The sequence below is a fragment of the Rhipicephalus microplus genome, chromosome 3, assembly GCF_043290135.1.
Source record: "Rhipicephalus microplus isolate Deutch F79 chromosome 3, USDA_Rmic, whole genome shotgun sequence".
In the NCBI taxonomy this organism is placed as follows: domain Eukaryota; kingdom Metazoa; phylum Arthropoda; class Arachnida; order Ixodida; family Ixodidae; genus Rhipicephalus; species Rhipicephalus microplus.
Window position 1 is genome coordinate 51,205,790 of NC_134702.1, and position 61,605 is coordinate 51,267,394.

A 61,605-nucleotide genomic window follows, 5' to 3' on the forward strand; every position below is an offset into this window, starting at 1 on the left:
CCAGCGGGTCAGCAGCCAAGTGCATTAGCCACTAGACCACCGTGGCGAGTGAGACTACGTTAAATTACGAAGCAGAGGAATAAATTATAAGTCAACAATCCTTTGTTTGCTGAGAATCACAAGTATTCCCTAATAATCACACATGCCTCATGTGTCAAATTTCCATGTCCCTTTTTTTTGGGGGGCTGCAGTTCTCAGATGGTTCATGCTAAGTTGTATCAACGGATTCAAAAACAGGCCGTTTTTCCACTTGGGGATATGCTTTCGGCATTTAATAATGCTATTCTGCTAAAGTATTCACAACCGGGACAAACAAGAAGGGCAGCAATCTGGCATAACAGAGGCTCTAAAGCTTAGAGCCTGCCCATAGCATAACCACATGGCACAAACAATATGACACTGAACAAAGGAATGATTACATGAAAAGCAAATCACTTTACACAAGAACAAATTAAGCGTCAAAATGTGCTGAAAACCAGTAAACAAGCATTCTGATATACTTTGTACTTCGATTTCATGTATGTCAACTGTAAAAATAACCTGCCCATTAACTAGCTTTTCGAGCAATGTGTGATGAAGTCCCGCGACACTACAAATAAAAAAAATTATTTTCATTGCTACTGCTGCGACGCCTTTCCTTACTAGGAAGAAATCCTACAGTACAAAACATTTTCTTATATTTTTTAGGCTAGATTTGATGATGTTACAGTAGAAGTAGTCGTTTGTGTATCACCTATAGACTGCATAGTAAGAGATTGGTTCGAAATAGTGTTCACCATCAAAATGCAGATGCTATGGCCAAGATGACCCTCACAATCTTGAACTCCGCTACATAGCCCCATAACACGCTGGGCTGCTGTCCTAGGTTGAGAAAGTTCAGAATGCACTGTAGCTTATGCAATGCTGGATTGCCGCATGTCACTACGTAAATGTTTGGCATGCTCTTGTCAAAGGTCTCCAAGAACGAAAAGATATTTACCCGCTTTGAATAAGAAACTAAACATTGAAAAATTCAATTGGCTATATGAATATACAAGAGTGAAGTTTCAACTGGAGGAGGCAACCAGTAGTCTACAAAGAGCATGTTCCAATGACTGACACTACCAAAAAACCGGGAAGCTTGGTGTGTTGTAGACCAAGAGGAAACACGTGTATAAGAATACCAACTTCTAGTACTATTAAATTCAAGCAGCCTTAAGTTGCTGAAGCACTCTACTGTGGCTTAAGTCAGTGAAAGAGTGTGGGTGTATTAAGTCATGAAATCATGACTCCAGCAGACAATCCCTGATAGCAGCACAATGTTTTATTGCATAGTGACAACAGACAGTAAGTTAAACACACCTGCTACTTGTACACTGGGGCTATTAATAACGGCAGCAAGTTAACAAGCACTAGGAGCGATACTGAGCTGCTCTTTATTTCACTCTTCTGGCATCGAGGGCTGTTGAAGGCTGGATAAACGCATGCAAACCAGAGCAATGATGTATTCAATGTCACCCCGACAATGCAACGAAATCTAGAAAGCTCTTATCTGCACACAACAGATGCGCTGCATCTGTCACTTGTCTGAAGAGGCCTACTTATCTGCAGACAGGCGTGGAGGTAAGATAACAAACAAGCAGAGAATATTTTTTCAGTCCCTTGACACAAAAACATCCCCCAGGTGTTTTTACAAGGACAAAACGTAAGAGCCGCATGTTTTAGTTTTTTTTGTGTCTACTTTGTTCTGGTTCTTCCTGGGTGCTATTTTATATAAAAGAGCAGACCGAACAGCACGACTGCTGCTGGTGCATCCATGTGGTCTTGTGAAAACTAGCTTTGCCTGGCCTACTAGCTGCACAGTGCACTCACTACAGACGCAAGCTCCCGTTTCATAATACATTCACAGGCCAACAACCTATATACGAGAACTATTGTACAACGTTTAAAGATTATTATTACAACCTGAAGTTGTCTGTCATAGTTACATTAATTGTACGCCAGCTTCCTCGGGAGGCAAAGAAAACTTTTTCTTGTCAAGATGGGAGCCTGGGTCAGATAAGCTTGCTAGGCGAGTTTTGCGAGCTCTTATTTCTTGTCGGGCAATGATTTACATTTCAAAATTACGTGTAATGAAAACCGTTCACTAACTGGCTCACATACTGCAATTTCAGTCGACCTCCGAGTTTTCCTGCAGCAGTGTACATGAGAGTTTATTATGATTTGTTCCTTTACCCCATTTACCCAGCCACACACAAAATTCAGTCATCAGGACCGGCAATCCAAGGTGTGGGACAAGCTTTCAACAGCACTCCCTTGCTGTACGCCCATGCATAGCTGAATCGCGCTTGAGCAGCCAACCGCACCTCTAGAGGAAATCTCCAGTCCTTACATTCGAACCGGGTCTATAAAAAAAAAAAAAAAAGCTGAGAAGCCCTTTTCTTTCCATGGCGTAGGCCCGAACTTTCTGGTTCCCCTTCGGGGAATAGGCGCCGGAAACTCGGCCGGAATACACGACACTAATGACACTGCTTTTCCTTCGTAGTTTTTCATTTTGTTACCGACGGCGGATTCTCTCCATCGAACGTTCCCGCCAGTTTTTTTCCTGTTCGAAAAACGTACACGTTGAACTGCGATGGCCACGCTGGAAGCACTGAATCAGCAGCTTACCTACGGGGAAAGGGGGATAGGGGAGCACGTGGGAAAGAAACGTGCACGCGCGGGGTAAGTGTAGACGGCGACTGCGTGCTTTTATTAGGCTTTTTTTTTTATATAATGCCAGTTGATCGCCAAAAGGGCCAGGAAAACACGCACAGAATTGGCTGACGCGGCGATCGACCTTGGGGGTGAATCGACGGCGCATCGGCCGAGACGGCCAACTCGCCGGAACAACTAATAACGGTGTGCTTTGCTTCACACGCAGGGATTAAGAGGACGTGAAAGAAACAAAACACGGCGAGGCTGAGGAAAGAGGGAGCAGGCAAGGTTTGTTTGTAGCCAACGTTCGCAATTGGTGTTACGGTCAAGCATGCAAGCGAGCGACGCTTCATCATCTTTTTTTCAAACGTATATTCACTATCAAGACTGCGTTCTCAAAATTTCGCACGTGATTTTTTTTTTTTTACAAGGACATGAAGATACAACGCAAAAATGCGGCCTTACGCTACACTTACGCCCTGAGACAACGAACTTAGCGGCGACTCACCGAGTGAAAGCCTAGGGACGTTGGATTAACGACCGACGACAAAGTTTGATCTCGTCGACCACGATGGAATGACACACATCGAAACGCTAGCATAACCAGCGCATGGGGGCCCAGCATGACATTATGACAAAGGACACGCTTGTCAAAAACAAAATCAATGTCTAGGAGGTCGTGCTTGGGCCGTGCTTGGGCCATAAAATCGCAGACGGCAACAAGCAGCTCTCACCAAGCGGTCCGCTAGCGCAAACGACGTAACAAGCGACGTAACTAATCGACGTAACAAGCGGAGAACCACGTGCGAAGAACTCACCTCTAAGTCGCAGTATTCCTTCTCGAGCTGATCCCATTCTTCAATGCAGGCGGTCAACGGCAGCGAATCGCTCATCTCAGCGGATGCGTGGAATGAGCGACGAATGCGAGCAGTGTAGCCAGCGCTCGCCGAAGCTCACAACACGTCGGCGAAGGATGAATCGGCACGACCAAGACGCCGCAGAAAGGCCGCACGGAGGACAACGTCACGATAACCACTCCAACCGACGATACTTCGGTCGCTTCGGCTTCTCTTTTCGATCACACCCTCTCACAACACAGACTGCGTTCGCTTCCACTCGCCTCGTCGCTGGCCTTGCGTCGCCTGTAGAAGCGGGTAGCAGGCTTGCGATTTCGTTGCACTCTCAAGTTGGCTCTTGACACTTGGATTGGATTGCGTACGTTCTCCGACTGTAACGTCATTCGTGACGTTCTGTAGAGCGGGAAATTCAAGGCGGCTGCTTCGCGCGTTGCTTAGGTTTTCCCGTGACGCACGGCGTCGTGATTAATCGTATGTCTCTGGACAACGAAATATATGTGGGGCTTAATTTTTTTTTTCACGTGCCCTTTCACTTGCACAGAACGTTGGTTTGGTGGGAACAATAACTATGCAAGAGCAACGAGGATCGTTTGAACTTCATTCGTTCGATAATGCGCGTATTTCTTCTTTTTTCTGTCGCAGAACGACTTTGTGTAACACATGAGCACATTTAGTTTTCCACATGACGTAATGAACGCAGCTTCTAACGGTTCAAGTGACAAAATGTGGGGACCTAAATGACGTCAATACATAGGTTTTCATTATATTTAATTGTGGCCGTACCGTAGTTTTCACCCACCTACCATTATTACCGATTTTCCGCTCAGCTTCACTAATGAAGACGAAGAAGTGTGTTTTCAATAGGAGCTACTTTTGCTAAGTTCAGGCATAATTCTGCCTTGAACGTTGCTGGCCCTTTTTCGAGTTCCTGTTTAGCTGTCTTCGGCGTCTAGGTGCACCCTTCCGGGGTGTGTGGCCATTGCGGGCGGTGCTGACTTGAGCTCAGCTGACTGATGTCTGTCGCGTCTCCCGGCCAGGCAAACTCTGCCTGGTCGGCATCCCACACTAATGATAATTTACCCATTGATCTTTTCTTGCGCAGCGTTCGCAGCAGCATTCCGGTGGCTCTGGTCCCAACAAATGGGGCTTCAATTCATATGAAAAACCTCAAAAACATCCAGGAACAGCTACGGAAGGTGACCGAACACTTCCAACTCATCACCGAGGTGCGACAGTTTGGTCGTTGAGGCATTCTGTGCTGTTCCCCTGATCAGGCCTGCGTATCAGATCTGCTAAAATGCACATCGTTTGCCTCTCTCCCGGTGAGCCCTTTTGTTCCTCCTCACTTGACCTGTGTGAAAGGTTTTGTTCGTGGGGTAGACTTGAGCCTGTCTCCATTCGAAATTCTAGAGATGTTTTCTGCTGCAGGCGCGGTGGCAGTTTTTCGCTGTTCACGTAGCGCTGACAAAAATAAGATCCCGACAGAGTCGGTGATAGTTACCTTTGCTGGAACACCAACAGAGATCAAAGCGTGGCCACTGATATATCGGGTCGAAATGCTAACTCCGCGTCCACTGCAGTGCCATAGATGCTGGCGTTTTGGGCATAGCATAAAGGGTTGCCGATCAAGAGCGGTGTCAAATGTGTGCAGGACAACACAACTCTAAAGAATGCACAACTCGGGAAAGGTGTTGCTGTCTCTGTGGTGGCCCTCACCCATATGATGATGGCACATGCCCTGCGAGAGCTCAGGAGATCCAAATTATGGAAATAATTGAGCAAAAACTCTGCGAAGCTCGAATCGCCATCGCAGAGTGCTCTCGTGGGTACGCAGTAGCTGCGATCCGTTATAACCATGTCATGGACTCGTCACTCTCAGACGTGATAGCCTCGATCGTTGAGAAAACAATGACGAAGCTATTGGAGAACCTTTTTGTGATTCTGACGGAGTCATTTGCTCAAATAGTAAATGCACAAATCGCTCAAGTCCTCATGAATGTTAATCATCCACATGCAGCCTCTACGCTTTCTTCAGCTAAAGAGGTGAATGCAGGATCTGTAGAAACAGGGCCTTCTAAACCAACCGATAACAACACCTGTTGAAGAGTTATATTCATCAAGAGCTGGTCCATCGAACTGCGGCCGTAAAACAATTCCCATTGAACATCTGGATTGGAGCTCTGATTCAGGTTCGCAGGACTCACAAATGGAATTCGACACAAAGAAAATGAAACAGAGGGCGTCGCCACGAAAAAATGGATCTCCAGTGAGTCCTAAAGAGAAAAGTAAAAAAAAAATATCAGAAAGAAATAGCATCAAAAGAGAATTTTTTGAAAGATAACTTATAGCAGAAGGCAGTGAATGCTGCCGGCATATCTTCAAAATAGGTGGATTAAGAATCTTGCAGAGGAATTGCCGGTCAATTTTTTCCGCAACTACTGATTTATTTTGCCTTTGTAATCAGCATTCCCCAGATGTTATAGTGTTGCAAGAAACTTGGCTTTCTAAAGAAAAAAACCTTTCATCTTAAAAACAAACAAACATTTCGCTCAGACCGCCCCTCTCGAGGAGGTGGTTTAGCAGTGTTTATCTCTTCAAAAATTGCACATCGGGCAAAAGTTACAGGTGAAATAATGAATTTAGAAAGTTAAATTTTAACAATAGATATCGCTCTTCCAGGACACATTCCCTTTTCGTTAGTAATCGCTTATTTTCCGTCAGGTGTTCAAAATTCTAGTGTTTTAGATACCGTAATCTCATCTTGCAGAAAAGACATATTAATGGTATAGGAGACTTCAAATCTCATCACACTTCGTGGGGATTCAGAACAGATGACAGTGGAAAGCGCTTGTGGGATATTGTTGCTAAACATAATTTAACATGCATTAACCAGCGAGCCCCCACGTTTGTACGCAATCAGTCTCATTCTGCGATTGGTCTGACTTTCTGTAGTCCTAGCCTCTGTATTTCTACTTGGTCTACTTTAAAATCGGGTACAAATAGCGATAATTTTCCTATATTGTTTGTACTTGTATGTCCCGTGACTTCAATCATCAGGCAGCCCACTTCTCACACCAATTTTAAAACATTTGAACAGACACTACGTGTGGCTTTGTCAAAACGAACCAAGGTAAATAAAGAGCGAAATGTTATCAACTTTAAGGATGTTATAAAACAATCTTTAAATAAAGCTAAATTCACAGTTCAGGTCTCCAAACAACGTCCTTGAATCATTGGTGGAACTCTGATTGTTCACGACGTGTCATTACAGGCTATGCAAAGCAGCGTGGCGAAAACTGCTCTATAATCAGTGCCCTAGAAACTGGAGCGATTACAAATACGCGGCTGCAATTTTTAAGCGAAAAGTTGCCGCTGCGAAGGATAACTATGATAGCCAACGTTATGAGTTCCTTTCAAAGCCTGGCCACAGGAAATCACTTTTCAGCTTCCTTAAAGCTAAAAAAAGTAATCCCACCATCAACAAAACTCGAATCGATAGTTTCCACGCCACGTGAGTTGCCTACTTTTCTGGAAAATATTGCTCAAGGGCTGGAAAGCCGCTTCACGGCTGCTAACTTTTACCATTCGCCGTGCTCTGTTAACAGCGATGACTTTGAAGAAGTTACAGCATCGGAAATAGCACAAGTAGTGAAAATATTACCCAATTCTGCTCCAGGTCCCGATGGAATAACTGCATCGGTAATAAAAATAATCCATAAAGTATCACCTCAAGATTTACTTGCAATAGTTAACCACTCCATTAGACATTCGTGGATTCCGTCTGAGTGGAGAATCGCGAAAATAATTTCTTTAATAAAGAAACATGGAGCTGGGTTTACTTTGGATAACATTGGGCCTATTTCACTCACATCTAATCTGGTAAAATTAATTGAAAGACTTCTACACAATAGAATAGACAACTGGTTGGACGAAAATGCAATTTTAAGCACATGCCAAATTGGATTCAGGCGTGGCTGCTCCATTTGGTGTGCCCATGTTGATCTGGAAAGCAGGATACAACTAGCAGGTTCTAAGAAACAGGTTTCCACCTTAGTAACTTTAGATATTGCAAAGGCTTATGACAGTGTGGTACACATTAAACTAATAAATTCGCTAACGCACATCGGGTTACCTAATTACTTCGTGGCATGGGTTTACTCCTTTCTAAAAGATAGAGAATTCTATTGCTCTCAATCTGGCATGTCGTCTTCAAATTATAAACAAACTAGAGGTCTCCCCCAAGGATCGGTTCTTTCACCATTATTATTTAATATGTTATTGCGCACAATTGCAGTACAACAGGATATACAGGTGTATGTATACGCTGACGACATAGCATTTTTTGCCTCAGCTACAGATATACATACATTATATCAGATGCTACAGTTTTATATGAACGCTCTGGACACATGGTTAGACGACATTAATCTATCATTAAACATCAGAAAAAGTGCAGTCGTAGTTTGTCCTATAAGTGTTCCAGTGCAGATTTCCGTACTTTACAGACAGGACTTTATTCCGCAGGTGACATCGATTAAATACTTAGGAGTGACTTAAACTGAAAACCTAAATTGGAGTCCACACATAGAAAATATGGCAGCTAAAGGAGCACAGGCGCTTGGAATGCTTCGTAGACTCAGCAATAAACGTTGTGGTTTACGTCGTGATGTGCTAGTAATGATACATTGTATGTATATTCGCCCAATATTGGAGTTTGGCTGTGTCTTTTTTTCTGAAACACCCGCCTACAAAATTAAACCACTGGTACTATAGAACGCGAAGCGCTATGGTTATGTCTTGGGCTCCCAAAATTTGTCGCAATTAATATTTTATATAAAGAAGCGCACCTGCCTTCTCTTCGTGCTAGGTTCCAAATACTAGCAGTCCGTACCTTCCTAAAAATATACGCATCCCCACATAGGAGGTCACAATATATTTTCATTAATGAGCCGACGTCCTTTTTTAACCATCAGTGGTCTAGATTATAATGTCCACAAGTCATCGTCGAACAGAAGCTCTTGGAAACATTACAAGTTAACCTTCGTGAGGTACGGGTACTAAAAACACCTATTCAAACAATGAAAATAGAATTTGACAATATTTTCCCTAATAATTACAAAACTATTCCCAGTAGATATCTAGATGCCATTTTGAAAGACCACCTGGCAAGATTAGACATAAAAATTGTAATAGCAACGGATGCTTCAGTTCGCGAAGAGAAGGCAGGAGTCGGAATTGCATCTTCAGTGTTGGATTGGTCTTTTTCGATTCTTTTACCCGAGTTTACACCTATTTATCAAGCGGAATTACTGGCAATTCTCTTAGCGTTACGAAAATTACCTCAAGCAATAACAGATGCTATTATTCTTTCAGACTGCTTGTCTGTGTGTAGTTCATTAGCTGCGCCTAATATGTCCGATGCTTTAAAAGTATTTTACGACCTTGCCCCAAGACATTTACGACTCATTCGCTTAGTGTAGATACCAGGGCATAAAAATTTAACCCTCAATGAATATGCAGATGCACTCGCAGTGGCCTCACATAATTATCCTATAATTTCTGTATTACCGACGCTAGCATTTATCGCCGTGGCACGCTTTGAAACATTTGTCATGTCAGATCACTTTGAAAATTCTTGATTGACAACATCGGATTTTTCCCATCTTAAGTACCCTTGGAAATATCGATGGTGCTCCTCTAGAACGACGGAGATATCAATCACGAGACTAAGATAACGAGTCCCCCCCCCCCCCCCCCCCCGAACTTTTATCTACACAGGTCTGGTCTGGCACAGTCTCCCCTATGCCTGCACTGCAACGAGAGTGAATTCCTTCATCATTTCCTCTTAACATGCATGTTATACCCAAACCAACGGAGGAGACTATTAGAAGAACCTCTCCGTAGGTTGGCTCTAAATTTATCCCTTCCGGTGGTCCTCTCCTTTGGAGCAACTGAAAAGGGATTTAGCCACAGGAATGTTTGTGAGGCCGTATGCGACTTTCTAAAGGCAACAAAACGATTATAATGTTAAGCTGAGGCATAAAGTTCACTTTATTTCAAATTATCTTAGCCTGTTCGTTCTTTTTATTACCTCTATTTTATTGCTAATATATTGTTTACCAATTGGTTCTTTGTTTAAACATCGTTATCTAAATAATCAGGGTAGTAAAACAACTCCACCTCACAAATGAGGCACCGTTCGTTTCATGGCCGATCCCCCGTGGTGGGTTGCGCCAGGACTCTGAGGAACAACAACAACAAGAACTCCGGCGTATTTCAGTGGTAATTTAAGTCTGTTGATCGGTTTTCGCTGCTCCCTTGGAGGGGATGGATGTAGACCACCCTGGGCGCCTGCCGGCACCAGCGGCGTCAGTGGCGGCCGCCTCCAGGAAGCGGATGGGACAAGCGAGTGACAGCGACAGTGAAGATACTCATGGTTACTATCTCAGCAGTGAGGACTTTTCAGATGACGGTTTCCAACCTGTGCTGAGCCGCAAAGCGAAGAGGAGGAACATGAGGACATCCTCATCCTCAACTATTCAAACTGTAAGTGAAGTGCCAAAATCGAACACTTATACCATCCTGTTTCTGCCTGCACTTCCTACCGTCAGCATGAAACGCCTTTACAGACAGTCTTTGTTGAGGTCTCTGGAAACTCTCGCGCCAAATGAGATCACGGACATAAGAGTGAACGCCAGAAAGAATATACTGGCTGTTGACGTTTTGCACGCAAGTGCGTTGGGCGTTCTGCGCAGTGTAACTGACTTGGACGGCAACCAGGTGCGCTCTCACGTTCCCTTGGGATGTGTTGTAGTAACCGGCGTGATCTATGACATGGATGTGGCTATTTCCAATAATGACTTACAATTTCTTGTCAAGTCATCAACTGATAGTCCAATTGTTGATGTCACCCGGCTAGGCAAGTCTCGCTGTGTGAAGATTGCGTTTAAGAACACATCACTCCCGTCTCATGTGAAGCTGGGGTACTTCAGACATGCTGTGCGGCCTTTCATTCCGAAGCCTCTCCAGTGCCGTAAATGCATGAAACTTGGACATGTGAGGAGCGTCTGCGAGAATTCGGTGGTATGCCACCGCTGCGCCGAGCCCCATGCAGCGAATAAATGCGTCGCTACTGTCAAGAAAGGCTCTAATTGCAATGAATCCCATGAAGCCACATCGAAGGACTGCCCGCGGATTTAGAAGGAAATTGCCATCTTGAAGGAGATGGTGCGCGATCACTCATCTCATCGAGAAGCTGCAGCTAAAGTCAGAAGGCGTCGTTCACGTCGACGTCAGTCTTCAAGGACGCCCGCTACCTCCTCGACGCGTTTGCCAGATCCCTCATCAGTACCACCTCCTTTACCTCCCAGACCACATGCTGTGAGAAAGGCTGTAAAGGACAAAGCCAGTACGCATACCCTAACTGCGACAGAGTGGCCTGCACTTCAAAGGGAAGCAGCATCAAGCGAACCGACGGAGTTTCATGATGGCCAGCCTGCGATCCCGGTTCGAGATCTTTCCAAGCAAGACAGGCAACTGACTGCAATCGTGCAATCATTAATTGTCACGATTCGCACGCTACTGAGCAGCATACAATCTCCGTCTGCTAAGAGTGCACTGCAAATACTGGATGCACTGAATCCAGTTCTTGCTAACGTCGTATAAGCACAATGGCTCAACAAAATCTCATCTTCCGCACTGAAGCTAAAAGTGCGTCGATTTTTCAGTGGAATGCCAGAGGCATGCAGTCCCGTATCTCGGACTTTCGTCATTTGTTCGGGCCAATCAATTTCCTATACTTGTCATATGTGAACCAAACGTATCAACGCCTTATAGATTGTCCGGTTATGAAGCTTTTTGATCAGCCGCTTGCGATGAAAGAAGCAAAGTAATTGTCTACATTCGCACAGACTTGACTTATCTTTCGCACCCAATAAGTTCAAATGACGACAATCAGTACGTGTGTCTTCGTGTAAAGAAGAATGCAGTTTCGTTCACGTTTATTGGTGGATATATATCTCCGTCATCGCGATTTGACTGGGACAGATTAAAAGACATCCTAATGAAGACCGATGGGCCTTGGATCATCACCGGTGACTTCAACGCCCATCACATGCTTTGGGGGAGCACTAGGATGAATGCCAGGGGCCGGAACATTGTTACATTCGCTTCCGACTACGACCTTTCCATCATGAACGATGGTACCCCAACATATCTGTGTGGTCTCACGTATGGCAATTGCCTTGACCTGACATTGGTGTCACGGTGCTTCTCTCACAAAATTAAATGGTTTTGTGATATTGAGACTCACGGGAGTGATCACATACCCACCTACGTGAAGATCGATGGTATCATAAAAAATTTCTCTTAAGGTGTTGTAATTGGCACTGACTGGTCGATGTTTACATCGCGTGTTGAGGACGCTTGCCAAGAAGGCCTTGTCTGCAGCCTGGAAAATATCACAGTGGAAGCTATGCAAGCGTCCAAATGTAAATTACCATTTTCGTCTAAAATAACACAGTTCGACATCGAACTGGAAAGATTACGAGCTATACGAAGGCGTGCTGAACGACGATACAGACGCACAAGATCAATTTACGATCTGAGGGAAGCAAGACGGCTCCAGAAAAAGATTCAACGACGCATTTACAAGCTGGAAAGCGAACGCTGGAAAGCATTCTGCGAATCTCTATACCCTCATAAACCGCTGTCATATATCTGGAGAAAAACAGAACTCGAGGTGGCTGAAGAATTTTGCACGAGAGTTGCCGGGAATATTATGAACGAGAGCATCGACGCCGTGATCGTTCCTGAGACGCGATTACTAGAAATGGACATTCCATTCACCATGGAAGAACTGGAAGAGCGTTAGTCGCTTCTAAGCGCATGTCATCGCCAGGTCCTGATGGTATTACTTATAGTGCGTTGGGACACCTTCGACAAAAAGCCAGAAAATAACTTTTAACATGCTTCAACAACTCCTGGCTCAGCGGCAGTGTTCCCCGAGAATGGAAAATAAGTCGATTAATACCACTTCTGAAATCGGGAAAATCACCATTGGACTTGACAGCGTATCGCCCTATTGCCCTCGCAAGCTGCCTCGGAAAAGTGATGGAAAGATGGTTCTATTTCGTCTCGAGTGGTACTTGGAACGATACACCAAATACCCTTCTTGCATGGCAGGCTTTCGTCGGGGCCGCTCCTCCATCGACTGTGTCCTTGACTTATCGACATTTGTTCAGCAAGAAAAAAGTCGCAAGCGCATATCAGTGGCACTCTTTCTTGACGTGAAGGGTGCATATGATAATGTAGCTCACGATGCCATCCTCACTTCTTTCGCAGCAATGGGCATTGGTGGACGAATGTTTCAACGGATAAAATATTATATAACTGGCAGGGGTTTCTTTGTGCAAACAGATGAGGGTACAACTGCTGAACATTACACCTACTGTGGAGTACCTCAGGGAGGTGTTTTAAGCCACACATTGTTCAATGTTGCCCTCATTGGTCTGGTGAAGGCTCTGCCAAAGTCGGTGTGCCTATCCATATACGCCGATGATATTTGCCTCTGGAGTGCTGCAGTTACTCGCCCTCAGGTGCGTGCACGAATACAGCGGGCAGCAAACCTCACAACAGCCTACCTTCAGAAACAAGGCCTAACTATATCAACAGTGAAGTGCGCGTTGATTGCGTTTACACGCAAACCAATGACTCCATACCCTGTTTACATCAATGGGCAGAGTGTCAAATATGCACGGACGCATCGTTTCCTGGGCATAATAATCGACAGAAGTCTTTCGTAGAGCCCGCATTGTGCGTACTTGAAGAAGAGACTGCTATCTATTGTGCATATAATGAAATTCATGGGCGGGAAAGCATGGGGAACTTCTGTGGCCTCCATGCTACAGCTGTACAGGGCCCTATTTCTGGGTCTATTGCGCTACAGTTTGCCGGTACTAACACTTGCAAATTCAATACTCATTCATTGGAGAGTTTGCAGGGTCAGGCACTGCGTATCTGCCTAGGACTGCCCCTATGCGCTTCTACTTATGCCACAATCATGCTTGCCAAAGATCACAAGCAACGACATGACAAGATTCAACGACCATCTCCCGCTTGATTGCTAACCTGGAGGTCGAGGGATCAAATATCGGCTGTGGTGGCTGCATTATCAATGGACGCGAAAATGATCAACGCCTTTGTGCTTAGATTTGGCTGCGCACGTTAAAGGATCCCAGGTGGTCAAAATTTTCGGAGCCCTCCACTACGGCGTCTCATAATCATATCGCTGTTTTGAAATGTTAAAACCCAGATATAATTACTGTTATTATCAATTATCAATGGCCATATTCAAGCGGCTGTACACACTGTGAACATGGTTGTACCCAGCTACATGAACTTGCCCGTACAGGATCATCCACCGCCAGCCACCGCAACAAAATGCCACATTCGGTTTGGAAACCTTGGACACGCCCCTCAAAGCTGGGCGTCCTGTTACACGCCAGACACTTTGTCGAGATACCCGAACGGAGACGCAGGATGATTGCAAATGTTCAACAGGTGCAAAAACGGCACTGCTAGGCGACGGGATGCAGCTGCAGCGAGGTGCATCATCGTTGTCGAACAAACTGCGTCCAAAGTGCGAAGGCCCTTACACGTTATTTCCGGGCACCCGGGCGAGAACGCTCGTGCGGTCCATGCCTTTTGATGCCCGCACAGGGAAGAAAGAAAAAAAAATAACTCTGCTCTGCATAGGTGGCAAATTAGAACAGCGTCCATCGCCAAACGCGACGTTGGCTCTTGCAGGTGTAGACTGAGTTGCAACGTGTCCGAGGGTATACTGAAGGAATTTTTTTTTGGGTGATTTGATTTGGTGTACGTTCGTAATTGGGCGTGATAATACTACAGGAGGGGACATGGGACACGTACTGAACAGTAGCGCATATATATATATATATATATATATATATATATATATATATATATATATATATGAACAGAGCCGTTTGAGGTCAGTATATATTTGGGTGAATGTTAAACAACCCCAGGTGGTCAAAGTTTCTGAATCGCCACACTAAGGCGTCCCTTGTGGTGACATCATGGTCTTGGGACGTTACATCTCTAGAGTTGTCATTACCATTAACATTAAAACAGTGCCACCACGTTTAATCTGGAGCCGCGATCTACGGCTTCGTCTTTTCCCGTATACCGCGAGCGTATTCGGTCACATTTATCAAGATTACGAAGCTAACGATCGGTAATTCAGTGGTAGCAATGGGATTCCTCAATGGGTTCCGCGCTGTGGTTATGTCGTTGTGGAATGGCGTTGTCGCGATCAAATTCGAATGTGCGTACGACGTTAAAGCTGTCGCCGTGACCTTGCATCGAACAGCCCATCCTTCTTAGATGCCTCGAAATATGCGCAATCTGTTTTATAGAGCAATTAGTAATCTTGACAGACCCTACGGGACGAAGTCGACTAATGGTATACGTTCTACGTCACCCGACACACCGCAGCGCATTCCTTGCGCAACGGAACCAATGGCAGATCGCGAAGAGATCATGAAACATGCAAGGTGATTGTGAGCAGGGAAGCTGATTAGGCTATCCGAATCGGCCCATCATAAACCATCATGCGGCCCATCAGAAAACCATCATAATAATAAATGGCTATGTGCCACAGGAATTGGGTATGTCCGAGTACTGACCATTGTTGCCAATAAGAAGAAAGAAGACAAGAGTTGAACGACGGCGGCGATCCGAAGTCCCCGAGTACGTACAACGAGAGAAGGAACGGGAAAGGCAGCTATGTGGACGCCGAAGCGATGGAGGGTCGGCGCCAGGAGTGTCGAACACAGGGCACGCATGCCGCCCACCGGACCCGAGCTTGCAGCCCGTGGCCTGCACATCACTGTTTGATATGATATGTGGGGTTTAACGTCCCAAAACCACCATATGATTATGAGAGACGCCATAGTGGAGGGCTCCGGAAATTTCGACCACCTGGGGTTCTTTAACGTGCGCCCAAATCTGAGCACACGGGCCTACAACATTTCCGCCTCCATCAGAAATGCAGCCGCCGCAGCCGGGATTCGATCCCGCGACTTGCGGGTCAGCAGCCGAGTACCTTAGCCATTAGACCACCGTGGCGGGGCTGCACATAACTGTCTTCGCCCCACATTTTTTATATTATATCTTCCTATCAGTTATTTTCGTGAGCTGTGACGTATCCCATGTACACGTCTTGAAACGTGAGCGTGAAACAAAAGTTACATTTGGCGATGGGCGTGTAGATTTGAGTCATATTAGAGATCGGTATCGACGTGTATAAATGCCGGCGCCAAGTATCTTTTAGAAATGACCTGTGTGTGAGATATATATGGGAACGTTTCCATTGAAATGACTGCCGTTTGCTAGCAAATTGATTGTACACAACTCACACTCCTCCATCCTACCTCTTTCACTGTCTCGCCGGCTGTGTACCTCTGAATCAACGTAGGAACAACCTATCATCACATATGTATCTGGAGCCTAGCAAGGACCCAGTGTCACTATATAGCTAAGACCTGAAAACAACCTAAATGCAACATTAGTTACAATAGTCAAATTTCGCTGTTTAAAGCCTTGCGAGGCTTAGTGCAAGCATTGCCATTTCTTGTTGTTTTGTTTTTGTGCCATATAACAAAAATTTTTCAAGTGCTTGGTACGAAATTTCGCCGTGCAAGTGATAAGCTGCTCCCAGAGTGCCACGTTTTGTGCACAGTTTAGATTATGTGAGGTGCGCAATTATCACCACCATGAACACACACACGAACATTAATATGCAAGCGATTTTCCTTAGTCGCCACTGATGAATCATCGTATAAAATTCTGAAAGCAAGAAGCACAGACCCTGAAAGAACAGAAAAAAGTCTTTTGTCTTGAATTTTCAGCATTACGCGTTTTCACCTCTCTTCTGCGATAAATAACTATATGCCGAATGACTCAACTTACCCACGTTCAACATTAGCAAGAAGAAAAAAAATATAAAAAGAAAATGTTTTGTTTTTCGGTGAGTCCCGGGTACCGCGGATCTGGGTTGGCACATAAAAGACACGCGCACAGGCCTTTTGGGTCCAACGGCCCTCGTACGAGAATATAATTATCTCTAAAGGCGACACACGTGATAGCCATATGCGTGTAAGTCAGAAAAGGTGTCAAACAGCTTTATTTTTTGTTCTTAGTGTCGGCAAAGTTTAAGGTTTTATTCCAGACATTACTTCTCTTTCTCCTATGCACGGACAAAAGAAAAAAAAAGACTTCAAACGAGTGAGTTTTCTGAAACAGACGTTATCACGTCTGGCGCGTACCAATTAAAATAGCTGGTATAGAAGAAGTTATTCAGATCACATCTCCGATGTCTTTCAGTGTATAAGCGAATCCACCAAAAGAGAGAGAGAGGGAGAGAGAATAAGGAGAAGGGCGGGAAGGTCAAGCAGGGCTGAGCCCCGGTAGGCCACCCTGAATCCACCTTTGTTTTTGAGAACGGTGCATTAGGAATTAGGACACGGAGATATGTACAACCCCCGCTTTTCTTCATTTACGTTATCTATACCGATTACGAAGTGTCTCTTCCTACAGGTCGTTTTTTTCTTGCACAAAACTGTCGGCATCTGCCGATGAGACGCCATTCGCAAATAGAGAGGCTCTCCTTCGCTTGTGTACCTCTCAGTACATCACTTGCATCCTTATGGTTGATTACTAGCTGGAAACATTTGAAAAACGCCGCTGACAGCTCTTGCTGGTGCTTTAGGACATATAATTCGGGGCGCTCGAATATCGGTGATTTTTCAAGATTTAGTGATTTCAATAAAACTTTCAACATATGTTATCGTCGGTGCCTTGATGTGTGTGTGTGTGTGTGTGTGGTTAAGACACGGTTAGATCGTACAAATAAATCAGCTATAAATGCAATGTTTGCTAATACAACACAGAACCTAATTATACAAAGTTAGCTATAACAAAAATATCTTATTGCACAATATTAGCTAATGCATCACGGAACAAGTTGTTTTCACATATAGCAACAATTCCACCAGGAAGTATGTTCGAGTACTTTGATGTACAAGGCAAAAATGGATTAAAGAAACTTTTGAAATGAATTGAATAGAAGAAATTGAAGAAACTATCAAACTGTGCAACCGTAAGTCATTTGGGTTTTCAGAAAACAAATTTTAAACTTTGGTAGCTAATCCCAGGATCACGCCTGTAAACGCGGGCTATACCCTGTGTATGTGACGTAGCGTGCGTAGTCTTTTCAAACCCAGCTTCTTCCAGCAGATGTATACAGCGCACGCTTTCTTCTACGTGGCGGTGACAACGCGAGCACAACTGATTGGTTTTGTTCGCCGTTTGCATTGGGTGTTACAGAAAGAACACACAATGTTGAGCAACGAGGAGGTTGATATGCGGTGCACGTCAGCTACATCCATGCGCAGGCCCATCGAAATCAAAAGGCGATGCTCCCGAGCTCAGATAGCAGCCGCAACCAAGGCTGAACTTGAGACCGGCTGGCACAGCTTGATTACGCGTCGGAAGACATCGCCAGTTTGCTTTCTGTGCTAAAAGAAGCCCGTGCGCTATGTTTACACCCGAGCAGGGGGTGGCGTTACGTCATCAGCTCATCACGTACCCAGCACAGAGTATCGGTGGCGCGTTTGGCTTGTCTTTTATTGCTTGCAAGTGAACAATTGGGTAATTGCTTAATTGCAATGGAGTAATTATAGGTAAGTTAGTTATTGACGAGGCTCATCAAAATAAACCACACTATAGCTTTTACGGGACTGTTAACACTACTTGGAAAGGACATTATCTCAATATCTTCGAAAATGCACGTTTTTTTTTAAAATAAAATCAGTGTCTTCATCATAAACACCACCATCGTCGTTATAATAATAATAATAATAATAATAATAATAATAATAATAATAATAATAATAATAATAATAATAATAATAATAATAATAATAATAATAATAATAATAATAATAATAATAATAATAAAGACAACCGGTACAGTTAACCGATGGTCACATATCTTCACTTGACGGCAATTCAGCTGTGAAACTCATTGGTCTGTGCCTTCCGGACTTCATTGCATGCGCCCACATCGGAATGGTTTGTTCTTGTCGTTCTTCGGGAATAAATTCTGGAAGATAAAAAAAAAAACCAGAGCAGGCGTATGTCCGTGTCGCTGGAGGAGTTCCTTCTCCGGAACAGCAGATAAGCACTTTATCTTAGTTAACATAACTACAGGCTCTTTCGCCCCAAAGTGGGAGTGTCGATTGCAAGCGTCGCCTTGTATGCCATGCAGTCGTGTTATCGTAGTGTGCCAGTTTTTTTGCTTTGACCCACGGGTAGGAAACGTACGGCAGCGGGTGGTACTTTTCCTCGGGTCAGAAGTCAAGCACACATGGGCAAGCCCACTCGTGCACGTGTGGATGTCGGGAGATATATGTGCGCGCATTGGAATGTCCGTGGAGCCTTTTTTCATCGTGCTAACAGCCATTGCACCGCACAAAGCAGCCTTTAAATGTTTGTAAGTGTCAGTAATATTGAATGAAAAGAAGAGAAAAGTCTCTCAGGGGGAGGACAACTCAACAACAGCTCGCGAGGGCTGGGGGTAAAGGAGGGATTAAACGGATAGGAAGAGAAGGTAAAGAGATAGAGAGAAAGGAGAGAGCGAGGCGCAGGGACGGCAAACGACAGAAAACGATGGAAGTAAAGAGATGGGAAAGATGGACACGGTTGCAGGAGTCCGGGGACGGAACACCACTCGGCGAGAGCTCTTGTTGGTGTCGAGAGATGGCGTAGGGCGAGCCTTAATTGTTTTTGCTATTATCAACGTATAGCCGAGCTAAAGATTACGAGAACTAAGAATCTAACCAATAAAAGTATATAGGATGTTGTTCGTATTAACTACAGCATAAACTCGAAGAATAATAACTGTCAAGTTTTTACGCCCTAAAACTGTGATATTATTTGAGAGACGCCGTAGTATGGGGCTCTGGAAATTTCGACCACCTGAGGCTTTCTTAACGTGCATCTATATCCAAGCACACGTTTGTCCCCCGAAATTTTTATCGCCATCTCATTGAGTGCGAGAAATGACTACTTCAAGGGGGTGCCCCTCCCAAAATCAAAAAGGTGACCCTTCCCCCCGCCACCCCCCCCCCCCAAAAATTCTAGCTACTATGCGCCTGACGCACATCTTAAAGCTGTTTTCAAAAAAAAAGGAAAAAAAACTACAGGAATGTTATGAAGTGCGAGTAGTAGACTCCTTACCAGAACGTAGAGCCGCATCGGGTGTCAAAACATGGGAACTGGAGAATGATTGATTGATTGATATGTGGGGTTTAACGTCCCAAAACCACTATATGATTATGAGAGATGCCGTAGTGGAGGGCTCCGGAAATTTAGACCACCTGGAACTGAAGAATGAATAGGTCATTTAAATCTGCCTACCCATTACATAGCGCCCAGGAATAATTAATCATCCACAGCAACGACATCAACTATAAGTGTGCAGCATCACAGGTGACAGGTACCGCACCAACTTGAAATAATTACGGAGTGTTGGGAAATTCGCACCTGTATTTACAGTGGACACTCTAGGATAGTTTTGAAACGACCAGTGTTACGCGCACAGACGTTCTTTTTTACGCTGTTCGGTTGCAGTGTTCACCGAAAAGCGAATCCAGCCTAGCAGCTAAAGTCGAGAACGTGATGTGCACGGGGTCCGGTTACACTATCCCGTTTTATTCTTTAACGTGTAGAACAAGCGTACTGAAAGGTTTTTTATACTCTTAAAAAAAAAGCTACTTTGATCTTTCGTGTCTCTATAAACGGTTGACTGCATGACAGAAACTGAACTTGTCCCACACACACATTCACGCTCGCACACACAGACGCGCGCGCACATGTACACACACACGTATACGCACGAACGCATGAACATAAACAGACGCACGCACGCGCGCACACACGCGCGCACGCACACGAACGTGGGCGCACATTTACACACACATGCACGCACGAACACATACAGACCAAACGTCACTTTTGTGTGCGCATGTGTGTGCATGCGTATGTGTGAGCGTGTGTGTGTGCACTTTATTTCGTACGTGCCCGCGAGCACGCTCATACATACACTCACGCTCGCACACGGCTAAATTGTGTAGACTTACATCGCATTCCATTAATTGATATGTGGGGTTTAACGTTCCAAAACCACCATATGATTACGAGAGACGCCGTAGTGGAAGGCTTCGGAAATTTCGACCCCGTGGGGTTCTTTAACGTGCACCCAAATCCGAGCACACGGACATACAGCATTTCCGCCTGCATCGGAAATGCAGCCGCCGCAGCCGGGATTCGATCCCGCGACCGGCGAGTCAGCAGCCGAGTACCTTAGCCACTGGAGAACCATTCTATAAAATTATACTGAATCAAATTTCCGGCACGTCACCGACATCTGGCGATATCGTTTGATGACGTCACAATTGCTTAACGTAATTCATCGACGTATACGTTGCGGATAAATGCGCGCTTGTTCTTTTTTATCCTTCCTTTTTTTTTCCTTCTTCACGGCGGAACGGAGTCTATACACCGCCTCCTCCGAGTGGACCAAGCGACAGTATGATCCCGCCTCATCGTTGCCGCGAACGATTCGGGCGACAATCAACTCGAGGCACATCGTTCGACCTCATCTAATGACTCGAGTGCTTGTGTAATATGTTCGTGCTGGCGTTTACGTGGGTTTCACTGCGGCATCGTGACACGCCGCGTAGGTGCGTGAATGTGTGACTCGACACTGCCGTTTTCGTCAGACCATTGGGATGGTGACGTATTCTGCGATCGGTTTTGCGCAACGAACGTAGATGACTACACGTTCGGAGTGGGGAGCTCGATCGAAGAGTATAATGACTAATCGCGAGCTTTGTGTGTTTGTTTGTTCCTAAATGACCAGGATTATCATCCTAGCCATTTAGCTTTCGTCGTGAAGGATACTTTTTTTTTCTCAAACTTTTGTTCGGCAGATGAGCCGACATGACAATTTGAGTTCACGTCTTCCTATACTTGCAAGCACACCATGCATTGCTGTGCAATCTCTATAGATACGGAATGTAACTCGTTACCTTCTACCCTCATTATTTATGCTCCACACCCATCACCGAACACGCACGTACGCAGCGCACATGCACAAGATACACGTTGTCTTTGCTGCAACGACCCAGGATGAGCGAATAACGAGAAAGGCTGGGGCGTCTGAGCAGCTTAAGACGAGGGAATGAGCGGCCTTTCTTACATCGCGTAAAGCGGCAATAGACACGATGTGCATTCTCTTGGAACTATGTCTAAACTACACTAAACGTTTCCTCCTCATCATCATCGTCAGCCTGAGTACGCCCACTTCAGGACAAAGGCCTGTCCCATAATCATAATTCGCCAATCAACCGAGCCACATTATGTCTGCGAGCTTTTTAGTCTAATCAGCCCACCTAACTTTCCCTTTCCCCTTCGTGCGTTTGCCTTCTCTGGGAATCCAGTCAGTTGCCCTTAATGACCAGTGGTAATCCTGCCTACCTGCTGCGTGCCCGGCTCTCGTCCATTTCTTCTTCTTGATTGGAACTATATGATATCTGTTCCCTCACCCACTCTCACTCGCACTCTGCTCTACCCCTCTACGTATGCAGCCATTACACCGCCTTCCCAGGCGCGCACATAGCGTGCACACGATTTTACATAGGGCAGACAGGGACAAATATACATGCAAGCCCCCCCCCCCCTCCTTTTTTTTCCTTGGTCAAATACGAATGAGAATTATTTCTACAATGAAGGCAAAAAAATCTAAATGAATGAAGCGATGACTTGATGACTTCCTTCTCACTAAGGTCTGCTAATGATCCCAGCCTTTCCGGGATAAAGGTGAGAAGTGAACCTTTGCTTGAAAGCAATGTTAGGGGTCCTTGACGGCAATTATCGTCAAAAAGCAGACGTAACCGTGACCTTGCGTGTTAAAAAAAACAAAACAAAAACAAACACCATCAAATATCCCGCTGGATAAATGTACGGCACAGAATTGGCGCCCGCCGTCAGATGAATAGCAGGGCAGATGGGGAGGGCAGCCACCCACCTTTGCTTCTGTCCCCGCCATGCGCGTGGTGGTACCGATGCTTCCATTTAAATGCCTCGGATAAGCCCCGAAATGAGGCCGCTGAAATCGGCACGCATTGAATGTACGTGTAGAACGTCGAGGAAAAGGCTTGAGTGGCGACATTCCAGGCACGGCCAAGGTCGCGCTAAAAAGTCGGAGACCGCGCAAGGTTGTTTACATAAAGTAAAATTGCTCGGTACGGAGGGGAAGATCGCTGCATCGCAAAGAAGGCAGTGCGCAAAATGTTGACGTCGCAAATGACGTAGAATAAAGCGGGTCGTGGTTCTCGACGAAGCAGTGACAGAATGCCATCGAGGACGCCCCGGATAAAATGCGAGGCACACGAGTTTTATTCAAATTATTTGGTGAATACGGTGACGCACGCATTTGAAGAACGTTCTCGAGTGCTTACTTGCGCCGGTTGATGCATGTCCACAGAAAGAGAGAAGCAGGGAAAACCACGGAACAGAACTTGGTTCTGTCTCTGACCTGTTGTCTTGTTCACTCTGTTGCATGCTTTCTATGGACTTTCAGATGAAATCGTTTTGAAGATAATCCCTTTTATTGCCTCTGCCATTCATTTTCTATACGCTATGTAAGACCTTGTCTATGTACTTCACCTGTTCATGTAACTGTTGTTAATGCACAAGTATAGAAACCTACTTCAAGACCTTTTTTTTTTCTATTAATGCGACTTTTTTGTAATAACTCCTACGACACCCGCTACGAAGGTCTAGTTTATATTAGTGCGCTCGTGCTTAACCGAAGGTCACGGGATCGAATCCCGGCCGCACGGCTATGAAGGCGAAAAGCTAAACGCCTGTGTGCACAGATGCGTGGGCGTTAAAGAATACCGGATGGTTGAATTATCCGGAGCAGTATTCCACCATACGGTGCCCCACATAAATATATTGTGGTTTAGGGAAGGAAAGCACCAACAATTATTATTATTATTATTATTATTAATATTATTATTATTAGTATCATTATTATTTTGATTATGTCACCTGACAGATGTATTCCAACATTTTTTAATCGTCAACTTGTCCCTCCCCTCCCATGTGATAACAGCAAAGGGTGTAATGAATTATGATCACGGTGATGACATGGTATAATAATCGCGATAATTCCTGACAAGCTTCAACTTGTCTCAAGCGAAGGTCTAACTTTTCTAATAATGTCGTATAGTCTGCAGAAGCGTACGCATTTGGGCTGGTTGGTTCATGTTCACAGAAGTTAAAAAACAGCGCTAAAGGACTGTTGTCCTTTCTTTTCTTGTCTCGTCTTTTTAGCGCTGTTTTTTAACTTCTGTGTCGTATAGTCAGTACCATTTTACTTATATAATATAGGTAAAATGCGTCTGAATATAAGATAATTTAGCAAAGTCAGGCCGCTGCTTGAGACAAGTATGATATATCCTGCCGCGGTGGTCTAGTGGCTAAGGTACTTGGTTGCAGACCCGCAGGTCACGGGATCAAATCTAGGTTGTGGAGGCCTGCGTGCTTAGATTTGGGTGCCCGTCAAAGAACCGCAGGTGGTCGACATTTCCGGAGCCCTCCACTACGGCGTCTTTCGTAATCGCATGGTGGTTTTGGGACATTAAACCGCGCGCATCAATCAAGTAATTGAGCGCATATACATTTTTTTGCGTGGGAGTGGGGTTCTGACTTCCTTTCGTATGTCCATGTGTGGGTACATGTGCCCGTGTAGATGTACACACAATATATCAATAGGACTTGTGACAAGGTGGGGGGGGGGGGGGGGGGTTCTAACTATGCCCCTTCTCGGAACTGTTTGTCTCACTAGCTGACATACAGTGTCACCCACAAAAGCTACGATCATGCTGAAAACGTTGTGGATTCTATAACGTTCGTCTTATATAAGAAAATGTGAATGGGGCTATATAAAGCCAGCGCGTTAAATGCTATGACAAAATATGAAAAAGTAAGAGCGTCAATGGCTGTATCCATGACAGCGGCAACCAGGCAAGAGCACGACCACGATGACAAGGAAACCATGGCATGTCCACAGCACGTTGATTCACACCTCATGCCACAGCAATACTTCAATTGATTTCCAGGCATTTAAAGGTTACCTGGATCTTGATCGCATGCTCCGCGCTTGTCGTGAATGACGACACCACAGAAGAGAATTGGCAGCAGAAGATATATACTAAGTTGATCTCGAGACGAGCAGCTGTCCGAAGGGCCAGCGAAGCTGAAAGGTCTTTTCGTCACGATGTGGGAGTAGTCCGCTTCGTTCTTACATACCATATCGCACCCTTTAGACCCAATAAAGTTCGTAATATATCATACAGCGGCTGCATCAAATGTCGCACGAAAATACAGTTCTGTTTTTCTTAGACCTCTAGGCGAGCTGATTGACTGATTTGTGGGGTTTAACGTCCCAAAACCATGATATGATTATGAGAGACGCCGTAGTGGAGGGCTCTGGAAATTTCGACCACCTGGGGTTCTTTAACGTGCACCGAAATCTGAGCACGCGGGCCTACAACGTTTCCGCCTCCATCGGAAATGTAGCCGCCGCAGCCGGGATTCGATCTCGCGACCTGCGGGTCAGCAGCCGACTACATTATGGCCACTAGACCACTGCGGCTTGGCACCTCTATAAGCGAGCTAGAAGCAAGCTTGGCCATGATACCTGCAATGAGACGCCGCGAAAAAACCGATTAAGTATGCGCAATGTTGAAAGTTGTTCCTGTAATAGAATCCTAGAGGTTACCCCCGCATACATTGGCCAACCGGGGTGAGTCTACCGCGCGATTTATTTTATTTTACGCGGAAACAGACGGAACCAACCTTTACGTTCACCGTGGCCGTCGTCTGATAGCCTATTAATAGACGATTGCGAAATCGCCCACGAATGTGTACACCCACAGCAGCGCCTCGGCTGTGGCGTACGTCATAAACGATGCCGACGTTCTGGGTCTGAGTGGCTTCTGTGTTGAATTATTGAACGATTCACTTATCGGACCCTAGAGGAAACACGGATACGCCTACGGGTGCATAGCGTCACCACTCTTTCCGAGACAACGGCCGGTGGAATGATTAAAGTACGAATGACGCGTGTTGGCGAATTAAGAATTATTCAATTATTTAAATCGGGAATAATGTGACTATCCGAATAAGAAAACAGAAAAAAATCCCAGGATTCCTTACTACTCGAAGCCGAAAGCCGTGTCTCTTTCTTCGTCTTCTCAGCCGGTATGCTGATCCTCCGCCCCCATGACCCTTCGAAGTATTTCTGCGTGTAACACGGTGCTTGCTGCCTTCAATATCGGAGGCGTTACAACCTTTTTGCAAGTCACCTGGTTTTGCGCTGCTCCTGCTGGGTCGCCTGCGTTGACGTCACTGAAAACGCCATGTTGGAGAACCCTCGGGGCGGGACGCCAAGTCTGTGAATTGAGGTTAACGGTATATCGCTAGATCGCATGCAACATTCTTCCGTTAGTCACGGACAGATGTCAATAAAATTCCGTCGCCGTTACTACGATGAAGCAGGTTTATTTATGCTGCCTTGCCATCCAGGGACGTAGCAAGATTTTTTTTTTTTTGGGGGGGGGGGGATGGTTCAACCACACTTCATGTATATTCATGCGTGCATTTGTATTAAATACGCAAGCGAAAAAGAAAATTTGGGGGCGGAAGGTTGAAACCCCCAAGCCATCCACCCTTCTTGTCTACGCCCATGTTGTCGTCATCATGGCCGCCATGTTGCTGTATCAGTATTTTAAGCTGCTTCCATGTCCTTATCTGCAAGGTATGAATAGGTTAATGTTTGTTCTAATGGCTCATTCGGCGCGGCGCCTCTCGGTGGTTGCATGGCCGCGTTGGTTGCAGATACTTTAATGCGCACCGCATTCGCAAAATCAACCGGCCGCTTTGCGACTTCAGCGCACCATTGAATATTTGCAAACTTCAAAAGTCCCGCTCCCTTGGAGAGTCGCCGGTGTGAATGAGCGCTTACGGTGGGTCGTACTGTACTCGATAGGATACCTCAATCACCACTGCGGGGTGTATACTTCAGGAATGCGGATACGCTCGGTCCATACCAAACACAACGATGCCGTGGGTTATCGGCCGAGAACTTGCTGCATCGAGTTTTCTCTGCACTGTCCGAAGGTTGACGTTCTGCAAAGGTCAAAATCCGGACGCGGGTATGGTTTTTATCGCCGGTATCAAGACAGTCATGAGTGGGTTCGATTATTTCGCAGCGCAACACGAATGCGGCGACAGATAACGTAGTACCGCTCCATTCAATCCTCCAGACAGATTGTAAACAAGTAGGCAGTTTCCTCAGGATTTGGTGCGTCTAAAAGCACATTTACGTTCAGCTGTGCTTGCATTGTGCGCCAATTTGTGTATTAAATTTGTTCCATTTTATTTCGCTTTGCGATAACTTTTTTTTGAAGACGACTTCTTTCCGTTCCTTTTTCACTCAACTTCTCGTAACGAGGTGCCATATCCCATTTCGAGCCTAACCCAGCTATATATATTTGCCGTCATACTTATAAATAAAGTGCTGGTTAAATTATTTGCCAGCACCGGTGATAGTTCGCTATAGATTTCGAACCATTTCATTTATTCATTGTTTTGGGTTTAACGCCGCAAAACCACCATAGATATGACTAATGAGAGACGCCGTAGTGGTGACCCGCCACGGGGGTCTAACGCACTCGGCTGCTAACCCGCCGGTGACGGGATGGAGTCCCAGCTCGGGACGCTGAATTTTCGATGGAGGCGAAGATGTTTGAGGTCCATGTGCTTAAATTTCGGTGCATGCACGTTAAATGAGCCCAGGTGATAGGAATTGCTGGAACCCTCCACTATGGCGTCTGTCATAATCACACTGCAGTTTTGAGGTGTTAAACTCAAAACAATGAATGAATAAAAATGTTCATCAATGTCGGCTACATCGTCTGCATTGCTCATTTCCCCAATAACCGAGTTCTGTACCAATGCTCCAATACGCTTCTTAAAAATGGTGTTTTTTGGTTTGTAATACCGGTGTCACAAGCGCACTTTTAGTCACGATCAGGCTGATTCGGATTGGTTTACTTGATCACGATGAACTTTATGACCGCTGCTACACGGAACAAGCTAATCCGGTTCGAGCTAGGGTCAGATTCAATGCACCACGTGACACTTATGTGTCGTAAAACGTGTCATTGACAAAACTCGGTCTATACAGGATACTTCAATTTTGTATAGGCCATTTATCAGCAATATGTTATTCGTGCAAGAACTGCTCGAACGTCAAAAACTTCGCGTGCCACTGCAAAAGTATTTTAATAAAATTCATCATTCCGTAGAGTTTTCTTCGCACAGACCTGTGATGCTGTGCGAGAATCGTAATCTTCACTTTTATTTCTGATGGCACCTACTCGTAGCCGTCCAGTCGCAGCGAAACGGCAATATCGTTATACATGCCAGAGCTTCACTTCTGGCGCCTCAACGCCCAGTTTGCTCCCGCCAGCGGTTAATTACTGTAAAGGTCTCTTCATTCGACCACGAAGTGTGGGTACGCAGCAACGTAGTCGAAAAGCTGGCGACACTCATAATCAACTTGCTTTGAGGTGCTCCAACTGCTCCGACGGTGTGAGAGCTGAACTTGTCGCCTGCTTCTCGCATAACTACATACGGTCAGTACGAATCCTAAAATGTGCAATATTACAAATATTTTTCCAAATGAAACAGTTTATTTCTTTATAAATAAATATCTAGCTTTTTAAATCTTTTTTACAGAGCTATACTTCATTTTCTTGTTTTTTGCTTCCGACAAGCTCGGCCAGGGAAATCAGACGACACCAAATCGAGATCTCTCAGCCAGATAGTGATGCGCGGAACACGATAGTCTTTATTCCGACCGGGTCTGATCGCAATAAAAAGTGACCGTGTAGAAGCACCTAATCTGGATTTTGGTTTATCCGGTTCGGTAATGATTGCGATTAAAAATGCCCGTGTGACACCGCTATTAGATTCTGTGTACGTGTCACATACTAAGTTGCATTAATTAGGTTTTAAGCAAACAATTTTCTATAAATAAAATCTAGAAAAGTTAACTATTTTTTTTTCATTTAATAAAAAGGGTGTTCAAGGCTGTGATAAGGAGGTCTGCTGGTAAGTCGGCTCGTCACTGTCACTTTTTTTGAAGCGTCATATTCGTCAATCGTGTGGGCAGTAGCACCACGCACATCTCCCCCTTTCCGCGGCCGTCGTGCTCCAAACTACCACAACGCGAGGCCACTTGAAAACCGAAGAAGACGCCATATTTGAGAATACACACACAGCTATAATGTCCTCTCAAGATAGTGACGACGAATCAGTCTGAGTGTTTTGGGGCCATTCCTCTTTCCGTCTTTGTTTGCCTTTTTGTCGGCAAGATCCACGATATGTTCTAGCGCACTTTATCTATTAAGAAACCCGAGACGAATGCACTCGGAAAAAACGGGTGAACCGACAAGCGTTCCCCCGATGCCTTCTGTACTTTTGAAACTGTACTTTCGTGACCCCGTCTCACGTTTCCCAAGCTCGTAAACCTTTTCTGCGCGCAAAGAAATGCATGACCGTCTAGGCAACGGATCTTGGGCTATCTCCGCCTCCTTACGCAAGAGCGACTTTCCGCTGCTCCTTTGAGGCCATGTTTCCGCCGGCTTGCTGAGACGATCTTTTCGCAAAGGCTTGCATGTGACGGCGATAAGGTGCATTTTCAGTCGCGTTCAGTAGCCCCGCCGTGGTGGTCTAGTGGCTAAGGTACTCGGCTGCTGACACGCAGGTCGCGGGTTCGAATCCCAGCTTCGGCGGCTGCATTTCCGATGGAGGCGGAAATGTTGTAGGCCCATGTGCTCAGATTTGGGTGCATGTTAAAGAACCCCAGCTGGTCAAAATCTCCGGAGTCCTCCACTACTGCGTCTCTCATAATCATATGGTGGTTTTGGGACGTCAAACCCCACATATCAATCAATCAATCAGTCACGTTCAGTATGAGTTACAACGTCGTGTGCGTGGTTGAGAGACAGAGAAAAAAGTAAAGAATAATAGAAGCCGGGAAGTTAACCAGGTTAGTGGTCCATTTGGTGGCCCAATAGTCCGTACACTTTGGTCAGAAACCAGGAACGCGGCAGGAAAATATTTTTCAAAGGTGAAGGGGGAAGGGGGTATTTACCTTTTATGAAACATTTTAAAATTTCGGTTGTGGAAAGCTTAAGCTCGCCCACTCCTTCTCAACGATTCCTGTTGGAAGCAGAACTATCTGTGCACATCTAGGATGACTGCCAGTTGGGCGTGTTGGTAAAGGTTCATAATGAAAGAAGCGCTAAAAATACACACTCTCAGAGAGGACACATGAACATGAGAGTTTAGTGAACATGAGAGTTACCTAAAGGGGGCCCTTACTCACACTTAGCGATGCAATGCAAGGAGTGCACCTGTCAACCGAAATTTCCAGACACTCGAATAATTGCCAGGCACAACAAGCGGACGACGAGGGAAATAATGAAAGTGTATAGAATAAGGAAAGGAGGGGACAGTTGCGTCAGTGAAGCGTCAGTTCTACTAACAGATGCGGAATTTGATTTTCTGGACGTCACATAACCCAGTGCTATTCTTCTGTTTTACGTTTTTTTTCTGTTTTTTTGTTTGTTTTACGTTTTCTTTTCTTAGTTCTTGACACGTGTTTGTTTCCGGTTGTGTGCCATCGATTATGGGAGTGCATATTTTGTTATATCCCGTAGTTGATGATGACAGCGGAAGTTGGGAATGACGTACATGCGTCTGATGTATTTATTAGTGTTCGCTTCGAAATAAAGTTTTCAGTTGCTAGTAAGCGCTTGTCTGTGTCCTCTCTGAGTGTGTGTATATTTAGCGCTTGTGTCATCCTGTGCACAAATATGTGATTGATACGTGGGGTGTAACGTCCCAAAACCGCCATATATGGTTGTAAGAGACGCCGTAGTGGAGGGCTCCGGAAATTTCGACCACCTGGGGTTCTTTCACGTGCACCCAAATCTGAGCACACGGGCCTACAACATTTTCGCCTACATCGAAAATCCAGCCGCCGCAGCCGGGATTCGATCCCGGGAACTGCGGGTTTAGTAACCGAGTACCTTAGCCACTAGACCAACGCGGCGGGGCGCTATGCACATCTAGGGGGACATAGAAGATAAACCCGTCCTTCCAGTATTCGAATTTCCGAAATGTATTTACGATTGGGTAATCTTATCACCCTCATAGCTATAGGTGTCTAGAACCAAAAGCAGCGAATAATGGGGGGCTGCAATACTCAGAGGGATGAAAGCGGCGGGAATGCACAATTGGCTCGCTATCTCTCACGTTTTTTAAAACTGATTCTTTAAAGTATAGGATAATAGTGCATGCTTTCACGTTTAACATATGTCAGTCGTCACATCGAACTGCTTGGTTTTGGGACGTTAAACCCCACAAATCAATCAATCAATCAATCAATCACATCGAACTGCTTTTTAGGATCTCTATGATGGGTTAGTTGTGTCCGAAGTTGACATTGCTCCAAACTGATTTTACTGAAATGCGACATCTTGGTTTAATAAACAGCTGAAATCGAAAGTGTTATATATAATTTCGTATACCTTCGCCGCTACGCAAGTACTCTTGGCACCTTTGCAAACTTAAGCATCGTGCTGTAGCAGATGCGATTACACGTCTCTAAATGACTGGTTCAATTCAGTTTGAACAATACGCAACAACATTTGTTCAGGGAACAGTTGTTCTCACTGCCTGATGTTCTAACTGCTTGCTCTAACATGGTTGTTCTAGCTGCTTGATGAGACTGACTGCAGAAAGAAATAAACAAGAACCTATCGCAGAGGCCGACAACCGATCACTTCAGACACAACGACATCTTCGCTGTGGTGCCTAGACCAACAGACGTCATTGAAGCCCCAGAATATCAGTTGTCGCTGATAAAACAAGCGCTGCGTTCTGTGATATCGTTATTGCGCCGCAATGTTGCAATTAGGTGACACCTTTAGCACAGCGATTGCGTATACGCACTCCGCTCGTCTTATCAGCGAGCCAGTATCGCGCGCAACGTCGCGACGCCAGCTGTGGACAGCCGAGGCATAATTTATTGTTGCGCCATGAAGTCCTTGACGAAGCTGAGGAAAGCAGCGGGTTTGTCCCGGTGCACCCAGTGGCCCGCCCCTTCGACGCTCACGATGCGGGCCTTGGGAAACAAGCGCCGGATCGCCCCATGCTCGGCACTCCTGAAATAACAAATATATATTTAGGATGACCGCCAGTTGGACATGTCCTTCCTCAGTCTTCGTACAGCGCTTGTTTCATCGTGAACAAATGTATGTTTCCGTCAATGGCCTAAGTAATGCGTTATCTATCTATCTATCTATCTATCTATCTATCTATCTATCTATCTATCTATCTATCTATCTATCTATCTATCTATCTATCTATCTATCTATCTATCTATCTATCTATCTATCTATCTATCTATCTATCTATCTATCTATCTATCTATCTATCTATCTATCTATCTATCTATCTATCTATCTATCTATCTATCTATCTATCTATCTATCTATCTATCTATCTATCTGTCTGTCTGTCTGTCTGTCTGTCTGTCTGTCTGTCTGTCTGTCTGTCTGTCTGTCTGTCTGTCTGTCTGTCTGTCTGTCTGTCTGTCTGTCTGTGCGTCCATCCATCCATTCATCCATCTGTCTAATTTCCACGAGAAAAAGCAATAGAGAGAGTTTTTCGCATTGTATAACCTCGATACAATTACGACGCTCACCTTGTAATTGGTGTTTCGCACTGATAATCAAACCTGGGCTTGTATAATGGGTCTTAAAACTAATATCAGTGTTGTGTTTCACGCTGCTACGAGTGGGCTGGGAATCTAGCCTTTATTTTCGAGCTCTGAAGAGCAACACCTTATCCGCTAAGCTACTACGGCAGGCGTTGAGAGAGAGAAGAGACTGACCGATTAATTAATTAAATGAACCGGGATTACTAATAGATTATTTTATTGATTAACACGTTGATTGAGCTTCAAGCTCAAGTATGTAAGCGGGAAACCGCACTGAATGCGCCTTGATTTCCGATGTACGATAGGAGGTGTGTGCTGGATTGTTTATCACTGCAGAGAGTCTACATACAAATCCTATGTAGGACACAGCCGACCACGTATGTACGTTAGCACACGAGATTTTTCGGGCCAGGGGGCTGCAGCTGAAGCCCTCTTGAATCGGACATGCGGACGTAACCCTCAGAAATAAAGTATTACTATTATTAGTAGTCACTATTATAATTGCTTCTCGCTTTCATTTTGTGCGCTCTGTTTTTTTGATATACACTCTAAGTAATTCGTAAAATTAACTGCCGACACGAAAAAGAAAGGCAGAAAGATTGTCTTTAGTGTCCATGGTGACATGTCTATCCATCTCGCAGATCAACCATTAGTGAGACTGCTCGAACTCGCTATGCTCCTATTACTGCTGCACTACTGCTATTAACACCGTACTATCATATTGTACAGCTGTTGGGGTACTACTACTACTACTACTACTACTACTACTACTACTACTACTACTACTACTACTACTGGGACTATTATATTTATTACTTCTTTCTTTCTTTCTTTCTTTCTATCCATATTTCTTTTTTCTTTCTTTCTTTCTCAAGTGACAAGGTGCACAAGCAAAGCATAGCGGTCAGAAGCATTCATTATTGGCAAGCAGCCAGAAATACATGTACGCCTGGATCGAGGTAATATTTGCGCCTTCTTTCTTGAAATACATTTTACCAGAAAGCTACAGCACGTGGGCCACATGAATAACTAACCAGCTATACATCTTATCCGCTGGTCAATGACTCTGGAGCGAAAACCTTGAAAAGAACCGATCCACGTTCAGCATAACGTAACGTAAGTAGCAGTCAACGCACGTATGTTACTGCAATCGGTGTTTTTATAAAGCGTCCTGCTGTGGCCGTTCAGTCTGCTGCATATTTGAAATCACGGCTGGCGACGTGGTTATTACTGCAACGTGCCCGACTGCGGAGACCGTTCCGGGTGGCATGCATACGAAGTGCTGCTAATAAAAAAGAGTTTGGAAGTAAGTAATAATAAGAAAAAAGCTTGCCAGAAGAGAAATAGGTGTAGATATAAACTAAAAACACGTAATGCAGATGTTTTCCTTAATTAACAACTGCAACTGCCATATTTTTATTTTTATATTTGGCAGAATATGAGAAGGTCACACTGGCCCAGCCGCTCGTCTAACAACAACAAAAGCACATTTACGACACTCCAAACCATCTGCTGTTTTGGAGGGTTGAATCGGGACTAATGCGTTACGTGCAGTTCTACCTATAGCCGTGCAAATTCCACAAGGTGTTTCTCACACCTCTCAATGTAAACAGGCTTCGTCGGTATATTTTTTCCCAATGTTTTGCGCTTACTTTGCTAAGGACCAGTGCATTTACACGAAGGTGAAAGCCAGTCGTACTTGTGAAGACGTATAGCAGTATAGAAAAAGCCCCTAACCTAAATGAAGGAGTCACGGCTACCATCTGTGATGTGAAAGCCCGCTAAACTCACGTCTGTACGCCCAGTCTGATGCATACAATAAGACATACAATTGGATCGGTAACGGCACTAATTAGACCCTGGGGCTTTACGTACCGAAAGCACTATCTAATTAATAATGGGCGACACGTTAAAGCTGGGAACTCCGTGCCATACTTCAACAAGCTGGAGTTGGTCAATGCGCACCCTATAGTTGTAAACTACACACAAGTGCGTGAGTGCGTGTGCGTGTCACGCGTGTGTGCGCGTGTGTGTTTGTCAGAGCTAAAAACCAATTTTCGAAAAATACCCTATACTTAAAAGTCAATATTACCTTACTTGACCCACAACGCTAAATCTTAGTGCCTCAAAGTTTACCCTACACGCCTGAAATAACACTGGTTAGTAGCAGTAACGTATAGAATTCACACATGCAGGTGTGGTGACGCTAGCGCTTCAAAATTAGCTTCGAACAGAGACATATTAACATGAAAGACGGTGTAGGAGGCAAGAGAGAGTATTTGTATGAAAAAAACGTTGAGTCACATTTGAAAAAAAAAAAAAAAAGCTGCTAGACTCGTCAGTCATCATACGGCTGGCAGTGTGAGCGATATGGCAACGAAGCGCATTATGTGAAAAGTCAAACAAGTGGAAAAGAATTATTATGTATAGAAAACTGGCTCCAAGCATGACTACCGAAAGGGTAAAAACGAAATAAGCGAGGGTTTATTTTGCAATAATTCAAGGGGAAGCGATTCGCCGTATGAAGTGAGGTGGGCCTATCTTCAAACGCGTAGTTATAAAAACAGATTTAGTGAAGAAGAAAAACGTACATACTGTGTGGAGGAGGAGGAGGAAGCAACAAAAAGGGAGAAGGCAGGGAGGTTAACCAGAAAGACATCCGGTTGGCTACCCTACACTGGGGGATAAAGGAAGGGGGCAAGAAAGACGAGAAAGAAGGAAGAGAGGGAAAAAAGGGGGTGGGAGAGAGACTGACAGTAATTTCACTGCAGCGTGTAGAACTCTATCGCATGTCAGAGGCGTTCACACAAGCCTGTCTTTCTCAGGAAACGCAGCAGGGCTTTCACTGCCTTGTGGGCTGTCGAGGCATGTGTACGTTGCTGTAATAGCACCTGCACAGAAAGAGGCCGATCATCCAGTCGCCGCATTGCGTTGGCAAGTACTTGTCTCTCTGAGGCAAATCGAGGACAATGACACAGCAGGTGTTCGATATTTTCGTCGGTGCCGCAAACATCGCACGCCGCACTGTCAGTAATTCTGATTAACGTGGTATAAGCTTTCGTGAAAGCAACTCCCAGCCAAAGGCGATAGAGAAGCGAAGCTTCACGTCGATGTAGGCCGGGTGGAGGCCGGAGTTGCAGTGAAAGGTCGAGCTCGTGCAGTCTTGTACGTTGTATGCTTGGTGTGTTCCACTCAGTCAGTGTGAGACTGCGGGCCAGTTGACGAATCTGCCTCGCCGCATCCGCTCTTGAAAGCGGTATCGGAACGCTGTTCGCTTCTTTATGTGACGTGCGAGCAGCATATCTGCAGAATCATTGCCGCCGATACCACTATGCCCAGGTAACCACTGAAAGACGATGTCATGGCCTTTTTGTATTAACAGGTAGTGAAGTTTCACGGTTTGGTAGGTCAACTGGTCGTGCCATCCGCGTCGGAGAACTGATATCAGGCACTGTAACGCTGGTTTTGAGTCAGAAAACACAGCCCATTTACCTGGTCTTTCTTCTGAATTGATGTGTTCCAGTGCATTGCGCAGAGCCTCGAGTTCTGCCGTCATTGAACTTGTCACATGTGAAGTCTTAAAACACCGAGTTATCCCTTGTGATTGTACAACCACTGCTCCACCTGAACTAGACGGCGTAGTAGAGCCATCCGTGTAAATGTGCACGTGGTTACTGTAGTTTTCTTCCAGTAGGAATAGACTCAGTTGTTTCAAGGCATGTGTCGGTAAGTCCGATTTTCTCCTCATTCCTGGAATCATTAAGTGAACTCGCGGCCGGCTCAAGCGCCAAGGAGGAAGCAGTGGCTTTGATGCAGGTGCGTATGTCTCAGCAAACGATGAACGATGCTTGGAGACAATAGTGCCGTATGTCGTGCGGGGCCTTTCAGCAGCTAGGCTCGCCAGGTGGTGAGAAGGGGTCCTGGCATATTGCCTGAGGTGCATGCGCATTGTCTCGGTAATAATATGCGTATTTATCGAGTGATCTTCAGCGATGGCAATGGTTTCAGCCGTTGAAGCACTGCGGGGTATTCCAAGGCATATCTTAAGTGCTTGGGCTTGAATGCTCTGAATTGCGCGCAGGTTGGTCTTGCCGGTGTTAGACATTGCAGGTAAGCTGTACCGTAAGAATCCGATAAACAGCACTCTGTACAGTTGTAGCATGGATGGTATGGGCACTCCCCAATTTTTTCCTGCAAGGAATTTGAGCATGTGGCATGTTGCGATCAGCCGCTTCTTCACATAGTTCACGTGTGGAGTCCACGACAGGTTTCTATCTATTATGACTCCCAAGAACCTGTGGCTTCTGCTGAACGATATGTATTCTTCATTAATCGATATACTGTAAGCAGACATTGGTTTCCGCGTGAACGCTACCACTGCACATTTTCCGCAGGACACCTCGAGGCCTTGTTTACGAAGATAGCATGACGTCGTTGTAGCAGCCTTCTGAAGGCGGGCGCGAAGCTGAGGCCTTGTCACACCTGATGTCCAAATGCAGATGTCATCAGCATAGACAGAAAGTTCTACCGTGCTAGGTAGCTGCTCGACTAGACCAATGAGAGTTAGGTTGAAAAGGGTAGGGCTTAGCACAGATGACAGCGAATGGCCCAACACCTGATTATTACAGCAGCCGAGGAGTTCCTCAGGGAGGAGTGCTAAGCCCTACATACTGTGTGGATTCTAAAGAAACAACGGAGCTTGTTCACATTGAATGGCAAAATATCCACTCGGGTTAATATTTCGCCATTAATCTACACGAAACCTTGACTTTTAGAGAAGATTCGAATGGTACACAAGTCGACAATAGAAATCAGTACAAGATGACTAGAGAATTGGCAGCAGAAAAGTTCGCAGGAAGCAAATAAGGAATCAAGGAAACTAAGCTGGAACTATCAAAGGCGCGGAAAGTTGTGCTGCGAACTTACAAGAGGTGTTCGAGCTATAGTAGCGATGGTTAGTAGCATCCATCTATACACTGCGATCAAAAAAGCTCGCATGCAGTCACACTGAGCTAGCTGAAAAGCGAAAGTTATCTTCTTTCTTTGTTTCAGTCGATCGTACCGATCCGCCCGGCCTCGAAATATTTCGGCCCCTTCAGCGACGTTTTGCCCAGCCTCCGGGATCAGCCCTCCAAGCGGCGGTGTTGTGTGATGACGTCATCGTTTCACGCCGTATTGTGCGAAGTCACAGTGACGTCACTGTGATTTCACGATGACGTCACAAATTTCGAAAACTTGTGACATCGCCATGACGCCATGAGGTTGCGAAACACATTTTTTGCGTCACTCGCGTTGGCGCCAACGGTAAGTTTTTCGGGTTTGACGAGTATTTTTTTTTTCAATGATTGCAACCTACTGCTGTCGCAAAATTTAAAAGACCCTTCATGCAACGAATTAGTGGGACGCGGAGAGCGAAAAAAAAAACAAAAACCATCCATCGCAAAAAAGATCAATACCATCGTTGCAGGCATAGAGTTTCTCATAAGTACCACCGTCTATGTGAATTTCTTGTGGGGCCGATGTCGGAGCGCTGGGAATGACGGTATATGTGTCTGCGAGGCTTGTGTTGACTGGTGTTGAGTGGGGCTTCGGCTCAAAAGCGAATACGACTGCCTAAATAAAGCTTCTCTGAAACAAGTCGTTTATAAGCGGATCTCATTCAGGCGTATTATATTCTAAAATAAAACTCCACTCAACTTGACGGCACAACCAAACGGCGAAGGAAAGAAACAGCCGGCATAAACGTGGCGAAAAGAATGCCCGCTTTGTCGTCTGCCTGCCAAGTTTAGCGGCCGTTGGCTAGTTTTTACGCTTCGTAAAATTGTATATCATAGTAGAAGGCTCTAGTGTTGAATACAACACGTTTCTGTGCAATGACAAAAATAAACAGCATATTACGTGCTTTTTAGTAAGAAATCAATCACTTTAATGTGAAGCCAAACAAGCCTTCGAAGTATACAAATGCGAGTCAAGTTCGAAGCTTACGTATGCCGTCCTTTCCTTGCATCCAGCAGCTCACTAGCGCCAATTTTTTTTCCAAGTATGATTGTGAGAAACTCTATGGTTGCAGTGATACGTGGCGTATTACCTTTCGTCTCTGCTCTCTGCTGGTTACATATGAATTGAAGCAGTTCCATTTTTACATACAAAGAAATGTTCAGTTTGCCGATATATTTATGAATGGTCGTCATCGAAGATGTCGCGTCGATCGTCTACATTTGGAGTGCGCAGCCCTTTAGGGGTTAGGACTGTCGTATGCTTGACATAACGCAGGCAAGACCACGTATCAGAGCTACGACACGGGCCGTATTAAAAAAAAGAAGCGAGAGAGAAATAAAAAAATGAAGGAAAGAAATAAAATGGGAAAGAAATATAGACGTAGAGACAAAGCCAGTAAAGTAGTAAACAAACAAAACTAGGAAAGGGAAAAGGTAATAGCGAGAGGAAAAACTACAGAGAAAACAGAAGATAAACAAAGAATGCTACCCAGTTCCACAATTTCACCGAGCTTAGCTGCCTCGATTTTTCACTGACGACGACGAGCGATAAGCTGGAAGTTAATCTATGTCTGATAAGAAAATCATATAGCCAACCTACCACTCCACGTCCCTGAAAAAAAAAATACGAAGAAACCCTAGAATACGGCTGGTAACAGTGGTGTGTGTGTGTATGTGTTTGTGTGTGCATATGCTTGTGTGCTTGTGCGTATGTATACGTGTCCTCAGAAGGTCAGCTGAGTCAACACGCCTCTTGTTGGCAACGTTCGACCAGACGCTTGACTCCATCCAATAACAGCGATTCATGACACTTAACCCGAAACTTTCCGACATCAGGGAAGTTAAAGAATGGCGGAAAAGACGATGCCAGTATTTTTCTTGGAACTTTACACTATGACATAGCGCTATTCCGAAACTATAGAGGTCGCACAAGTCTGCGGGCGTTGTCACGAAATTCGAAAAGAAATGCATAATGTCTTACGGGACGTAAGGAGACAACCCTCCGCAGATGAACAACGCGTCGACATCGGACGACGTAAGGCCCTTGAGGTCCTCCGCGCGCACCAGCGTCCCGATGCTTCGCCTGACGACCTCCACGTTCATTTTCCAGTCGTAGCGGTCCCCGTTCCGCCACAGGTTGGCCAGCAAGAGCGAGCGCATGGAGGGGTTCTGCCATGAAAATTGCGGTGTTATTAGGTGGTTAGTTTGTTAGTCATAGTTAGTTAATGAGTTAGCTTAGCTAGTTGTTTGTTAGGGTGTCTTAAAATGGAATAAAGTTCTGTTGCAGCAGCCGAGATTGAAGAAGAAGCGTTATATAAACAGGATATATTGCGTCTTTATTGAAGCAAAGATAGTACAAGACGACAAGGACAAAACAGCGCTGTTGTCGTGCCTCTTTCATCCTGTGTCTTGCCTGAATTTTCGCGCAGTTTTTCTCCTCTTATGAGGACAAACAACTAGACGAAAACATAGCAATAACGTTTCTTTGTACGTGTGCACGTGCGTGCGTGCCTGCTTAGCCGTCACTGTGGCGAAGTTTTTTACATATATGCTCAGCTACTGGTCCGACGATCAACAACCTTGCTGAGTTGCTTGGCAAAGTAGATATGTTTAAATAGTTTTTTTTCTGGAGAATTGCAAGGATACACGATTGGATGTTTGCCTCAAACGAGGAAGAGGTGAAACACGTCGTTTTGTCTAACCTCGGTGGCGTGACGTACTGTATAGTGACTTTCGTTCGTCGCCGATATGCTGTCCATGAGAAGCGTAGCCGGGAGCGTTCCCATGACCTGAAACCTCAGCGCCTTTCTCTCGGGAGGAGCGTCCAGCGGCGGGACGCAACAAACATATAATAATGTGGCAACTTCCACGGTCCGTGAGCCAACGTCTCTTTCCTCCATGATGGCTTGATTAGGAAGATGGCGTGGCCGACCAACCTCGCTAGTCGTGATTAAGGGAAAGACGGCAGGTAAGCACTCATCCACCTATTTGTTCCTTGAAGGACCTCAATTCCCACCTCATCAGTGAAACTGACCGGTGGAACAATGCGTCAGCAAGTGCAATGACTATTCGGCGGCCGTGTGTTATTGGCTGATGCCATGGTGCGTAGTGTCATGCGTGTGTGATTTCTGTTTTCTATCAAAAATAAAATAAAAGGAGCCCTGCAGGGCCTAAAATGACTCTCCAAAGTGCAGAACGTCGCTATGAACCATGCTTTAACGGTCCATCTACCACGCTCGTGGTTTGCGGAACTCTAACCTCTTATACATGCTTTGAATAACTGTAAATAGTGCCAGTAAGCCTGTTCGCTTTTCGTCCCCCCCCCCCCTGTAAGCATCGTTTCTTCCACCCGGAGTTGCTCAACGATACCACAGGAGTACGGGTCTGACGTAACCCTGACGTCTAGGAAACCCACGTCAGGGGGGACGCGTTAATTGATTGATTGATATGTAGAATTTAACGTCCGAAAATCACCATATGATTATGAGAGATGCCGTAGTGGGGGGCTCCGGAAATTTCGACCACCTGGGGTTCTTTAACGTGCACCCAAATCTGAGCACACGGGCCTACGACGTTTCCGCCTCCACCGGAAATGCAGCCGCCGCAGCCGGGATTCAATCCCGCGACCTGCGGGTCAGCAGCCGAGTACCTTAGCCACTAGACCACCGCAGTGGAGCAGCGGGGCGCGTCGGGTCTTCGTGTTCTCCGACATAATAAAATTTTGTCACCTGAGTCGCGCAAATGCGCGAAATGTATTGCGTCTTCCTCTTAACAACTCGGCCAAGTTAAGACAAGTGCAATGTCTTACCTTGGCGTCAATGCCTACTCAAGCATATTTGTGGGACGAATGTCTCGAGTATCACTTTTGCCGCGCGATTATAGTGTCCGATTTCGCATGATAGTCATTATTGACAGCATACATCATGCTAAAATGCCCTATGCGAACGTGCATACTGTTTTGAGTGTTGTGTGTGTGCTCGGCGTTTTGTTCTGTTCTGACTCGAGCAGTTGACGTATATAGCATCTTGGGTAATCCATTTTTTTGTGTGTTCTCTGTATCAAAAAAAAAAAAGAGATTACTAACGCTTCAATAAATAAACAAGTGTGGATATTACTGAGCAAACTGAAATGTATAAAACAAAATGACGTAATTGTTCACATAGCACTAGAACATTCAGAAGTGTGTTTTTGTGCTCTACGTAGTGACCCATACACAATGTTTTTGGCTAATGGAAGGTGTTGCGTGTAAAGTGCCTTGGGTGAAATATTTTTTGTAGAGCGCTCTTACCTACTAGCAAGTCTTCAATGCGTGTGTACCTGTGCGTGCAATAATACTAATGCGGACTGTGAGAGAATCAAATATTGACCCTGTCATTTATTCCTTTGCGTGAATGCAGCAATCGCTTTTCCCACTGTAATTTCCCTGAGCCACCGATAGCCGCCGACTGCAGATCTTTTGTCTATTGTGCGCCGTGTGCCATGATACGCGATTGACATGCAATAAAATGGTGCACATTAGGAGGAATCGGAATGAATAGGCAGAGCCTGGGTTGTATTACCCTGTATACATTTGTCCTGCCTGACACGCTGAATGGCTGCTTTCGTAATCAAGGCTATGGTCCTGACAGGCCAGCATGTGCGGGGGCGCTCTATATAAGTTACAACACGCTAGATATGGTTAGAGTGACCTCAAGCCTGGACAATACACGGACAAGCGTTATATTGGTTCGGAAAGTAACGCTAATTGTTACAGCTTAGTTCATTCATTTTTTTTTCTATGTATAGGTCCCGCTTTGCAGTGTTGGCGCCATTTTGAGTAGAGACAGCGCTCTGAAACTCATATTGAGCGAGACTGAACGAAGATGACGATTACTAAAGGGATCGGCAATATAAGCATCAGTTGATAGCATACGCCAATACATACGCAATATAGTATTCCTTTCAGAGGTTACAGCTTCCAATACGAAGAAACGATTACGAAACATGCGCATTTCACGCCATAACACATGGAAGATATACAACACTCGCGTCTGTTGTTCCATGTGCCTTACTTCTGCGCAGTTGTCTGTGTCCTCTCTTTACTGGTACTCTCGATGCTTTTATTCGAATAATGCCGTAATAACCCGCGCAGACATCCACTTCCACTGCCTTGATTCGTCCCTGTCTGTGGAAGCGCGACTGAACCAGTATTGAATCCAAGTTGACCCAGCCCGAGAAGTATAATCGCCATCGTTGTTGTCGTCGTCGATGACGTCGTCCTGTATAATGGCCACTGAAAGACGAAGGCCTCTCCCTACAATCGCCAACACACACGGTGTGTCCTGCGGAGCTGGTTCCATTTTACGCCTGAAAATTTTCTGTTTCATTCGCTCCGCCTAACACTTTCCTGTCACAAGAAAATTTGACGATGCAAACCACCGAAGAATAGGTGATAGAAAAGAGTGTTATCGTACGCGCTGCCCATACCTCAGTGCCAATTTATTTATTTATTTATTTATTTATTTATTAATTTATTTATTTATTATTTATTGGTACGTTCAGGGCTTACATAGAGCATTGTAGAAGGTAGGGGATAAAGTAAATGAGTACAATAGAAAAATAAATATACAAAGAGAAGTGTAGAAAAACATATTAAATAGAAAAGAAAAAATAGAGCACTCAAGCTAATATACTACAAAATAGAGCAAAAAAGGTGGGCTTGTGCATCAGCTAGCGAAAACTAAAGGCAAAAGGGCTTGAGGTCCGTGTGCTTAGATTTAAGTGCACGTTAAAAAATCCCAGGTGGTCGAAATTTTCCGAGCCCTCCACTACGGCGTCTCTCATAAGCATATGGTGGTTTCGTAATGTTAAACCCCACATTAATGTCAGCTAGCAAAAATAGGACGCAAAATACAAAAAGAAAAATATTGGTAGCAATAACAGTGCATGACAGTGTATACTAAAATCAAAGAATCAACTTGTGTATTTTCGTGCGTAAATATAGATGCAAAAAAGTAAACATACAAATAATGATCTGTCCTTGTCTTGCGTGACCTCCTCATGTCTACTTCCTTATCGATATCAACTAAGCTATCAGCTAACCTTGATTATAACATTGTTACGGGGAATAAAGTATACACTTTTTCCCAGTATAAAGTATATACTGGGATCGTACCTTTCGTAGAGAGGTACGATCCCAGTACCTCTCTACGTCGAGAGGTACTGGGATCGATACCCCGCACCTCTACCAATGATGTTACGGGGAATAAAGTATACACTGGTGAGCAAATACGCACTGGCGAATATACTGCGAGCTAATGCGTACGACGCTGCTGCAGTGCGGGCACGTTCCCGTTCAGCACATCGTCGTCGTCATCCTCAGGCATCTACTTAGCCCGTGACAATATAATCAACATAGCTGTTTTTCTAACTCTTAGAGTTACACTTATCATTTAACACACCATAAGTCAGAAATGGCAAAATGTGGTCATTCCTACCTAAGTATTTTCGCGGCTTCAAATCCCGGCTGCGGCGGCTGCATTTCCGATGGAGGCGGAAATGTCGAAGGCCCGTGTGCTCAGATTTGGGTGCACGTTAAAGAACTCTAGGTGGTCGAATTTCCGGAGCCCTCCACTACGGCGTCTCTCATAATTATACGGTGGTTTTGGGACGTTAAACCTCACAAATCAATAAATCCTTCCTAAGTATTCCTAAGTTTACCACTATCTTTTAAGAAAAAAACAAACGTACGTAATGGCTGCACCTTACCGGCACTGCTGGTAAGACGCAGCTGTCACGTATGTGTATAAGATGCACCTGTGAGACTTATCTATGGGTCAGAAACACAGGTAGCTTCGAAAAGGGCTCAACTTAATTTGAGGATCACGTAGCGAACCATGCACATAAAGAGAAGGTATAAATGTAAACTTAAACAGAATCATGAGAATGTACGCGAGCAAAAAAAAAAACATCTGGTGGTAAAGGCATCTTAGTCGAAATCAAGAAGAAATGAGCATGGGCAAGAATGTAGCGCGAAAGCAAGGTAACCACTGGTCATTAACATTAATAGAAGATATTGCAATAGAAGGCGAACGCGTGAGGGGGGGACAAAAAGTTAGGTTGGCAGATTAGGGTAAGTTTGTGGGTGTAGCGTGGCCGCAAAAAGCACAGGACAGGGTGTATTGATGAAACATGTGAGAGAACTTTCAGTATAGGCATCGTCAGGATGGTGATGATTACGTTCTGCATGCATGGTAACCAGCGGATCATAATGAACGTCCCAGTTATACGCAAAAGCGTTGTTTTATATACTGAGCCCAAACCTCAAGAGTCGGTCGGCCAGCGAGAATGCGGTCGGCCTCTCGATAGGCCTCGTCGAAGCTTAAGTCCGGAGAGAGTCTCGGCAGGACGGCGTCCATGGCGTCAAGCTGCTGCGGCAGGAAGTAGTCGCCCACGATGGCGGGCACCGAGGACGGGCCCACGTCCACCACCACTATGCGCTCGACCAGGGAGGGCTGCGATGTGTAAGTAAAAGATCACCACATACCAGTACAATAATCCAATTTAGAAGGGACAACTGGGTGAGTTGGTGTGCTTCCATCTTGAACGAGGTGTCTCTCACAATCATATAGTTGTTTAGGGACGTTAAACCCCACATATCAATCAATCCATCTTAAACGAATATTAGAGCGACAGAAACGGGGAGGGGAAAGAGAAGACAAACTACAGCACTGACTAGCAACTAACATTCATTCCTAAAAGAAGCGGAATAAATAACATCTGGAAAAGCAAAGCAAAGAAAAAAAAGAACCATTGCGCAAGCTCAGTGTGACAAAACTCAACAAAAGGCTATGTGGCTGAATAGACGTAAATTTTATCTGTGAGATATTAAACTTCTGCACTTGACAGTGCTATAGGGAAGGCTGGCTGATACAATTATCGCCTTCCAGTGACATATAAGACGCTTGCATGATTTCTCGGGACCGTTGCTCTTTGTGGCAATGCAAGATTTTCGTTTTATCTAAACAAAGATTACAACCACTTATTTGACGATGAATAATCAAATGAGAATCTGTGCCATTTTTGACATTACGTGCATGCTCCTGGATTCTTACATTGACGCGCCGACTAGTTTGCCCAATGTTAAACTAGTTGAAAGAGCACGCAATCTTGTATTCTGCATTTGGTCGACACTTGAGGAATTTATTCATGTGTCTTATCATGCAGTTTTCTTTGTGTCACATAACTTTCACCGTTAAATTTTCTGTGCACAGCTAGTCAGAATATAGTCACCCCACAATTAGAAATAATTGAGCCATGATTGAATTTAGCTATGTGCTTAAGTTGGCGCATGAGATTAAAAATATGGGTAGTAGATACCTAGCTGATGTTGTTTTCAGCGTCGGCCACAAGTTACGGCAAGTATAGATGTCCAGCTGCTCAAAGGAAATTAAACGGTGAAAATTACGACGGCGAAATGCCTTCAACTGGCCAAGTCCGGTCACATGGCGTAGTAGACGGATCCAATGAGCATTTAGGAAAAAAAAAGTCGCTGGTCGATTAGTCACGGCACTTTACGTAAGCCTTGCAGGCACTCTTTCGAAAAGGCCTTAGGTTCCGCTACGGACCACATTGAGGAAACCATTACCCGCAACGATATCCATGCTTTGTTCTGGAAGTTCTTTCGTTTCTTGGAAATCCTTGCTTGTACGGTCGACTAAGCACCCGACAAAGTGTCAACGTACACATACTGGAGGTGACATGTTAACGAGGTGACTCTGTGGTCGCAGGAGCGCAGCTACACATAATAACACAAGCACGAGCATACATAAAGTACAGTTGAACAGCTGATCCCTCTCCCTCTTGAAAAATATTCCTGGCTACGCCTCCGCGCGGAAGCGATACACAGCAGCTCTTGAACATCACAGGTCATGCGCGCATATCACTGACCGTTTTGAGCGCTAGGCGCATGACCGTCCGGCCGCCCATGCTGTGACCAATGAAGGCGGCTCTCGGCAACCCACGGTCGCGCATGAAAAGCTCCACATCAGCGGCCATAAGCGCGTAGTCCATGTCTGGTGCGTGGGGGCTGTCGCCGTGGTTGCGCGCGTCCACAGCGTACACCTGGGAACGCCATTGCCGTTTTATATTATCAGATTCCAGCTCTTCGTCAGTTACCCTTACAAACGAACGCACCGGGATGATTATACGTTCGTGCACAGTTACACCGCAATATGCACACATACCAACCTTGCAAATGCTTACTTCAACTGATTATACATTCATGCACAGTTACACCGCAATATGCACGCATACCAACCTTGAAACTCCTTACTTCAATTGATTATACATTCATGCACAGTTACACCGCAATATGCACGCATACCAACCTTGAAACTCCTTACTTCAATTGAATATACATTCATGCACAGTTACGCCACAATATGCACACATACCAACCTTGCAACTCCTTACTTCTATTGAATATACATTCATGCACAGTTACACCGCAATATGCACACATACCAACCTTGAAACTCTTTACTTCAATTGATTATACATTTATGCACAGTTACACCGCAATATGCACGCATACCAACCTTGAAACTCCTTACTTCAATTGATTATACATTCATGCACAGTTACACCACAATATGCACACATAGCAACCTTGCAACTCCTTACTTCAATTGAATATACATTCATGCACAGTTACACCGCAATATGCACACATACCAACCTTGAAACTCTTTACTTCAATTGATTATACATTTATGCACAGTTACACCACAATATGCACACATACCAACCATGCAACTCCTTACTTCAATTGAGAATACGGACGTATGATGAACGCGCGTATATCGCGACACCGACCTGTTTAGCAGTTGCAACTTGAGAGTGCTGTTCTGGGGCCGACTTCCAAGTCACCCATCCATTGGTTCAAAGCTTAGGCTCAGCAATAAGCACGCTCTTTTATCAGCGAATAATACAATGGAGATCTTTTATATGCAAGCCAGCTACGGGGCCATACGTTTGTGAGTGATTTATTTGTCATTGTGTCGTCCACTAAGGCAATGATTGAATCATAAGAATTGGGATTTGCGCAACAAATTCACGAGGACTATAAACAAAAATATACATAATCTGAAAATACGCACGTAACTGTGCACTAACACATTATGACCATCGCATTTAAGAAAGCAAATATACTTATATATCTTGGACTATGATCCATTTGTGTTCCATAAATGTTTGACTCTTCATCGTTGCGTTTAAACCTAAAGGAAAGAGGCTAGAGTTCGTGCAAAGTGGTTAGCCAGCTGGCGAAATCGTACTGGAGATGTAGTGCGGGAATTAAAAATAATGTTGATTGACGAAGCGTGCAAGCGTGTACGCTGAACTTAGCGGGCGCTGTCAATGCAGGCCATAAAGGCCTGTATATACCTCGGGAATCTCGGCAGCGCAAATGAACTTGTATGCGCCATGCAGAGTCCTATAATTAGGTGACGTTTAATGTAACGTCACTTTATGCCACAAGCACCATGACAACCTTGTATTGTCGCACAAACAAAACGAAACAAACTGTTTCTCTTCCCGCGTGTAGTTTTTTTTTTATGGGACCAACGTCCCAGGACCTTTCATTCTGAGAGTTTGTTCATAGCGCAGTGAACATCAGCTGCATCGTGACACGTGGGCAGGCACAGCTAATCTGCATGGGCTTGTCGTCAGAAGCACAGACACTGCACGTGGGGCTGTCGGTCACTGAAGTAGGGATATGCATGTCAGTTTGGGAAAGCCACGCCGATTCAAGAGCGATGCATCATGGTCAGTTCACGTCGTGTTATCCGAGACGGTATAGATGCATGCTACTACGAACGACTACGATACGTGGCAAACACGTTCGAGGTTCACAGAGGAAAACTTACTCGCTGAAGCGCAATCATTCATATTTAAGACGCGTAAAATTGACTGCGATTTCCGAAGGCTTTCCTGTAAGAGACCCGATATTTAATATTTATTTATTTATTTGTTTATTTATTTCCACTGGGATATATTTTCAAAGGTCCTAGAGCAGTGGGTACTGATTAAAAATGTAGAATATTGAATAAATAATAATGTCACGGTGACACAGAAAAAAACAATGATATCTCGAAGGGGGAAAAAGAAAAGTATAAGTATAATCACAAGCAAAGAAAGTTCTGTAACATGATATACAAAACAATGAATAAGGAGGGTTAACTGACTGTATACTTTTCGAAAGCGATAGTGTACAGTTATAGCGAGAGAAATAAACAACATTAAAAGCGTGCACGAAGGGTGGGAATAACAATAACCATACCGAGGTATTTTGTACTGGAAATTTAAATAGGGTGCGAAGAATATTCTGCGGTCACTATATAGATTACAGGTCAGTAGAAGTGGGCGAAAACATAAAGAGTGTCGAATGAATGTCGCAAACGTAGTAAAAGTTCTGAACTCTCCATTACTGACGGTCACTTCGCGTGGCAGTCCTTCGAAATCGTAGCAGTGATTTCGCAGCCTTTAGCAGCTGCCCAGAAAAAAAAACTAATGGGCGAAGTTAAAATACAGAACTCACATTTCGGCCCGTCTGAGTGGCGATGGTTTGCGAAATCTCGCTCCAACTACTCCTTACTCCGAGGATGGCATCCAGGAATATGACGGGGGGCGCCTTGCACGACTCGCCATCGTCCGGTTCGTAAAGCGTGTAGGCCAGCGGCACCCCTTTCGACCTGAAACAAACAAACAAAAAAGTGTGAACTTCTATCAGTGTGAACTTCTATCAGTGTGGAAGTTTTTTTCTGCAGCGCTGCATAAAACACCCGAAACGTGCATGCAACACGCACATATTTACAATTCGTTGTGTGAAATCTCGACAACGGTCTGTGGTGCACACCACAATACAGAGCCGACGATGAGTATTAAGTATATAGCTTCGGCGTATAGAAAGAACACGGATAGTTTAGAGGAAAGCTTATATAGGGAAACGTTTAGAAAAATGCAGAGAAAATAGCTAAAGAGAGGGCTATGGCGATACGGTCAGGGACGGGGCCAGGCATTTTTCCGGGAGAGAGGAGGAGATTCCGAGAGCCATTTTGTTTTATGCGAGCGCGTATGCTAAATCAAAATATTCACGGGGAGGAAGGTTGAGCTCCCGAAACCACCTTTGCGACTGCGGCTCTCTACACACGTGAAAAAATGGCAATGATTTCCATGACGAGGCTCGGAGAAAAAAGAAACAGAAAGTAGTCGATCTCTACGTCACAGGAACTTGCATAACACGAAAGTGAAGCTTGTCCTTACAGAAGTGGTTTAATGTTTACTGCACATTGATAACAGAGAGCTTGCGCAATGTTTCTTGATGTTTGACAGCTACAGAACCGTTTAACGTAAACGCACTCGCGCTAACGCTTAGTGATAATCCCCATTCCAAAGACTAACGTCCATTATTAGTGATTTAACTAATCCTTGCGGTCATAAAGGCTTTTGGTAGCTGTAGTATTTAATGTTGGGAGCGGAGAAAGCGGTGTGACAGCCAAACCAGCCGTCACTGAATGGATGCCAAACTTGAACTGTGGTCGCCTGCTCAAGGCATGTTGGAGTATTGGACGCCGCTGCCCGGCTAGAGAGAAAGGGAACACACTTTAGCCGGACCTGACTCTACACTGTCGGCTGGCCACGATTTTTCGCGGGTTGAGCGTGAGTGAAGAAAGCGGAGTAGTAGTTAAGCATGCAGCTATATACAGGGTGCCCCAGTTAATTTTAGCCAGAGTTTAAAAATATGCCTCAAAATATACAAAAAATTGCGTGTGTAAAATATACACACGCAATTACGATGCGACCATATGCGTGTTGCTGACGGTTGCCTGGAGCTAGGCAATTTTTTTGTGTTCTAAAATATCGTTTAGTTGGATTCGTTTAATTAACTAACTTTTGAAAAAACGCCGGTGGATTAAAGAAATTCACTGAGAAAGTTGTAGATCAATAAGCAAAATGGCCAATTAGGCAGGTTAGAAGTTTATATCTGTTAGTAATTAGTGTTTTTCTGCTACCTACAAATGCCCGCGAAATACAAAAAAATACCACGTGACAAACCCACGGGCGCGCCTACGCGCGTTATGATTCTGGTGCTCCTTAACGTTCCGCGTACGGCCCCACCGCGGTGGTCTAGTGGCTAAGGTACTCGGCTGCTGACCCGCAGGTCGCGGGTTCAATTCCCGGCTGTGGTGGCTGCATTTTCGATGGAGGCAAAAAAATGCTGTAAGCCCGTGTGCTCAGATTTGGGTGCACGTTAAAGAACCCCAAATGGTCGAAATTTCCGGAGCCCTGCACTACGGCGTCTCTCATAATCATATGGTGGTTTTGGGACGTTAAACTCCACATATCAATCAATCAATCAATCAATCAAGTGTGTGGCCGTGGCGTAGCAGGTAGCGTGCCCGGCTTCTGTTATCGCGGATCGAAAGATCGTGGACTCGATTCATATCAACGGATCTATTTTGCTTTGCTTCCTGGTAGTGCGTTCTTTCTCGCCGTCATTTGTGTGACTAAAGTACGTCACTGAAGTTTTGGTGGACACCGGCATGAAACCCTTTCATGTTAGAATAGCCGGACATTCGTAAGCACTGTACTTCTATTCTCGAAAGTTTGCCTTAATGCCAGCGTAAACTGTTACGTGAACACTTCTTGTATGTAGCTATATAAACATAGGGATATCACAGGCAACTAGTTCGTGGCTCGTTAAGCCGAAAGAAAGAAAGAAGGTCCTATAAGAACGTTTTATAAACTATTCTCTCTGTGTACTCTTGGTTGTCTCCTGAGCAGTGTGTAGCCACAAGTTCACGTTTTGTACACTGAGTGCAGGCCGCAGCTACGAAGAGGTACATGAAAGTACGATGGCGTTGACAGTTGCTTTGGATTTGTTTTCACTTAAGCTTATGCTGATTGTACGTTGAAGAGAACTGGATTTAGAAGCGAAACACCACGGAGACGTATACTGATGAGGTAAAATGTTAGTGTACATATTGAAGAGTGTATTAAAGATTCTAATAATGAACTCTGGATCTCAGAAAGTCTTTGCAAAACTTGGCCAGCTAAATGTACGTTCTGTATGTTTGCAGGCTCGACAAAACAATATACAAATATTAGAGGCTAGAAATTACAGCAAAATTATTAGAATTTCTGCAATGCAAAGGGTTAATTAACGAGTACAACTGTTGGGTGTGCAAAAACCCCTCGATTTTTCAATTTTGCATGTGCACGCACACATACAAATACACACACGATACTATGTAGCCCCCCCCCCCCTTCCACACACAGGCTCTGGAAAAAAATTCTGGCTACGTTACTGATCACAATAATGTGTATTACAGGCTATAATAAATCATGGGAATACACACAGTTGTCAATTGAGTATAACAACAATAAAGCTGGAAAGAGTTACTTAGCTCAGCTTTATCCGCAGATGCTCTTTCGCAGATTCTATACTCGGCGCAACGATGCTGCGATGAATGGTAAACCACACGCGAGCAACCTCCGTGCTAAAGACACGCGTAATCAAGATCGTGTTTCCTCTGCTAAAACAAATCTGTCACTCTCTTGTATTGTAGGGCTTTTGGTTTGGAGCGCGTTGTTGGGCCATGCATCTCACACCAGTAAATTGCTCTTCAGTGGTTTCAATATCAGTCATTATCTCTTGCCCACATCAGTATAATGAATGTCAACGTCAACAGTACCGACATCAATTGTGGTGATATCGCAACGTCGCAATATCGCGGACCTTTATATTCCACTATCATGACCAGTCCACCTCTGGAACTACGTCACACTATCATTCCGTGAGCCTACAAAGGTATGACCACCACAGCGATCAAGCAGGGCTGCGATGTCAGCACAAAAGTAATGCCAGTACCTTCGCTCTCTGCAGCATTGCAGTACGCCAATTTCTCCACAGACACTTGAGCCCTACAAAAATATCAAGTAGATATGCGTTACGCCGACGATTGCCACACTGCTTGGCACCACGATGATTCCCTTGAATTTAGCTTGTCTTTTTTATTTAACCGGGTGTGCCCTAATAAACTGGCCCTCTTCTGCAAGCTCTGCCCCCTATCATTGAGCTTTGCGCCTGCGCTCTTCAGTCGGTACACCGACGCACAACGGGTGTCAAGATGTCGTTGCGCGCACCGCATAAACCGTTGCCGGAGCATGACAGTGGCGAAAACGGGAGCTAACGAGTTCGTTTCAGCTGTTGCCGCGGTAAAAAACTTGGGGAAAATTTCTGCATAACAAAAAGCTCACTCACGAAGAAACACTTGTTTCGCGTTGCTTCGATGAAAAGCATGCCGATGATATCGGTTTTGTAGGCGCAAACATGTCCAAGCGTTCGCACCTCCGGTAATCCTCGGGCCAAGTAACTTTTCACTGTGCCCCGACGTTGTCACCCTCACTGTCTATCGCGTATTTTATCGCCCTTCAAGCCCTCCGGTGTCAAATGTCAGGTAAAAAAGCGGTCTAGTCAAGTCTGGAACCCCACGAGGTACACTCTTATCGCCAGGTTGCTCTTATATTTTTTTTTCGCAAGTCGCCGCAGTCTTTAACTCTCTGAGTATCTGGTTCCACCTCGTGGACTACGGCCGGTTGGATATGGCTTTCTGGGACAGTGCTGGGAGATGCAACGAAACCTTCACGAAAGGGATAGCATATTCAGCGTCAACCACCGTTCCTATGCAGCTTCTCTATGCAGTGTCCAAATGAAGTGTCCCAGTGGAATATATCGTATCAGCAGTGCTCTAAGACAGTGCTTATGTGCAGCGTCCATAGGTAGTGCCCATGTGAAGTGGCCCACGCACGACGAAAAGGCCGAGTTCAGTGCGGACCTTGTTGGATCCCTCTAATATTTCGTTTTACACAGTGATTTTCGTACAGTGCTTCACAATACACACGTAAAACATTCGGGCATTTTTGGACGAAACTAGATGGATAAGCTGATTTATGCGGAAAAAATTACTTTGTGCTTACATGTTAAGCGTCGATTGCAGTTACAGTCGACAACTCGTAGGAGCCGATGTCATGCCATGCACACACTTGATGTGCGTACACGATAAATAGGAAGCAGAAGTAAAGTCAATGATAGCTTAGCTCCCACGTGCCCTTCGATAAGAAACATGAAAAACGATTTATTGGAGGGCATTCACTTCATTTCATGTTATTTGACAAAAGCACCTGTGTAATTAGGGGCAACCTCAGCCCCGCCACTTATACACACGGAGAAACAGTTGAATAAGGGAGTTGCTCGCTTTTGTGGCGAGCGGTTGTGCCCCCGTGATCTCCGACGACAGCGCAGCTCTGGCCAATTGGGCTCGCCCTACGCCATCTCCTGACACCGACAAGAGCTTTCGCCGAGTGGTGCCCCGTCCTCGGACTTCTGCGACCGTGTCCATCTTTCCCATCTCCTCTTCACTTCCATCGTTCTCTGTCGTTCGCTGTCCATGTGCCCCGCTCTCTTCTTCCTCTCCCTATCTATTTACATTTTAATCTTATCCTTTTAATCCCTCCTTACCCCATTCTTCGTGAGATACTAATGAGGTGTGCTCCCCCTAAGAAACAGTTACGGGGCTCACTTTTATCTTCTTTTAACTTAAGAATCTCCTCCCCTCAGCTGATAAAGGCACCAGCTGTTAAAATCTTTTTTTTCTTTAAGCGTTCATTTACCCCATGCTGGAAAAAAACTATACAACAACCTTTCAAACGGGCTTGCCAGGTTCTAAAAGACAAAACTCGCCAGAATTCAGTCAACTTAATCATAGGGCAAAAAATAGTTAATGTAGACACGCCTGCCTGAAAGAGTAGCGAAATTTTATTCATATCGCTAGATGCAGACGAATTTTGCTGGAAATTAGGTAAGTGCTACATGAATTCTTCAAAAACAGAATTCCTGAGATTCAAGCATAAATTGCAGATTTTAGCGATGATTTGGAGCCAGACAACGAAGTTTCTTGCGCTGTTGCAAATGTAGGCAGATTTAGGGCATGGTACGCAAAACTTTGCCTTAGCATTTGATGCCACTGTGCGTAGGCCATAAGCTAACCACTCGAGTATTCCCATTCCTAAAATAGCGTACTCACGGACGGAAAGGAAGCACTACGAACCATATTATTAAATTTTCTAGCGGTACCATCTGCACCGTCTTCCGTTTTTTTTAAAGATTACTAGAAGTAATAGTCTTGTTGAAGCAATAAGAAATGAGTACAATATGAGTGAACTCGACTTCACAATTGGTGGAGTAATAAATTTTAAGCAAGTGTGGCAGTAACTTTCGCAAGCACTTCTTGAGCAGTGACGAAGTCCGATCAGTTAAAGGGACACTAAAGGCAAATAACAGTTGACGTCAGAGTGAAAACTCAATGTATGGCTAAGTCTAGAACGACAATGGGGTTGTGACGTGGACGAAAAAACCAGACTCGATGTTCATGATTTAATCGGCCGAACTTGTGGCCAAGAAATTGAGGGTCAGATTACAGTGACACACGGACACTGACAGCGGCGAACAGAGCGTCGGCCGGCGATCAACTGACGAGCGGTAAAGGGCGTCGACATTTATACAAGTGCCATCGAATATTCTAGCGTTATCGCTAGCAGCCACGTAGGTTCAAGAATATTCTGAAATGTTCGTGAAGCGGGCATAATCTTAACTAAATGATCTACTACAGTTCCGAATCTTCTCGAACACTGTTAGCGCTGAAATTCACGTATACAGTGTAATGGGGCGATAACAATACTTGAAGAAGAAACGTGGCATTGCGCCCCTCTGAAAAAGGCGTCGTCTCAATGTTTTACCAGGAGATGAAATTACAATAAGAATGCACGAAGTTACAAGCAATAAACTATGTTGCAGTAAAACAACAACGAAAAACAGTCTTTCAGTTCATTAACACGGATGAAATAGCTTGAGGCGCACGACATGGACGACTTCGGGTCGCGATCGGCACCGTTCAGAGTTCGTGATGCCGTCGGGGACAACCTCGTAGTTGAGTGCGCCGAGACATTGAACAACCCTGTACGTCCTGAAGTGTCACAGAAGTTTTTAACCGAGGCCACATCGGCGTATCGAGTGCTCGCGCAAGTGGTCATTAACACCCTGAGAGGAAATGTCCGCGTGGTGTTCTCTGCTCCAGACAAACTAAGCCGTCTATGTAAGCTTACCAACCCCAAGAAAGAGGTGCAACCCACCTGTGGAAAGAAGCATGTAACTAAGTTGGTTGAATGCACCCTAGCTGTTGTGTACATGCTCCTGCTGTCGTGTGGCGCGGTTTACATTGAGCAGATTATTAGGTGTGTTGATGACCGTTTGCGCGAGCACTCTTGCAATGTAAAAAACAAGCTATCTTCTGGTGCTTTCCTGGCTATGCATTGTAAGACGTGTGGATGGACTACATTTTTTTATCAGTGTGTCATCTTGGGCCGCAATAGTAACCAGTTCACAGGGGAAATTAATTGAGGCGAACGCTATCGCAAAATGTGCGAAGTTGTGTGTGAGTACGCCATCTGTGGCGTTACCTCAAAATGAGCGAAGTTTTCTGGAACGCGTGCTAGAAGCATTGGTATAGGGTTGTTAATCTGAAATCAGATCACAAATATGTTTACTTGATAGCGTGCTGTGCCAGACGTGTATGGTTTTGTCATGTGTGTGTCGTCACGTGGAATGAGGTATATAATGTGTTGTAAGGGTACGCGATAAACAAAAGTTGGAAGTTAGCGCTCACACTGTTGTCTGTTTTTTCCCCTTCTTGACTGCATAGTATCTTTCCTTCACGCTCAAACTGAGCTGCGCTAAAGCAATATCACTTTGCCTAAGTGGCGACCTGCCATAAACACTCAGCGCTTCTCCTGCTAAACGTGTCGAAAGCGCCGTTGCCCAAGGGCTTTCGGGCCATTTGCCCCCTGGCTCTCAAACCGGCGTATAAACGCGTGTAAGTCGTACCTTCCTTCGTCAAAGATGAGGTGACGAGAATTCTGCACAGTGTTTATCCTCAAGCTCTGTTCCTCCCCGACATTCAGGTGCTCACTGCTAAATCGGCTGACGTTGCTGCTTTCATTGGGATGAATCTTTATTTGCCGTAGCTTCGTTCTTTCTATATTTCTTTGCCCTCTCTCTCACCTTTTCCATATCCCTTTCCTGCCGGGCTAGTGCCTGCTTTTCTCCGGGCCCCACCGCGGCGGTCTAGTTGCTAAGGTACTCGGCTGCTGACCCGTAGGTCGCGGGATCAAATCCCGGCTGCAGCGGCTGCATTTATGATACAGGCGGGAATGTTGTAGGCCCGTGTGCTCAGATTTGGGTGCGCGTTAAAGAGCCCCAAATGGTCGAAATTTACGGAGCCCTCCACTACGGCGTCTTTTATAGTCATATGGTGGTTTAGGGACGTTAAACCATACATATAAATCAATCATGTTCTTCTCTGACTAACTCCTGCAGCTCTTTCACTCATAGCCTCAGTTCAGCGCCCTCGAGGTGTAACTCTTTGCCGTACATGATCCACTTATGAAAATTCATTCCATCAATCACGAAAGCTGTCGCTAATATTGCTACTACAACTACAGCGTGCACACAATTCACATGCCGAATAGTTAAACTAGGCTCAACAGCTTTAACGGCACTGCTCTGTAGCCACGTTGTGCTCACTAGAGTGCTGCATGAGCCTGATTTCTCATCCCGGCCCGGGCCCGCTTTACACTGCACTCCTCATGAGAAACACGAGCTTCACCTTATCGTTTCTCGCCACTGCGCAAGCGTTATACATAGATCATCGTGTTTTTGGAGTTAATTTAACTACATATGAAGGATGTTTATCGGAATTTGTTTATTTATTTTTGAGAAGGTAAAGATTCGACGTTTGTCAGCATCTATTTTTCACAAATTCTAAATTATACCGAAATTCCGAGTTTATTTTTACGTTACTCTCAATTCTCTAATATCTTAGCTGGAATGACAACTGAATAAAAAAAATCACAAAGAAGGAAGTGTACTTGTGTTACTGGTAGGATTCGAACCAACAATCACATGCACGCAAACACAAATACATGAATACGAAGGAGGTTCGTTGGTGTGTATTACAACTTCAAAGCTTTTTTAGACGAAAGCATGCCTTCCAAGAGCTGCATATTCATGTCATCGTGTGGCGCTCCCAAGAGCCTCAAGGTGGCCGTCATGTCAAGATGCCATCTCGCGCTTCCAGGCGGTCTATACACACACTGATGCCTTAATAATAATACTGCTACGGTATGAGTCGGGCTGTATGTGCCGGGAATGAGGAAAAGGAAGACGAGGTTGCCTGGCGCGGCCTGAGGACTCCATCTTTGTCAACTAGGCGCCCGAGAACTGATGCTTGTGGTTCCCCAAACCAGCACTTCTTAGAGTCCAAAATCAAGCCAGCCTTAGTAATAATATCCGGGATTTCACGTCCCAAACCCGCGGTATGATAATAAGAGATGCCGTAGTTAAGGACTCTGGAAATGTTGAACATCTACTGTTCGTTAACGAGCACTGACGTCACACAGTGCACGGGGTCTCCACCGTTTCGCCTCCATCGAAATACAAGCACCACGGCCTGTATCGAACTCGCGACCTTTGAGTCAGCAGCCGAGCATAGCTGAAGAACGTAACCACCACGCCACTGCGGCGGACCACATCGATGTCTCTCGCCTCGTGCTCGATACGCCGTTTGCCGAGTGTGCGAGAAGTTTCGTCTACGCTATTGCTGAGCTGATGTAAAATTCACGTAGGCCACACCAGCCGATATAAAAAATGACCAGTTATACGTGCCTTAGAAGTGTGGCAGCTTGGGCTAGTTGGTATGGCATGACGATAGTTATAGCCCGAAAACAAAACGACGACACAGAGACAAGAAGGAAGGACAAGAAGTGTACTTTGTCTCCTTCTTGTCTCTGTGTCGTCGTTTTGTTCTTGCGCTATAACTATCGTCATATCGTTAAACATACCGTTTTGACGTAGAACGAAACAAGGCCGTATTCACCGTTGAAATCGGCGTTTGTCGAATAAATCGGAATAGTGAAAAATACTAGCAATTGTTTGTCAGATGTTTTTCAAAATTCTCCAATAGACGGATCTCTATAGTTCTCCCTTTCGCTCCTTAACCATAAAAGTTACGATAATTATTTTACTGTCATTATGATTATAAGTCATTCCTCTTCTTACTGAAACAGAACTCTCCTTGAAGATTGTAATACCTATATTTTGTAATTTTTTTTAATTGAGGTACGTAATTATAACCGCTTAATCGGTATTAGACGTCGTGTTAAAAAAGTTTTTCTTCGCGCAAGAATAATTTTGCTTCAGTATACCCTCTAGTATTTTTTTTAAATATCGGCTGAAGTCTATGTTTCTAGATACAGTGGTTGCTCAGAAAAAGGTACATAAGTATAAAAAAAACATATTTTGAGATAATCGCGTTTAAAGTGGAAAATATGCTTTATTTCAACAGTACCGTAAATAACCACCAATTGAAAAAAAACATTATTAAGAAGCACCAGCCATATACTCATCACTTTTACTTTTTGACTTTAGACGTCTGGCCCGGCAGACTTATTTTGTCACCTGTTTCGCAGCCCCGTCAGAGAAGTGCTGTCGACGCAGGTCAAGTGCGCGTAGGCCCTGCACTCCAGTGTAGCGACCTGGCGAAACGCCAATTAAGCGCAGCACATTCCCATGAGCTATATTGCCATCATTAAACGCGATAACAATGTCAACACTACATATTTTCAGTGTTATGTGTCCGAGAAACAGGTTTTTTGAGCGCTCTCCCACACGACATTGTTAAACGACTCATTGGGGTTTTGAGTTTCCCCAAAAAGCTAGAGAAACGAGCGTGAGCACATCATGTAAGAGCGTGGCATGTAGTCACGTTCTTACATGACACACATGTCATGATTATCATGTTTTGACGCGTCGTTTTCTTTCATCACGCATTCACGTCACGGAACACCAAATTCGGTATATGTGAAGCTTTAGAAATGACCATGAGCACGCTATGAGCCTGGCGTGTAGTCATGTTTTACATCACGTGCGTGTCATGCTTATCATGTTTGCACCAGTCATATAACTTTGTCATTCATTCACGTCACGTACTACCGAATTTGGTACATGTGAAGCTAGCGGAACGGCTGCGAGCGCATCATCAGCGTGGTATGTAGTCATATTCTTACATGACCCGCATGTCATGATTATCATCTTTGCACCAGTCATATACCTTCGTCCATACACAGTGATGCTGTGCCATACGACTTTTGGTACAGATGCCATGATCGAACCTGCCAGGAGAGCTAAAAGTTGTAGGCGGACTGAGAGACAGATAGATAGACAGATAGGCTAAAAGGCGCCGAACTTCGCTATGCTTAGCATTTAAAAGAGAGAGACAGACAGCAGATTCACTGCAGCATGCAGAACTCCAGCATAAGTCAGAGGCATACGGTGCACTGTCACGTATATTGTTGAAACATGCCGCTCGTGCAACCCGTGATGCGACGCTACACGCGTTCTTCAATGTCTCATGATCCTCATGAATACTGGGCACAAATGCAACAAAAATGAGTTGACCTTCGAAAACGTCAGAAACCCGTGGTTTAAAGATTCCGCAGATACAAAGAAACGTCATCGCACATTAACGTAACCACGTCCGTTCCTTGAGCGCGAAAGAAGGGAAGTTGTGAGATGGTCCCGCACGCGAGCTGATGAGACCATTTCTTCCCGCAGGGTACTTTAGCGAAACTATAGGCCTAATCGCTAGGGAGCGTAACAGTGGCTACACGGACACACACTTGCACTCGAGTCGACACGTTTAACACGCATGGAAGTGGTTTCTTCACAACTGTGTCCACACTATCCATGATTCATGAAACATGAATGAAGTAAAGCAAACGAGTGTGATCCCACATGTGGAATATGTACGAGCCTGATTGGCAATGCAAAAGCAATGACCACGTGGAGGGTTACGGTCATTGCTTAGACGCTCGTAAAGAATTTATGCGGTTATAGCAGCGAATAAAATGCGCAAAGCTCACTACATAGACAACAAACTTTGATGTCTTCGTGATTGCTGATACAATGTCAATACCACGCGCCTTCATATTACGCGTTACTTTCTTTATCACTAGGACAGACGGATTGCGCAGGCTTGAGTTCAAATTTAAATTCGCGGCCGTTCATGAATGCCCATGTACGTTTGGACCAAATGGCGCATGACTTTTTATCTCGGCGAAAAAACAGGTTTTCTAAAGTGCGTAATCTACATGTCAAAAACAAGAGATACAGTCCGGCATTTTCTGTGACATTCTTGAAAAAAGTTGAAATTTGTGGAATATGTTTCACCCTGTGTATGCCTGACACTGACGTTTTGTAGACCGTGTATACGTGGGCTACGGGAGCGTGGAAGTACTTCATGTTCCTATAGGCACAGGCTAAGTGCTGACATGTGACACGATGGTGCGACTACAAAGGAACTTTCGTAGTCGCGCGATCAGCCGACTGTACGATGCATGCAGTCAATGCATGCAACTGTACCATGCATGCAGTCAGAATTGTTCGCTTGCGTTTCTTAGACTTCACGTAGAAGGAACTGTTTCATGACGAAGATACCAAGCACACTGCAAATCATTTCACACCCTTAAGGGTGGATTTTTCAATAAATCACCCATCGTGCACCTATTATTTCTGCAAAACTTATCTGAACGGGTGTAATTTATGCAATTACACCTGTTGTACACTCATTTAGCATTTTCAGGTGTATTAGAGGTGTATGTTCGCAAGCTACACCCAAGGGTGTTTCCTTGAATGTTACACTTATCATATATGCATATATAATTTAGAACATCAATACATATCACATCTCATCGGATGCAATCAAACCGCATGCTAAAGTTCTGGTGAAAAGATCGATGTTTCGGCATTTGTTTTTGTTTCCCATTTCATTCACCAAAATATATCGTGCCATATAATATATTTATTTTACCACCCCCTATTTACATTATTCAGAAGATTCCTCACATG

At 44.9% G+C, this 61,605-nt stretch overlaps 2 protein-coding genes across 3 annotated transcripts in view; both read right to left on the reverse strand.

Moving 5' to 3' along the window:
• The window catches only part of LOC119174561 (transmembrane protein 120B-A), a 25,157-nt gene extending 21,312 nt beyond the window's left edge, over nucleotides 1-3,845 (reverse strand). The window contains exon 1 of the mRNA XM_037425528.2: nucleotides 3,495-3,845. Coding sequence (XP_037281425.2) covers nucleotides 3,495-3,569 — 75 coding nt within the window. The 5' untranslated portion in view covers nucleotides 3,570-3,845. The remainder of the gene's footprint in view (nucleotides 1-3,494) is intronic.
• Nucleotides 3,846-31,764: 27,919 nt separating this feature from the next.
• LOC119174544 (sn-1-specific diacylglycerol lipase ABHD11) lies at nucleotides 31,765-53,005 on the reverse strand. 2 transcript variants are annotated; one of them, XM_037425497.2, is made up of 6 exons: nucleotides 52,849-53,005; nucleotides 49,123-49,276; nucleotides 46,473-46,646; nucleotides 44,846-45,037; nucleotides 39,526-39,713; nucleotides 31,765-31,990 (listed from the first exon to the last, which is right to left on the reverse strand). In XM_037425497.2, exons 1-6 carry the CDS (start codon nucleotides 52,917-52,919, stop codon nucleotides 31,852-31,854), a joined length of 918 nt encoding a protein of 305 aa, XP_037281394.2. In that variant the 5' UTR covers nucleotides 52,920-53,005; the 3' UTR covers nucleotides 31,765-31,851. The 2 variants fall into 2 exon arrangements, with proteins under 2 accessions (XP_037281394.2, XP_037281411.2); XM_037425514.2 differs by lacking the exon at nucleotides 52,849-53,005 and adding an exon at nucleotides 49,391-49,503.
• Between the last annotated feature and the right edge of the window lie 8,600 nt (nucleotides 53,006-61,605).

Coding starts and splice junctions, on each gene's coding strand:
- LOC119174544 (XM_037425497.2), bottom strand. CDS start 52,919: ATGTTTGCGCCTACAAAACCGATATCATCGGCATGCTTTTCATCGAAG. Junction 49,277..52,848: donor CGCGAAACAAGTGTTTCTTC/GTGAGTGAGCTT, acceptor TGTTTGTTTCAG/GTCGAAAGGGGTGCCGCTGG. Junction 45,038..46,472: donor TGCGCCTAGCGCTCAAAACG/GTCAGTGATATG, acceptor TACACATCGCAG/CCCTCCCTGGTCGAGCGCAT.